Source organism: Oncorhynchus clarkii, chromosome 20 (assembly GCF_045791955.1).
Source record: "Oncorhynchus clarkii lewisi isolate Uvic-CL-2024 chromosome 20, UVic_Ocla_1.0, whole genome shotgun sequence".
In the NCBI taxonomy this organism is placed as follows: domain Eukaryota; kingdom Metazoa; phylum Chordata; class Actinopteri; order Salmoniformes; family Salmonidae; genus Oncorhynchus; species Oncorhynchus clarkii.
In genome coordinates this window covers 38,976,367-39,047,806 of record NC_092166.1, presented here as the reverse complement: position 1 = coordinate 39,047,806, position 71,440 = coordinate 38,976,367, and the positions used below count along the sequence as shown (strand labels likewise).

Here is a 71,440-nt window from a genome sequence, read left to right as displayed (position 1 = left end):
AAACATGTTTTGGTATCCTTCCTCAGATCTGTGCCTCAACACAATCCGGTCTCTGAGCTCCTCAGACAATTCCTTCCACCACATGGCTTGTTTTTCGCTCTGACATGCACTGTCAACTGTGGGACCTTATAAACAGGTGTGTGCCTTTCCAAATCATGTCCAATCAATTGAATTTACCGCAGGTGGACTCCAATCAAGTTGTAGAAACATCTCAAGGATGATCAATGGATACAAGATGCACCTGAGCTCAATTTTGAGTCTCATAACAAAGGGTCTGAATACTTATGTAAATGAGGTATTTCTAAAAACATATATTCGCTTTGTCATTATGGGGTACTGTGTGTCGATTGATGAGAACATCAATCGTTTTCACCTGTGTGGTGCATAAAGAAGTAGCGCTACTCTGAACTCTCTGTTTCCTGCGTCTGACTTCTTCCTCCACTACACCCCGGGCATTACAGGAACACTAAACTTCTGGAGGACCTCTCATCCTTTCACTCCCTCCTCTCTACCTTCCTCTGTATCTGCTGTTAAAGTCACGTTATATCATCCTTCCACTCCATCCTCTCTACCTTCTCTTCCTCTCTATCTGCTGTTAAAGTCGTTCTATCATCCTTCCAATCCCTCCTCTCTACCTTCTCTTCCTCTGTATCTGCTGTTAAAGTCACATTCTATCATCCTTCCACTCCCTCCTCTCTACCTTCTCTATCTGCTGTTAAAGTCACGTTCTATCATCCTTTCACTCCCTCCTCTCTACCTTCCTCTGTATCTGCTGTTAAAGTCACGTTCTATCATCCTTTCACTCCCTCCTCTCTACCTTCCTCTGTATCTGCTGTTAAAGTCACGTTCTATCATCCTTCCACTCCCTCCTCTCTACCTTCTCTTCCTCTGTATCTGCTGTTAAAGTCACGTTCTATCATCCTTTCACTCCCTCCTCTCTACCTTCCTCTGTATCTGCTGTTAAAGTCACGTTCTATCATCCTTTCACTCCCTCCTCTCTACCTTCTCTTTCTCTGTATCTGCTGTTAAAGTCACATTCTATCATCCTTTCACTCCCTCCTCTCTACCATCTCTTTCTCTGTATCTGCTGTTAAAGTCACATTCTATCATCCTTTCACTCCCTCCTCTCTACCTTCCTCTGTATCTGCTGTTAAAGTCACGTTCTATCATCCTTTCACTCCCTCCTCTCTACCTTCCTCTGTATCTGCTGTTAAAGTCACGTTCTATCATCCTTCCACTCCCTCCTCTCTACCTTCTCTTTCTCTGTATCTGCTGTTAGTCACGTTCTATCATCCTTTCACTCCCTCCTCTCTACCTTATCTTCCTCTGTATCTGCTGTTAAAGTCACGTTCTATCCTCCTTTCACTCCCTCCTCTCTACCTTCTCTTCCTCTGTATCTGCTGTTAAAGTCACGTTCTATCATCCTTTCACTCCCTCCTCTCTACCTTCTCTACCATTGTATCTGCTGTTAAAGTCACGTTCTATCATCCTTTCACTCCCTCCTCTCTACCTTCCTCTGTATCTGCTGTTAAAGTCACGTTCTATCATCCTATCACTCCCTCCTCTCTACTTTCTCTTCCTCTGTATCTGCTGTTAGTCACATTCTATCATCCTTTCACTCCCTCCTCTCTACCTTCCTCTGTATCTGCTGTTAAAGTCACGTTCTATCATCCTTTCACTCCCTCCTCTCTACCTTCCTCTGTATCTGCTGTTAAAGTCACGTTTTATCATCATTTCACTCCCTCCTCTCTACCTTCCTCTGTATCTGCTGTTAAAGTCACGTTCTATCATCCTTCCACTCCCTCCTCTCTACTTTCCTCTGTATCTGCTGTTAGTCACGTTCTATCATCCTTTCACTCCCTCCTCTCTACCTTCTCTTCCTCTGTATCTGCTGTTGAAGTCCCGTTCTATCATCCTTTCACTCCCTCCTCTCTACCTTCCTCTGTATCTGCTGTTAGTCACGTTCTATCATCCTTTCACTCCCTCCTCTCTACCTTCTCTTCCTCTGTATCTGCTGTTAAAGTCACGTTCTATCATCCTTTCACTCCCTCCTCTCTACCTTCCTCTGTATCTGCTGTTAAAGTCACGTTCTATCATCCTTTCACTCCCTCCTCTCTACCTTCTCTTCCTCTGTATCTGCTGTTTAAATCACGTTCTATCATCCTTTCACTCCCTCCTCTACCTTCTCTTCCTCTGTATCTGCTGTTAATGTCCCGTTCTATCATCCTTTCACTCCCTCCTCTCTACCTTCCTCTGTATCTGCTGTTAGTCACATTCTATCATCCTTTCACTCCCTCCTCTCTACCTTCTCTTCCTCTGTATCTGCTGTTAAAGTCACGATCTATCATCCTGTCACTCCCTCCTCTCTACCTTCCTCTGTATCTGCTGTTAAAGTCACGTTCTATCATCCTTCCACCCCCCCCTCTCTACCTTCCTCTGTATCTGCTGTTAAAGTCACGTTCTATCATCCTTCCACTCCCTCCTCTCTACCTTCCTCTGTATCTGCTGTTAAAGTCACGTTCTATCATCCTTTCACTCCCTCCTCTCTACCTTCTCTTCCTCTGTATCTGCTGTTAAAGTCACGTTCTATCATCCTTTCACTCCCTCCTCTCTACCTTCCTCTGTATCTGCTGTTAAAGTCACGTTCTATCATCCTTTCACTCCCTCCTCTCTACCTTCTCTTCCTCTGTATCTGCTGTTAAAGTCACGTTCTATCATCCTTTCACTCCCTCCTCTCTACCTTCCTCTGTATCTGCTGTTAAAGTCACGTTCTATCATCCTTTCACTCCCTCCTCTCTACCTTCCTCTGTATCTGCTGTTAAAGTCACGTTCTATCATCCTTTCACTCCCTCCTCTCTACCTTCCTCTGTATCTGCTGTTAAAGTCACGTTCTATCATCCTTCCACTCCCTCCTCTCTACCTTCCTCTGTATCTGCTGTTAGTCACGTTCTATCATCCTTTCACTCCCTCCTCTCTACCTTCTCTTCCTCTGTATCTGCTGTTAAAGTCCCGTTCTATCATCCTTTCACTCCCTCCTCTCTACCTTCCTCTGTATCTGCTGTTAGTCACGTTCTATCATCCTTTCACTCCCTCCTCTCTACCTTCTCTTCCTCTGTATCTGCTGTTAAAGTCACGTTCTATCATCCTTTCACTCCCTCTCTACCTTCCTCTGTATCTGCTGTTAAAGTCACGTTCTATCATCCTTTCACTCCCTCCTCTCTACCTTCTCTTCCTCTGTATCTGCTGTTAAATCACGTTCTATCATCCTTTCACTCCCTCCTCTACCTTCTCTTCCTCTGTATCTGCTGTTAATGTCCCGTTCTATCATCCTTTCACTCCCTCCTCTCTACCTTCCTCTGTATCTGCTGTTAAAGTCACATTCTATCATCCTTTCACTCCCTCCTCTCTACCTTCTCTTCCTCTGTATCTGCTGTTAAAGTCACGATCTATCATCCTGTCACTCCCTCCTCTCTACCTTCCTCTGTATCTGCTGTTAAAGTCACGTTCTATCATCCTTTCACTCCCTCCTCTCTACCTTCCTCTGTATCTGCTGTTAAAGTCACGTTCTATCATCCTTCCACTCCCTCCTCTCTACCTTCCTCTGTATCTGCTGTTAAAGTCACGTTCTATCATCCTTTCACTCCCTCCTCTCTACCTTCTCTTCCTCTGTATCTGCTGTTAAAGTCACGTTCTATCATCCTTTCACTCCCTCCTCTCTACCTTCCTCTGTATCTGCTGTTAAAGTCACGTTCTATCATCCTTTCACTCCCTCCTCTCTACCTTCTCTTCCTCTGTATCTGCTGTTAAAGTCACGTTCTATCATCCTTTCACTCCCTCCTCTCTACCTTCCTCTGTATCTGCTGTTAAAGTCACGTTCTATCATCCTTTCACTCCCTCCTCTCTACCTTCCTCTGTATCTGCTGTTAAAGTCACGTTCTATCATCCTTTCACTCCCTCCTCTCTACCTTCCTCTGTATCTGCTGTTAAAGTCACGTTCTATCATCCTTCCACTCCCTCCTCTCTACCTTCCTCTGTATCTGCTGTTAGTCACGTTCTATCATCCTTTCACTCCCTCCTCTCTACCTTCTCTTCCTCTGTATCTGCTGTTAAAGTCCCGTTCTATCATCCTTTCACTCCCTCCTCTCTACCTTCCTCTGTATCTGCTGTTAGTCACGTTCTATCATCCTTTCACTCCCTCCTCTCTATCTTCTCTTCCTCTGTATCTGCTGTTAAAGTCACGTTCTATCATCCTTTCACTCCCTCTCTACCTTCCTCTGTATCTGCTGTTAAAGTCACGTTCTATCATCCTTTCACTCCCTCCTCTCTACCTTCTCTTCCTCTGTATCTGCTGTTAAAGTCACGTTCAATCATCCTTTCACTCCCTCCTCTACCTTCTCTTCCTCTGTATCTGCTGTTAAAGTCACGATCTATCATCCTGTCACTCCCTCCTCTCTACCTTCCTCTGTATCTGCTGTTAAAGTCACGTTCTATCATCCTTTCACTCCCTCCTCTCTACCTTCCTCTGTATCTGCTGTTAAAGTCACGTTCTATCATCCTTTCACTCCCTCCTCTCTACCTTCCTCTGTATCTGCTGTTAAAGTCACGTTCTATCATCCTTTCACTCCCTCCTCTCTACCTTCTCTACCTCTGTATCTGCTGTTAAAGTCACATTCTATCATCCTTTCACTCCCTCCTCTCTACCTTCCTCTGTATCTGCTGTTAAAGTCACGTTCTATCATCCTTTCACTCCCTCCTCTCTACCTTCTCTTCCTCTGTATCTGCTGTTAAAGTCACGTTCTATCATCCTTTCACTCCCTCCTCTCTACCTTCCTCTGTATCTGCTGTTAGTCACGTTCTATCATCCTTTCACTCCCTCCTCTCTACCTTCTCTTCCTCTGTATCTGCTGTTAAAGTCACGTTCTATCATCCTTTCACTCCCTCCTCTCTACCTTCTCTTCCTCTGTATCTGCTGTTAAAGTCACGTTCTATCATCCTTTCACTCCCTCCTCTCTACCTTCCTCTGTATCTGCTGTTAAAGTCACGTTCTATCATCCTTTCACTCCCTCCTCTCTACCTTCTCTTCCTCTGTATCTGCTGTTAAAGTCACATTCTATCATCCTTTCACTCCCTCCTCTCTACCTTCTCTTCCTCTGTATCTGCTGTTAAAGTCACGTTCTATCATCCTTTCACTCCCTCCTCTCTACCTTCCTCTGTATCTGCTGTTAAAGTCACGTTCTATCATCCTTTCACTCCCTCCTCTCTACCTTCTCTTCCTCTGTATCTGCTGTTAAAGTCACATTCTATCATCCTTTCACTCCCTCCTCTCTACCTTCCTCTGTATCTGCTGTTAAAGTCACGTTCTATCATCCTTTCACTCCCTCCTCTCTACCTTCCTCTGTATCTGCTGTTAAAGTCACGTTCTATCATCCTTTCACTCCCTCCTCTCTACCCTCTCTTCCTCTGTATCTGCTGTTAAAGTCACGTTCTATCCTCCTTTCACTCCCTCCTCTCTACCTTCTCTACCTTTGTATCTGCTGTTAAAGTCACGTTCTATCATCCTTTCACTCCCTCCTCTCTACCTTCCTCTGTATCTGCTGTTAAAGTCACGTTCTATCATCCTATCACTCCCTCCTCCTTCTCTTCCTCTGTATCTGCTGTTAGTCACGTTATATCATCCTTTCACTCCCTCCTCTCTACCTTCCTCTGTATCTGCTGTTAAAGTCACGTTCTATCATTCTTTCACTCCCTCCTCTCTACCTTCCTCTGTATCTGCTGTTAAAGTCATGTTCTATCATCCTTTCACTCCCTCCTCTCTACCTTCTCTACCTCAGTATCTGCTGTTAAAGTCACGTTCTATCATCCTTTCACTCCCTCCTCTCTACCTTCTCTACCTCTGTATCTGCTGTTAAAGTCACATTCTATCATCCTTTCACTCCCTCCTCTCTACCTTCTCTTCCTCTGTATCTGCTGTTAAAGTCACGTTCTATCATCCTTCACTCCCTCCTCTCTACCTTCCTCTGTATCTGCTGTTAAAGTCACATTCTATCATCCTTTCACTCCCTCCTCTCTACCTTCTCTTCCTCTGTATCTGCTGTTAAAGTCACGTTCTATCATCCTTTCACTCCCTCCTCTCTACCTTCCTCTGTATCTGCTGTTAAAGTCACATTCTATCATCCTTTCACTCCCTCCTCTCTACCTTCTCTTCCTCTGTATCTGCTGTTAAAGTCACGTTCTATCATCCTATCACTCCCTCCTCTCTACCTTCTCTTCCTCTGTATCTGCTGTTAAAGTCACGTTCTATCATCCTTTCACTCCCTCCTCTCTACCTTCCTCTGTATCTGCTGTTAAAGTCACGTTCTATCATCCTTTCACTCCCTCCTCTCTACCTTCTCTTCCTCTGTATCTGCTGTTAAAGTCACATTCTATCATCCTTTCACTCCCTCCTCTCTACCTTCCTCTGTATCTGCTGTTAAAGTCACGTTCTATCATCCTTTCACTCCCTCTTCTCTACCTTCCTTTGTATCTGCTGTTAAAGTCACGTTCTATCATCCTTCCACTCCCTCCTCTCTACCTTCTCTTTCTCTCTATCTGCTGTTAGTCACATTCTATCATCCTTTCACTCCCTCCTCTCTACCTTCTCTTCCTCTGTATCTGCTGTTAAAGTCACGTTCTATCCTCCTTTCACTCCCTCCTCTCTACCTTCTCTACCTCTGTTTCTGCTGTTAAAGTCACGTTCTATCATCCTTTCACTCCCTCCTCTCTACCTTCCTCTGTATCTGCTGTTAAAGTCACGTTCTATCATCCTTCCACTCCCTCCTCTCTACTTTCCTCTGTATCTGCTGTTAGTCACGTTCTATCATCCTTTCACTCCCTCCTCTCTACCTTCTCTTCCTCTGTATCTGCTGTTGAAGTCCCGTTCTATCATCCTTTCACTCCCTCCTCTCTACCTTCCTCTGTATCTGCTGTTAGTCACGTTCTATCATCCTTTCACTCCCTCCTCTCTACCTTCTCTTCCTCTGTATCTGCTGTTAAAGTCACGTTCTATCATCCTTTCACTCCCTCCTCTCTACCTTCCTCTGTATCTGCTGTTAAAGTCACGTTCTATCATCCTTTCACTCCCTCCTCTCTACCTTCTCTTCCTCTGTATCTGCTGTTTAAATCACGTTCTATCATCCTTTCACTCCCTCCTCTACCTTCTCTTCCTCTGTATCTGCTGTTAATGTCCCGTTCTATCATCCTTTCACTCCCTCCTCTCTACCTTCCTCTGTATCTGCTGTTAGTCACATTCTATCATCCTTTCACTCCCTCCTCTCTACCTTCTCTTCCTCTGTATCTGCTGTTAAAGTCACGATCTATCATCCTGTCACTCCCTCCTCTCTACCTTCCTCTGTATCTGCTGTTAAAGTCACGTTCTATCATCCTTCCACTCCCTCCTCTCTACCTTCCTCTGTATCTGCTGTTAAAGTCACGTTCTATCATCCTTCCACTCCCTCCTCTCTACCTTCCTCTGTATCTGCTGTTAAAGTCACGTTCTATCATCCTTTCACTCCCTCCTCTCTACCTTCTCTTCCTCTGTATCTGCTGTTAAAGTCACGTTCTATCATCCTTTCACTCCCTCCTCTCTACCTTCCTCTGTATCTGCTGTTAAAGTCACGTTCTATCATCCTTTCACTCCCTCCTCTCTACCTTCTCTTCCTCTGTATCTGCTGTTAAAGTCACGTTCTATCATCCTTTCACTCCCTCCTCTCTACCTTCCTCTGTATCTGCTGTTAAAGTCACGTTCTATCATCCTTTCACTCCCTCCTCTCTACCTTCCTCTGTATCTGCTGTTAAAGTCACGTTCTATCATCCTTTCACTCCCTCCTCTCTACCTTCTCTTCCTCTGTATCTGCTGTTAAAGTCACGTTCTATCATCCTTTCACTCCCTCCTCTCCTACCTTCCTCTGTATCTGCTGTTAAAGTCACGTTCTATCATCCTTTCACTCCCTCCTCTCTACCTTCTCTTCCTCTGTATCTGCTGTTAAAGTCACGTTCTATCATCCTTTCACTCCCTCCTCTCCTTCCTTCCTCTGTATCTGCTGTTAAAGTCACGTTCTATCATCCTTTCACTCCCTCCTCTCTACCTTCTCTTCCTCTGTATCTGCTGTTAAAGTCACGTTCTATCATCCTTTCACTCCCTCCTCTCTACCTTCCTCTGTATCTGCTGTTAAAGTCACGTTCTATCATCCTTTCACTCCCTCCTCTCTACCTTCCTATCTGTATCTGCTGTTAAAGTCACGTTCTATCATCCTTTCACTCCCTCCTCTCTACCTTCTCTTCCTCTGTATCTGCTGTTAAAGTCACGTTCTATCATCCTTTCACTCCCTCCTCTCTACCTTCTCTTCCTCTGTATCTGCTGTTAAAGTCACGTTCTATCATCCTTTCACTCCCTCCTCTCTACCTTCCTCTGTATCTGCTGTTAAAGTCACGTTCTATCATCCTTTCACTCCCTCCTCTCTACCTTCTCTTCTCTGTATCTGCTGTTAAAGTCACGTTCTATCATCCTTTCACTCCCTCCTCTCTACCTTCCTCTGTATCTGCTGTTAAAGTCACGTTCTATCATCCTTTCACTCCCTCCTCTCTACCTTCTCTTCCTCTGTATCTGCTGTTAAAGTCACGTTCTATCATCCTTTCACTCCCTCCTCTCTACCTTCCTCTGTATCTGCTGTTAAAGTCACGTTCTATCATCCTTTCACTCCCTCCTCTCTACCTTCTCTTCCTCTGTATCTGCTGTTAAAGTCACGTTCTATCATCCTTTCACTCCCTCCTCTCTACCTTCCTCCTGTATCTGCTGTTAAAGTCACGTTCTATCATCCTTTCACTCCCTCCTCTCTACCTTCTCTTCCTCTGTATCTGCTGTTAAAGTCACGTTCTATCATCCTTTCACTCCCTCCTCTCTACCTTCCTCTGTATCTGCTGTTAAAGTCACGTTCTATCATCCTTTCACTCCCTCCTCTCTACCTTCCTCTGTATCTGCTGTTAAAGTCATCATCCTTTCACTCCCTCCTCTCTACCTTCTCTACCTCAGTTCTATCATCCTTTCACTCCCTCCTCTCTACCTTCTCTACCTCTGTATCTGCTGTTAAAGTCACGTTCTATCATCCTTTCACTCCCTCCTCTCTACCTTCTCTTCCTCTGTATCTGCTGTTAAAGTCACGTTCTATCATCCTTTCACTCCCTCCTCTCTACCTTCCTCTGTATCTGCTGTTAAAGTCACGTTCTATCATCCTTTCACTCCCTCCTCTCTACCTTCTCTTCCTCTGTATCTGCTGTTAAAGTCACGTTCTATCATCCTTTCACTCCCTCCTCTCTACCTTCCTCTGTATCTGCTGTTAAAGTCACATTCTATCATCCTTTCACTCCCTCCTCTCTACCTTCTCTTCCTCTGTATCTGCTGTTAAAGTCACGTTCTATCATCCTATCACTCCCTCCTCTCTACCTTCTCTTCCTCTGTATCTGCTGTTAAAGTCACATTCTATCATCCTTTCACTCCCTCCTCTCTACCTTCCTCTGTATCTGCTGTTAAAGTCACGTTCTATCATCCTTTCACTCCCTCCTCTCTACCTTCTCTTCCTCTGTATCTGCTGTTAAAGTCACGTTCTATCATCCTTTCACTCCCTCCTCTCTACCTTCCTCTGTATCTGCTGTTAAAGTCACGTTCTATCATCCTTTCACTCCCTCCTCTCTACCTTCCTTTGTATCTGCTGTTAAAGTCACGTTCTATCATCCTTTCACTCCCTCCTCTCTACCTTCTCTTTCTCTGTATCTGCTGTTAGTCACGTTCTATCATCCTTTCACTCCCTCCTCTCTACCTTCTCTTCCTCTGTATCTGCTGTTAAAGTCACGTTCTATCATCCTTTCACTCCCTCCTCTCTACCTTCTCTACCTCTGTATCTGCTGTTAAAGTCACGTTCTATCATCCTTTCACTCCCTCCTCTCTACCTTCCTCTGTATCTGCTGTTAAAGTCACGTTCTATCATCCTTTCACTCCCTCCTCTCTACCTTCCTTCTCTGTATCTGCTGTTAAAGTCACGTTCTATCATCCTTTCACTCCCTCCTCTCTACCTTCCTCCTCTGTATCTGCTGTTAAAGTCACGTTCTATCATCCTTTCACTCCCTCCTCTCTACCTTCCTCTGTATCTGCTGTTAAAGTCACGTTCTATCATCCTTTCACTCCCTCCTCTCTACCTTCTCTTCCTCTGTATCTGCTGTTAAAGTCACGTTCTATCATCCTTTCACTCCCTCCTCTCTACCTTCCTCTGTATCTGCTGTTAAAGTCACGTTCTATCATCCTTTCACTCCCTCCTCTCTACCTTCTCTTCCTCTGTATCTGCTGTTAAAGTCACGTTCTATCATCCTTTCACTCCCTCCTCTCTACCTTCCTCTGTTAGTCACGTTCTATCATCCTTTCACTCCCTCCTCTCTACCTTCTCTTCCTCTGTATCTGCTGTTAAAGTCACGTTCTATCATCCTTTCACTCCCTCCTCTCTACCTTCTCTTCCTCTGTATCTGCTGTTAAAGTCACGTTCTATCATCCTTTCACTCCCTCCTCTCTACCTTCCTCTGTATCTGCTGTTAAAGTCACGTTCTATCATCCTTTCACTCCCTCCTCTCTACCTTCCTCTGTATCTGCTGTTAAAGTCACGTTCTATCATCCTTTCACTCCCTCCTCTCTACCTTCCTCTGTATCTGCTGTTAAAGTCACGTTCTATCATCCTTTCACTCCCTCCTCTCTACCTTCCTTCCTGTATCTGCTGTTAAAGTCACGTTCTATCATCCTTTCACTCCCTCCTCTCTACCTTCTCTTCCTCTGTATCTGCTGTTAAAGTCACGTTCTATCATCCTTTCACTCCCTCCTCTCTACCTTCCTCTGTATCTGCTGTTAAAGTCACGTTCTATCATCCTTTCACTCCCTCCTCTCTACCTTCCTCTGTATCTGCTGTTAAAGTCACGTTCTATCATCCTTTCACTCCCTCCTCTCTACCTTCCTCTGTATCTGCTGTTAAAGTCACGTTCTATCATCCTTTCACTCCCTCCTCTCTACCTTCCTCTGTATCTGCTGTTAAAGTCACGTTCTATCATCCTTTCACTCCCTCCTCTCTACCTTCTCTCTGTATCTGCTGTTAAAGTCACGTTCTATCATCCTTTCACTCCCTCCTCTCTACCTTCTCTTCCTCTGTATCTGCTGTTAAAGTCACGTTCTATCATCCTTTCACTCCCTCCTCTCTACCTTCCTCTGTATCTGCTGTTAAAGTCACGTTCTATCATCCTTTCACTCCCTCCTCTCTACCTTCCTCTGTATCTGCTGTTAAAGTCACGTTCTATCATCCTTTCACTCCCTCCTCTCTACCTTCCTCTGTATCTGCTGTTAAAGTCACGTTCTATCATCCTTCACTCCCTCCTCTCTACCTTCCTCTGTATCTGCTGTTAAAGTCACGTTCTATCATCCTTTCACTCCCTCCTCTCTACCTTCTCTTCCTCTGTATCTGCTGTTAAAGTCACGTTCTATCATCCTTTCACTCCCTCCTCTCTACCTTCCTCTGTATCTGCTGTTAAAGTCACGTTCTATCATCCTTTCACTCCCTCCTCTCTACCTTCTCTTCCTCTGTATCTGCTGTTAAAGTCACGTTCTATCATCCTTTCACTCCCTCCTCTCTACCTTCCTCTGTATCTGCTGTTAAAGTCACGTTCTATCATCCTTTCACTCCCTCCTCTCTACCTTCTCTTCCTCTGTATCTGCTGTTAAAGTCACGTTCAATCATCCTTTCACTCCCTCCTCTACCTTCTCTTCCTCTGTATCTGCTGTTAAAGTCACGTTCTATCATCCTTTCACTCCCTCCTCTCTACCTTCCTCTGTATCTGCTGTTAAAGTCACGTTCTATCATCCTTTCACTCCCTCCTCTCTACCTTCCTCTGTATCTGCTGTTAAAGTCACGTCACATCCTTTCACTCCCTCCTCTCTACCTTCTCTCTGTTCTGCTGTCATCCTTTCACTCCCTCCTCTCTACCTTCCTCTGTATCTGCTGTTAAAGTCACGTTCTATCATCCTTTCACTCCCTCCTCTCTACCTTCTCTTCCTCTGTATCTGCTGTTAAAGTCACGTTCTATCATCCTTTCACTCCCTCCTCTCTACCTTCCTCTGTATCTGCTGTTAAAGTCACGTTCTATCATCCTTCCACTCCCTCCTCTCTACCTTCCTCTGTATCTGCTGTTAAAGTCACGTTCTATCATCCTTTCACTCCCTCCTCTCTACCTTCCTCTGTATCTGCTGTTAAAGTCACGTTCTATCATCCTTTCACTCCCTCCTCTCTACCTTCTCTTCCTCTGTATCTGCTGTTAAAGTCACGTTCTATCATCCTTTCACTCCCTCCTCTCTACCTTCTCTTCCTCTGTATCTGCTGTTAAAGTCACGTTCTATCATCCTTTCACTCCCTCCTCTCTACCTTCCTCTGTATCTGCTGTTAGTCACGTTCTATCATCCTTTCACTCCCTCCTCTCTACCTTCTCTTCCTCTGTATCTGCTGTTAAAGTCACGTTCTATCATCCTTTCACTCCCTCCTCTCTACCTTCCTCTGTATCTGCTGTTAAAGTCACGTTCTATCATCCTTTCACTCCCTCCTCTCTACCTTCTCTTCCTCTGTATCTGCTGTTAAAGTCACGTTCTATCATCCTTTCACTCCCTCCTCTCTACCTTCTCTTCCTCTGTATCTGCTGTTAAAGTCACGTTCTATCATCCTTTCACTCCCTCCTCTCTACCTTCCTCTGTATCTGCTGTTAAAGTCACGTTCTATCATCCTTTCACTCCCTCCTCTCTACCTTCCTCTGTATCTGCTGTTAAAGTCACGTTCTATCATCCTTTCACTCCCTCCTCTCTACCTTCCTCTGTATCTGCTGTTAAAGTCACGTTCTATCATCCTTTCACTCCCTCCTCTCTACCTTCTCTCCTGTATCTGCTGTTAAAGTCACGTTCTATCATCCTTTCACTCCCTCCTCTCTACCTTCCTCTGTATCTGCTGTTAAAGTCACGTTCTATCATCCTTTCACTCCCTCCTCTCTACCTTCTCTCCTCTGTATCTGCTGTTAAAGTCACGTTCTATCATCCTTTCACTCCCTCCTCTCTACCTTCCTCTGTATCTGCTGTTAAAGTCACGTTCTATCATCCTTTCACTCCCTCCTCTCTACCTTCTTCTCTGTATCTGCTGTTAAAGTCACGTTCTATCATCCTTTCACTCCCTCCTCTCTACCTTCTCTACCTCAGTATCTGCTGTTAAAGTCACGTTCTATCATCCTTTCACTCCCTCCTCTCTACCTTCTCTACCTCTGTATCTGCTGTTAAAGTCACATTCTATCATCCTTTCACTCCCTCCTCTCTACCTTCTCTTCCTCTGTATCTGCTGTTAAAGTCACGTTCTATCATCCTTTCACTCCCTCCTCTCTACCTTCCTCTGTATCTGCTGTTAAAGTCACATTCTATCATCCTTTCACTCCCTCCTCTCTACCTTCTCTTCCTCTGTATCTGCTGTTAAAGTCACGTTCTATCATCCTTTCACTCCCTCCTCTCTACCTTCCTCTGTATCTGCTGTTAAAGTCACATTCTATCATCCTTTCACTCCCTCCTCTCTACCTTCTCTTCCTCTGTATCTGCTGTTAAAGTCACGTTCTATCATCCTATCACTCCCTCCTCTCTACCTTCTCTTCCTCTGTATCTGCTGTTAAAGTCACGTTCTATCATCCTTTCACTCCCTCCTCTCTACCTTCCTCTGTATCTGCTGTTAAAGTCACGTTCTATCATCCTTTCACTCCCTCCTCTCTACCTTCTCTTCCTCTGTATCTGCTGTTAAAGTCACATTCTATCATCCTTTCACTCCCTCCTCTCTACCTTCCTCTGTATCTGCTGTTAAAGTCACGTTCTATCATCCTTTCACTCCCTCTTCTCTACCTTCCTTTGTATCTGCTGTTAAAGTCACGTTCTATCATCCTTCCACTCCCTCCTCTCTACCTTCTCTTTCTCTGTATCTGCTGTTAGTCACATTCTATCATCCTTTCACTCCCTCCTCTCTACCTTCTCTTCCTCTGTATCTGCTGTTAAAGTCACGTTCTATCCTCCTTTCACTCCCTCCTCTCTACCTTCTCTACCTCTGTTTCTGCTGTTAAAGTCACGTTCTATCATCCTTTCACTCCCTCCTCTCTACCTTCCTCTGTATCTGCTGTTAAAGTCACGTTCTATCATCCTATCACTCCCTCCTCTCTACCTTCTCTTCCTCTGTATCTGCTGTTAGTCACGTTCTATCATCCTTTCACTCCCTCCTCTCTACCTTCCTCTGTATCTGCTGTTAAAGTCACGTTCTATCATTCTTTCACTCCCTCCTCTCTACCTTCCTCTGTATCTGCTGTTAAAGTCACGTTCTATCATCCTTTCACTCCCTCCTCTCTACCTTCTCTACCTCCTCTGTATCTGCTGTTAAAGTCACGTTCTATCATCCTTTCACTCCCTCCTCTCTACCTTCCTCTGTATCTGCTGTTAAAGTCACGTTCTATCATCCTTTCACTCCCTCCTCTCTACCTTCTCTACCTCTGTATCTGCTGTTAAAGTCACGTTCTATCATCCTTTCACTCCCTCCTCTCTACCTTCCTCTGTATCTGCTGTTAAAGTCACGTTCTATCATCCTTTCACTCCCTCCTCTCTACCTTCTCTTCCTCTGTATCTGCTGTTAAAGTCACGTTCTATCATCCTTTCACTCCCTCCTCTCTACCTTCCTCTGTATCTGCTGTTAAAGTCACGTTCTATCATCCTTTCACTCCCTCCTCTCTACCTTCCTTCTCTGTATCTGCTGTTAAAGTCACGTTCTATCATCCTTTCACTCCCTCCTCTCTACCTTCCTCTGTATCTGCTGTTAAAGTCACGTTCTATCATCCTTTCACTCCCTCCTCTCTACCTTCTCTTCCTCTGTATCTGCTGTTAAAGTCACGTTCTATCATCCTTTCACTCCCTCCTCTCTACCTTCTCTTCCTCTGTATCTGCTGTTAAAGTCACGTTCTATCATCCTTTCACTCCCTCCTCTCTACCTTCTCTTCCTCTGTATCTGCTGTTAAAGTCACGTTCTATCATCCTTTCACTCCCTCCTCTCTACCTTCCTTCCTGTATCTGCTGTTAAAGTCACGTTCTATCATCCTTTCACTCCCTCCTCTCTACCTTCCTCTGTATCTGCTGTTAAAGTCACGTTCTATCATCCTTTCACTCCCTCCTCTCTACCTTCTCTGCTGTTAAAGTCCTCTGTATCTGCTGTTAAAGTCACGTTCTATCATCCTTTCACTCCCTCCTCTCTACCTTCTCTTCCTCTGTATCTGCTGTTAAAGTCACGTTCTATCATCCTTTCACTCCCTCCTCTCTACCTTCTCTTCCTCTGTATCTGCTGTTAAAGTCACGTTCTATCATCCTTTCACTCCCTCCTCTCTACCTTCCTCTGTATCTGCTGTTAAAGTCACGTTCTATCATCCTTTCACTCCCTCCTCTCTACCTTCTCTTCCTCTGTATCTGCTGTTAAAGTCACGTTATATCATCCTTTCACTCCCTCCTCTCTACCTTCCTCTGTATCTGCTGTTAAAGTCACGTTCTATCATCCTTTCACTCCCTCCTCTCTACCTTCCTCTGTATCTGCTGTTAAAGTCACGTTCTATCATCCTTTCACTCCCTCCTCTCTACCTTCTCTTCCTCTGTATCTGCTGTTAAAGTCACGTTCTATCATCCTTTCACTCCCTCCTCTCTACCTTCTCTACCTCTGTATCTGCTGTTAAAGTCACGTTCTATCATCCTTTCACTCCCTCCTCTCTACCTTCCTCTGTATCTGCTGTTAAAGTCACGTTCTATCATCCTTTCACTCCCTCCTCTCTACCCTCTCTTCCTCTGTATCTGCTGTTAAAGTCACGTTCTATCCTCCTTTCACTCCCTCCTCTCTACCTTCTCTACCTTTGTATCTGCTGTTAAAGTCACGTTCTATCATCCTTTCACTCCCTCCTCTCTACCTTCCTCTGTATCTGCTGTTAAAGTCACGTTCTATCATCCTATCACTCCCTCATCTCTACCTTCTCTTCCTCTGTATCTGCTGTTAGTCACGTTATATCATCCTTTCACTCCCTCCTCTCTACCTTCCTCTGTATCTGCTGTTAAAGTCACGTTCTATCATTCTTTCACTCCCTCCTCTCTACCTTCCTCTGTATCTGCTGTTAAAGTCATGTTCTATCATCCTTTCACTCCCTCCTCTCTACCTTCTCTACCTCAGTATCTGCTGTTAAAGTCACGTTCTATCATCCTTTCACTCCCTCCTCTCTACCTTCTCTACCTCTGTATCTGCTGTTAAAGTCACATTCTATCATCCTTTCACTCCCTCCTCTCTACCTTCTCTTCCTCTGTATCTGCTGTTAAAGTCACGTTCTATCATCCGTTCACTCCCTCCTCTCTACCTTCCTCTGTATCTGCTGTTAAAGTCACATTCTATCATCCTTTCACTCCCTCCTCTCTACCTTCTCTTCCTCTGTATCTGCTGTTAAAGTCACGTTCTATCATCCTTTCACTCCCTCCTCTCTACCTTCCTCTGTATCTGCTGTTAAAGTCACGTTCTATCATCCTTTCACTCCCTCCTCTCTACCTTCTCTACCTCTGTATCTGCTGTTAAAGTCACGTTCTATCATCCTATCACTCCCTCCTCTCTACCTTCTCTTCCTCTGTATCTGCTGTTAGTCACGTTCTATCATCCTTTCACTCCCTCCTCTCTACCTTCCTCTGTATCTGCTGTTAAAGTCACGTTCTATCATCATTCCACTCCCTCCTCTCTACCTTCCTCTGTATCTGCTGTTAAAGTCACGTTCTATCATCCTTTCACTCCCTCCTCTCTACCTTCTCTTCCTCTGTATCTGCTGTTAAAGTCATGTTCTATCATCCTTTCACTCCCTCCTCTCTACCTTCCTCTGTATCTGCTGTTAGTCACGTTCTATCATCCTTTCACTCCCTCCTCTCTACCTTCTCTTCCTCTGTATCTGCTGTTAGTCACGTTCTATCATCCTTTCACTCCCTCCTCTCTACCTTCCTCTGTATCTGCTGTTAAAGTCACGTTCTATCATCCTTTCACTCCCTCCTCTCTACCTTCCTCTGTATCTGCTGTTAAAGTCACGTTCTATCATCCTTTCACTCCCTCCTCTCTACCTTCTCTTCCTCTGTATCTGCTGTTAAAGTCACGTTCTATCATCCTTTCACTCCCTCCTCTCTACCTTCCTCTGTATCTGCTGTTAAAGTCACGTTCTATCATCCTTTCACTCCCTCCTCTCTACCTTCTCTTCCTCTGTATCTGCTGTTAAATTCATGTTCTATCATCCTTTCACTCCCTCCTCTCTACCTTCCTCTGTATCTGCTTTTAAATTCACGTTCTATCATCCTTTTACTCCCTCCTCTCTACCTTCCTCTATATCTGCTGTTAGTCACGTTCTATCATCATTTCACTCCCTCCTCTCTACCTTCTCTTCCTATGTATCTGCTGTTAAAGTCATGTTCTATCATCTTTTCACTGAGCCCACTGGTCCCACTCACACAGAACTATCCTATACCCACTGGTCCCACTCACACAGAACTTTCCTATACCTACTGGTCCCACTCATTCACTCAGCCTACTGAGCCCACTGGTCCCACTCACACAGAACTATCCTATACCCACTGGTCCCACTCATTCACTCAGCCCACAGGCTAAGGTCGAGAGTCATGCGTCCTCCGAAACATGACCCTGCCAAACCACACTGCTCGCTTAACCCAGAAACCAGCCGCACCAATGTGTCGGAGGAAACACCGTGCATGCGCCCGGCCCGCCACAGGAGTCGAAGGAGCGAGAAGGGACAAGGACATCCCGGCCGGCCGGCCAAACCCTCCCCTAACTCAGATGACGCTGGACCAATTGTGCGCCACCTCATGGGTCTCCCGGGATCGAACCCAGGCCTGTAGTGATGCCTCTTGGACTGCGAGCAGTGCCTTAAACCGCTGCGCCACTCGGGAGCCCCCTCTATTTAAAAAAATATATGATAATAATAATAATTTTTGGTGTCTGTAACCAACAGATGCATATCTGTATTCCCAGTCATGTGAAATCCACAGATTAAGGCCTAATTCATTTATTTCAATTGGCTGAATTCGCCCAAAAAAGGCACTTCTCTTTCCCCACTAGCACTGACTTTGCTGATAAAGACTTTGCTGAGGGGAAATGTCCTTCATACGATTGATGTGTTGTTGTCTCACCTAGCTCGCCATTTTAAGACGAATCCACTAATTGTAAGTCGCCCTGGATAATATAATCTACTAAATGACTAAAATGTATTGTAAATGTAACCCCTTTTAAACAGACCAGTCATCCTTACAGTAGTTGTCCCTTTGTATAAGAACGGATAGGATCAGGTACATGTTTATGTCACCCAGGGGGACACACTGTACTGCTGTATACTAATAAACACTGTGCATCACAAACTCAACATAATACATACAATAGCAATTCACCATGTCCAAAATACTGTACATGTAGGGACCCCTACCTATATGCAGCTCTTTTTGAGAGGATGTTTAGAAACAGCACATGGAACAACAACAACGTGTAGATCACATATGGGGTCTGTGGGGAATAACAAAGAGACCCTACTGTGTTACAGTAGAATAGGTCACACTGAGGCCCGTGAGAAATGAGAGTGGCATATAGGCTTAATAACTAATGAAATATGTGCGTCCCGCTCAACACATTCCTAACCACATACATTAGCAACAAATGTATTGTGATGACTGGTAGATACATACATTGGTCCTAAATTGACAGATTGACGGAAAAGTGGCTTCTTCTGTCAAATGAACTATCAGTTCCATTTCATCCCAGATACATCAAACATCAATGCTCGAGGGAGAAAAACTCCCCTTTAGGATATGATGGTCTCTTTCAAGGGGTATGATGGACTAGATTTGAGAGATAATTAGAGGAATTCCGGACATTCCTGTCAAATGACTTGAAGATCTGTTTATCTTGAAGTGAACATCTGAGTAGCTGGCCTCAATCTGGTGAAACAAATAAATCATAGCCCCTATAAGGACTCTGTATAGGATAAACTAAAGCATAGTGTCATGCTTTTACTATAGAGTTTTGTTGAGCTATTAGCTTGCTTGTAGGCTAGCCTGGGCTAATACAGTAGCTAGCATCCCATTCTCATTAATACTCACAGGAGGCGTAGAGTAGCACCCGACAATGTACTGCAACTGGACCGAATCTCCGGTTTAAGTACACCCTTGGTTGTACACTTTCAGAAAAAAAAGTGTGATCTAGAACCTGAAAGGGTTTTTCAGCTGTCCTCATAGGACACCCACGGAGGGTTCTACATGGAACCCAACGGGGTTCTATTATGGGGACAGCTGAAAAACCCTTTCGGAAGCCTTTTTTCTAAGAGTGTACAGGCAGGTGCTCAGCTCCAGGACAACAGGACATTATCCACTGTTATACAGAGCCATGCAATAATCATTTTAACATTATACAACCGGATATCCAACTCACCAACATTCGGTAGGGGAGATCGGGGGCACCTTGAATTTCTCCAAACAGACACAAGCTAGTGATGAAACTCACTCAATTTGGTTCTCTCTTTGCTTGAAACGTTTCAGCCAAATACTATATCTCACTATTTGCATTTTATGGGCAAATGTTTGTTTTACAGGGCTGAGAGTAGTTTTGTCCACCAGTGGTATATTTTTTATAGTGTCCCGAGCATTAATGTCCAAGAATTCAAACGAGCATATTGTCATCACTATATGTTGGCTAACATTGACATGTCACTACTCTTGTCTCTTGCTTAGCACATTAGGTTTTGTCGTGACTACTAGGGTTGGGGGCAATTGTAGCGCTGTGTTCGAATTACTCTCAGCCAAGCAGCCAAATGATAAAAACAAGTGATTTTAACTTCAAGATGATATTAATTATACAAATACTAACTTAAAATAGCTTTGGGGTCCTGTAGAGTGCCAAATAAGTTGTAAACAGATATTTGTTTTTAACTAGGCAAGTCGGTTAAGAACAAATTCTTATTTACAATGACGGCCTAGGAACAGTGGGTTAACTGCCTTGTTCGGGGGAAGAACGACAGATTTTTAACCTTTCGGTTACTGGCCCGATGCTCTAACCACTAGGCTACCTGCCGTCCTGTATGTTCTGGGCACCATCAGACTATTGAAGACAGGAACTGAATGGCTCAAACAGTGGTGTTACTGTAAATAGTGTTTGCTTTCATAAAAATACTTACATTTCTTAAACGTGAATGTTTGTGAAGTTAAATTTGTTTATTTGGTTTATATTTTCGGTGTTACTTTTGACCCCAGCTAATGCTACAATTTCCCCTGGCACGGAGGCAAATGTAACATCCAGACTTTTCAGAAAATCCATATTGTGATCCAAATGTCTTATGTACAGACATATAAATAGTGTGAATGATTAAGAGACAGCGAGTAAGTTTCTTATATAAAAAAAGAAAAGAAAAATGTATGTGGAGCAATACAATAAAAGAAAAACAAAAACTGGAATGTCATCGTATGCTGTAGCGTTAAGATTTTCCTTCACTGGAACTAAGGGGCCTGGCCCGAACCATGAAAACAGCCTCAGACCATTATTCTTCCTCCACCAAACTTTACAGTTGGCACTATACATTCAGGCAGGTAGTGTTCTCCTGGCATCCGCCAAACCCAGATTCGTCCGTCGGACTGCCAGATGATGCTCCAGAGTCCAATGGCAGCGAGCTTTACACCACTCCAGCCGGCGCTTGGCATTGCACATGGTGATCTTAGAATTATGTGCGGCTACTCGGCCATGGAAAACCGTTTCATGAAGCTCCAGACGAACAGTTATTGTGCTGACGTTGCTTCCAGAGGCCGTGATCAGCCTTCTCACCACAGCAGTGTTCGTACCAACCAGGATAGACATCACCTTTCATGGACGGGTCTGGACATACCAACATAAGCTCTTCAATGGTCTCTGCTACACTCTTACTGATCCTGAAAAGTAAAACTTGAGCGACTAATAGCCATCATAGGAGTATTGCTCTAAGCTAAGGCCCCAAATCTTCACGTGTTTTATTTGCTTTAATGGCAGATGTGTCAAGCACTTGTGGTAAAAATAACCTGTAGAGTAGAGTAATCTGAGTCCCACTATCTAATAATGCTTTAGCATAGATGCCTTCAATCTGTACAGGAACAACAGCACTATGGCCCACTAAACCGGCAGGTAGTATGCCTTTTACTTCTTGACGTTTCTTGTTGCACTTGGTGGAACGTATCTTCATCGGGAAGTCAGGCCTTTACTGGGTCCCTCTGTGGTTCCCCATTGACCTGGCAGATGCTTGTTGACTTTCTTCAAGTTTTCTTCGCCCTCACAATCTTGTTTGAAGTGTCCATCCTCTCCGCATTTATAGCAGAAGAAACCAGGTCTACCTTCCTGAAATCCTTGGTAGGACCTTGAAATGGATCAGCATTCTTCTTTCTGACTTTGACAGTGGAATCTGACTTCTGAGTGGATGTGTCAGGCATCCCTGTGGTGACAGCAGTGGACCTAAGACAAGTCATCTCAGTTTTCAAGCCACTCATTCCTTTTCTCAGCAACTCGATGTCACTGTTAGATTCTGTGGTTGCAGCAACAACTGTAGTGACAGCTGCTGACATCACAACACTTGTGGGAACATTCCTGTCTTGAATCATATCTTCCTCCTCCCTTACCTCGGAAAGCCGCTCTGAGTAGGCAGGTGGCTCTCACAGCTTGAAGGTCATCCGTATGCGAAGAGCAACCATGTTGTGTGACAGCGCACCTCTCGCATTCTGTTCAGTGTGTTTGCGATTCATCTCAGACAGTTGAATTCCTCCTTTGCGAAACACACTGTGCAGCAGTTTGTTTACTCTCAGCACATATGTAGACAGCTTCTCTCCCTCATTCTGGAACGTGCTTCTGAACCTTTCCATCAGATCGGATGCACTCTGTGTTGCCGAATGCAGTTTCAAGAGCATTCATGTAAGCAGTAGCAGTAGCTGTGGGAACCCCAATGTCAGCAGCAGGACCCTTTAGTCTTTCAACTATTCTCTGCTTCTTTCAGTACACTGCCATTCATCCAGCAGATGAGTGGTCTGCTCAGCCCAAGCATCATACTCCTCTTCTCCACTGGGAGTAGGCTTCACACCAGAAAACATGCGTAGCTTGCAGTAACCTTGCATATTAGTAGGTACACAGTGACATTTCTTCACCAATGAGCTAACGGCACTAAACAACTCAGTGTTCAGATCAACAGCAGGGGAGGGACTTATCAGGCCTTTAACATCAGTAACAATCTTCCCCCTCAGCAGCAGATGCAGGTGATGCACAGGCCAGGGACCAACCTCTCCAGGTATCCCTACAACATCTGGTTTAGGTTAACAGTTTTGGTTACACCAGTATCATTCAAGGAAACAACTGAATAACATCCCAGACAGAGGCCCCCAAAATGTAACCCTCTGAAATCAAATGAAATCAAATTTTGTTAGTCACATGCTCCGAATACAACAGGTGTAGGTAGACCTTACAGTGAAATGTTTACTTATGAGCCCCTAACCAACAGTGCAGTTTTAAAAAATACAGATAAGAATAAGAAATAAACGTAGCAAGTAATTAAAGAGCAGCAGTATAATAACAATAGAGAGACTATATACAGGGGGGTAACGGTACAGAGTCAATGTGCGGAGGGCACCGGTTAGTTGAGGCTCTCACCAAAGGCTCAGATAAATCAACTTGGAAAATATGGTGAAAAGGAAATCTCTGTAAATAAAAAATGTGGTATGACAACTCGGTAAGGGAAACACAAAAAATACCAAGAGTCCAGAGACATACTAGAAAGTATTATATGATACACATACAAATACATAAAATGCACAACACATGCAATACAAAATGCCCTGCATGCAACCAAGAAACGATGTCCAGCTTCACAGTAGTCCTCAGATGGTCTCTGACCAAGCCATCCACTCCAGCTCCTGATCTGGAGAAATCTAGGCTACAAAACGACTGGAGCCTCAATTCAGCACAGCGGCAGTTCAATCCAGTAAATTCAAGACTACCCTTTTTAACTATCCTTTTTTAGTAAGGTAATAATACGTATTTCTGCTCAAAACAAATCGTATTTTCACATATGACAATACAGTTTAAACTCAACAACAACTATTGTGTTCCTACCGCTCCTCCCTCTCGACCGATATCACCTGCGCAGAGTCCCGTGCCCCCACAAACCCGACTCTCTGGATTGGCCAAAAATGGAACAAGTTTTAAAACGGGCTATCCAGCCAGCTCACCAAATTCGCATGGACAGGAGAGAAAAATAATTAAATGGGTAGTACGTTATAGAATTCAACCAACATGTCTCAAATGATTTCCATTAAGTATATTTGTGAAATGTAGACATAAAATAAAAACTCAAGCGTTTGCAACCCAAAAACAATATAGGTTCAACATCAAACTAATTATTTGTAATGTTTTTTTTATTTAACTAGGCAAGACAGTTAAGAACAAATTCTTATTTACAATGACAGACAGCCTACACCGGCCAAACTAGGACGATGCTGGGCCAATTGCGCGCCGCCCTATGGGACTCCCAATCACGGTCGGTTGTGATACAGCCTGGATTCGAACCAGGGTGTATGTAGTGACTCCGCTGCGCCACTCGGGAGCACCAAACGATTTGCTTTGGTAGGGAATTACACCGGCAACGTCCTGAGCTGCGCAGAGTTGGAGAGGAGCTCATGTATGTAGGCTACTGTATGCGCGCCTAATGGACGTGTGTGCATAACGGACATGGAGAGAGAACAAATGACAGGCGTCTTTATTCTATTCCGTCATATTTTATGAATAGCACTGGTGGTAACACTCCCCGGCACAAGTAACATTATACTATGCCCTACCAGAGACCGTGGTTCAATCCCCGCGTCCATCTTTCCCACTGTTGCTACCACCTACCTGTATCCCCTTCTGATTTCCAAACGGTCTCAATAAAAGTGTGAAATACCACCAGACCCATTTAAAAAATCATCATCTTTCTTTTTATATATATATACTGTCTATATCTATATATATACTGTCTATATCTATATACATACAGTACCAGCCAAAAGTTTGGGACACACCTACTCATTAAAGGGTTTTTCTTTATTTTACTATTTTCTACATTGTATAATAATAGTGAAGACATCAAACCTATAAAATAAGACATATGGAATCATGTAGTAACCAAAACAGTGTCAAACAAATCAAAATAGATGATATATTTTATATTCTTCAAAGTAGCCACCCTTTGCCTTGATGACAGCTTTGCACACGCTGGGCCTTCTCTCAACCAACTTCACCTGGAATGCTTTTCCAACAGTCTTGAAGGAGTTCCCACATATGCTGAGGACTTGTTGGCTGCTTTTTCGTCACTCTGCAGTCCAACTCATCCCAACTCATCCCAAACTTTTGACTGGTACTGTAGATATGTACAGTTGAAGTCAGAAGTTTACATACACCTTAGCCAAATACATTTAACCTAATTTTTTCACAATTCCTGACATTTAATCCTAGTAAAAATTCCCTGTTTTAGGTCAGTTAGGATCACCACTTTATTTTAAGAATGTGAAATGTCAGAATAATAGTAGAGACAACGATTTATTTCAGCTTTTATTTCTTTCATCACATTTCCAGTTGGTCAGAAGGTTACATACTGTGACGACCCTCCCACTCTGTCTGCCGTATTCTCTCTTTGTTCTTGTTTCCTTATTAGGGTGCCGGTGGGCGGAGTTGGGAGGGTTGTCAGCTACATGGGAAACACCTGGGCCAGGTGTGTCCCAGGATAAATAGACCTCTTCCACATTCATGGAAGAGACTCTCTCCATGCAGACACCTTTCTAGATTTTGTTGTGAATCTTGGTGGCCTTTTGGTTGTTTGCTTTGGCACCTTTCAACACCCTGCATTATCACATTCATGCATGCAAAACACTCACACTACTGATTACTGATTACACACACCATTGTATATTATACTTAGTTACTCATTTAATAAATATTTAGTTACTCCTTATCTCCACGTCGTCTCCCTTTTGTTACGGGCTTTGAGCCGGTTCGTGACAATACACTCAATTAGTATTTGGTAGCATTGCCTTTAAATTGTTTAACTTGGGTCAAACGTGTTGGGTAGCCTTCCACAAGCTTCCCACAATAAATTGGGGGAATTTTGGCCCATTCCAAAATGGTGTAACTGAGTCAGGTTTGTAGGCCTCCTTGCTCACACACACTTTTAAAAAAAAAAATTTTTAACCCCTTTTTCTCCCCAATTTCGTAGTATCCAATTGTTGTAGTAGCTACTATCTTGTCTCATCGCTACAACTCCCGTACGGGCTCGGGAGAGACGAAGGTTGAAAGTCATGCGTCCTCCGATACACAACCAACCAAGCCGCTGCTTCTTTAACACAGCGCACATCCAACCCGGAAGCCAGCCGCACCAATGCGCCGGAGGAAACACCGTGCACCTGGCCACCTTGGCTAGTGTACACTGCATCCAGCCCACCACAGGAGTCGCTGGTGCGCGATGAGACAAGGACACCCCTACCGACCAAGCCCTCCCTAACCCGGGCGACGCTAGGCCAATTGTGCGTCGCCCCACGGACCTCCCGGTCGCGGCCGGTTACGACAGAGCCTGGGCGCGAACCCAGGACTCTGATGGCACAGCTGGCGCTGCAGCGCCCTTAACCACTGCGCCACCCGGGAGGCCCACACACACTTTCTGTTCTTCCCAAAATAATTATATGGAATTGAGGTCAGGGCTTTGTGGTGGCCACTCCAATATCTTGACTTTGCTGTCCTTAAGCCAGCCCTGATGATGCTATCTATTTTTTGAAGTGCACCAGTCCCTCCTGCAGCAAAGCACCCCCACAACATGATGCTGCCACCCCCGTGCTTCACAGTTGGGATGGTGTTTTTCGGTTTGCAAGCCTCCCCCTTTTTCCTCCAAACATAATGATGGTCATTATGGCCAAACAGTTCTATTTTTGTTTCATTGGACCAGAGGACATTTCTCCCCAAAATATGATCTTTGTGCAGTTTCAAAACAAAGTCTGGCTTTTTATGGTGGTTTTGGAGCAGTGGCCTCTTCCTTGCTGAGCAGCCTTTCAGATTATGTCGATATAGGACTCGTTTTATTGTGGATATAGATACTTTGTACCTGTTTCCTCCAGCACCTTCACAAGGTCCTTTGCTGTTGTTCTGGGATTGGTTTTAATTTTTTACACCCAAGTACGTTCATCTCTAGGAGACAGAACGCGTCTCCTTCCTGAGCAGTATGACGGCTGCGTGGTCCCATGGTGTTTATACTTGCGTACTATTGTTTGTACAGATGAACGTGGTACCTTCATTTGGAAATTGCTCCCAAAGATGAACCAGACTTGTGGTCTACAATTATTTTTCTGAAGTCTTGACTGATTTCTTTTGATTTTCCCATGATGTCAAGCAGAGGCACTGAGTTTGAAGGTAGGCCTTGAAATACATCCACGGGTACACCTCCAATTGACTCAAATAATGTCAATTATCCTATCAGAAGCTTCTAAAGCCATGACATCATTTTCTGGAATTTTCCAAGCTGTTTAAAGGCACAGTCAACTTAGTGTATGTAAACTTCTGACCCACTGGAATTGTGATACAGTGAATTATAAGTGAAAAAATCTGTAAACAATTGTTGAAAAACTTACTTGTGTCATGCACAAAGTAGATGTCCTAACCAACTTGCCAAAACTATAGATTGATATCAAGAAATTAGTGGAGTGGTTGATGACCAAGTTTTAATGACTCCAACCTAAGTGTGTGTAAACTTCCCACTTCAACTGTAGATCATCCTCTTCCCTACCAGTTTCCCCTGGCTGCTGCTGTTCTCATCGGTCCTCCTCTTGGCTCATCTGAAAGGTAACAAGATAGAGGTGCAACTTGTCACTGGTTAGTTTAAGGGAAACTGCAGTTCCTGATTTGGACTTGTTTTAGGTTTGGGTCATTAAGAAATGCTAGTGGCCATGACTGAACTCAAACGTGAGTTGGTTTTCGGGTGTGGTTTGATGTGGGTGTTTCGTGTGTGTGTTCGCAGGTGGTAAGAGTTAGTCAAATGATTTCGCCAATTGGGGAAAGGAAGACCTAGTCAATTGTACAACTGAATGTGTCTTACGCATTTAACCCAACCATAATTGACATCCATGTCTTCTTCGCCCAGGGAACAGTGGGTTAACCGCCTTGCTCAGTGGCAGATTTTTACCTTGTTAGCCCTGGATTCAATCCATAACCTTTCGGTTACTGGCCCAACGCTCTATCGACTAGGCTACCTGCCGCCCCAATTAGCTTCAGCTGGCTGGTGTGTGACCTAACTTTGACTAGCCTATCTCCGGGGCTAGTTAGCAACCCTCAATAAATGACACAATGTTAGTTAGACTATTTTCATGCTCCACACTGTTACGTACTTCTCGTGGAGTGAAAAAAGGTGTGATTGTAGGTGCGGGTAAGGATGACAGAGGCAGCGAATATTACCATTTACAGGGAATTTATTCTTCCTTCACACTGTAAGGCAAAGAAAGTAAAAGTTCCCCCTCTCCTACCTTACCTGCCTACCCACTGGGTACCTATTCTTAGCACCACCTGGCACGCTACAGAATGTTGTTTCATGTCTCTTTATATTCATATAGCCTAGGGGCTATGTAGCTTACAGAACATTATATAACAGAACATTATATAACTTAAGGGCCTATGTATTTTCAATGTTTTGATTACAGAACATTATATAACATAAGTCCTATGTATTTTCAATGTTTTGTTCACCCACAATCTAACCACAAAGCTTGTCAACTTTTCCCCTGTCTTTCTGGCTGACGCCTTCCCTTCTAATTTCAAGTTAAACTTAGTTTATTTTTCATATATACATGGAGTGGGTACACAGTGAAATTAAATGCTTGCTTGCAGGTTAACCTTTAGAACCCCCCCCCAAATTACAATTAAACAGCTGTGAAAAAAAATAAAAAACTCATTAAAATATTTTACCAATTTAATAATGGGCAGTTTTTTAAAACAAATAGTTACATAGCCTATATGGAAATAACAAACATGAGACAAGCATTTTTGCCTGTAGAATGGAATAGGTTATAAGACCTCTATGAATAATATAATTGAGTCAATTCTACCACATCAACATTTCTGAAGTTAAACAGGGTTAACTATAATGTTGGAGTAAAGTTCAGCTTCAGTCCACAGGGGGGCACTCTGTGACTGTCAGAAGATATGTGCTTCAGTCAGAAAAACGTTCTCATCTCTTTGGTCTCAGCTAGCTAGCCAGTAGCTACCCTAGTGAGTAGCCAGCCAAGACAGCTACAGATGTTATATTTTTTATTCAACCTTTAACTAGGCAAGTCAGAAACAAAACCCATCAAATTCACTCTCTAGAAATAAACACGAATGTATACACTAAATAAACAATATCATTGACTTATATCAGCATCCTTAGCTTGCCCATTCACTAAATATACTGTTAAATAACTCTGAATGACACCCAATAGCATAAGGATGTTGAGCTCTAGTTTATTAGCATTAGCAAACAATTATGCTGAGGGAGACTAGCTAGTTATCTACCAGCAACCCTGCTGCTTCACTTTGACTTTCTGTCTGTTCTGCCCTCGCCACCTCATTCACTGCTGCCTCAACCTGCTAGTTTTTTTGCAACTCTTTTGGAAGGTCAGAATATCCACTCTGACTGAGTGAAAGGCCTTTTGCTGAGTGATGACTGACATCTAACCGGTGCTGTATGACTAAGTCACACAAGACAAGTTTGTATCAGTAAAAAAACACTAAATAACAGACCATTCTCTCATTTGTCATTTTCCCCCACAGATGCATGTTTTAAAATTTGTGTTCTGTAGAGGCCTCCTTTTCACTCTGTCATAGACGGGATTGGGTGAGTTCTGAGGAACAAGACCTTACCAAGCACTGGGATCCGGGCAACGCGTGGGTCTAATCCTGATTGGTTAAAACTGTATTCCAGCCCGTGTATATTCCACAAGTTACTACCGGCTAAATCAATGATGTGAAATGTTAATGTTTGTTGGTGCGTATGCAAACTTTGGTCTACAACTGTATGTGTTCCAGGGGAGAGATATCAACTCTTGAGTACTGGCAGTGTCTGCTGTGGCAGTTGGGAAGGGGCAAGTTACCTGAAACATATCTCAATGTTCATCTTAAGGTGCACTAAATTCATGCATTTACCTGTTGAAATTCCTTTTTCTTTGCTGGGGGAGAATGCCCCCAGACCCCCTACTGGTGTTGGGCTAAGCCCCCATTGCCTTCAAATCCTAGAAACGCCCGATTCACACAATTACACTATTTATAAGCATTATAAAAATCACTATTTTAGGACAAACAAGCAACAAAATCATATTTAGAGTTCCTGATCTAGCTAATGATTAGCCCCTTGGGGTAAATAATGCAGAGAAGCAACCCCATGCTTTAGCCATGATTCTGCACCAGACTGGTGTTGATGCTTATTGCTAAAATAGCACACCAATATGTTATTGGGCTCATTTCTGGATGGGAATATTACATTGGGGGGGGGGGGGGTTACATGGTTTTTAGATCAGCTTTTAAAAAAAAAATCACTCACGATTGAAACTTGCTTTCCTGTGAGCTTGACCCTCGCCACTAATTCTCATTCAGGCCAGCAGTTTTCACTCTGTACTGGTCCGATGTGCCACTGGCAAATTTACTTGAATGTCAAGCCCTGGACTGGTACCCAGGCTAACTGCCTTCCACTTGAAGACATTTTCATTAACCAGATATGGCAGCTCTAACATAATGGATCATCTGTGGTCACACTCAACTGAAATGTGTTAGTCATGAAGGGGAGTGCTGCATCATTCATGGGGGACATGTTGCCTTGTTTCAAACATTCTGTTCCCAAAAAATATACGAATTAAGTTACTCGGATAATCCCCTTTCATTGATGTAGATATAGTACTTAAACAGTTCATTTCTGACTGGGGCGATGCACAATGGGTCATGACGCTCTTCATAACGTCTACTCAGGGTAATTACTACATTTGGGTGGACTGAGTAATTGCTTAAGAGAGAGTGCCAGAAACTCAACTCACTGATTAAAATGTTGCCAATGGTGCCGATTGAATCAGAACCTTTTCAATAGCTCAACGGGTTTGTATGTTGTAACGTTTGAGCAGTGGTACAAACAGGGAGAGTGGAGGAAGTGATGTTTGCTGCACAGCGAAGCTCGTTAGATTTGTAGTGGTCTGCGTTAGGAATTACAGTATCTACAAAACTACAATCAGAATTCTCCTTTCATAAAAGTAGTTTTATTAGAAAACAAAATGCCAAATACAGCACAGCTCGGTGCGGAGTACAAACTCCCCTTAGGAGGCTGCTCTGTAGGATTTAAAACATTCTCAGATCCATATGTACAAAGCAATTTGGAACTTTCCAGACAAAAACAAAGTACCATAGACTGAAATTACTACAGTAGAGAGAAGAGTAACGCTGGTCTAGAAAGGGATGATAAGGCAGAGAGAAAGATCTACACAAAGTTACGATGGCCAAAGACAAGTCCAGGTGCTTTTTGTTGTTGTTTTAAAACAAGTGACAGAATACATGATCAAGTTAAAAAAAAATGTAAGGAAGAGAAAGGATGGCGGGAAAGTTGTGAATTGCGCTCAGGGGGCTCAGCACGAGTTCACACTCATCGCTCTGTGCTCTGGCTCATTTTGCAGTCCCCGTGTTTCCCGTGGTCTTTCCCGTTGCTGGGTTCACGTGACCGATGGCTCCGCTCTTTACTGCGGCTGTGTTTGTGAGAGCGCTGCTCCCCCTCCCGGCTGCACTGCTTCTTCCTACTCTTCTCCTTCTCCTCCCCTACCTCAGCCCCACCTCTGCTCTCTTCTTGGACTTGTCGCTTTATGGACTTCTTGTGTCTCCTTTCCCTGCTTGCACTCCGACTGGAGCGCTTGGCCTTCCTCTCCTCCCTGTGACCCCTCTCATCTCTCTCTTCTTTTTGTCTCCTGTCCTCTGCCTCTCCCTTGCTCCTCTTGTCCTTGGACCTCTCCCTGCCCCCATCTTTATGGTACTCCCTGTCCTTCCTCCTGTCATTCTCCACACCCCCCTGCCCATCTTTCTCCCTGTCTTTCTGCTCTCCCTTGCGTTCCCGGCTCCCGCTGCAGCTCCTGCGACGTTCCCGGCGCTCCTGGGTACGGTCTGCGCTGCGGGACCGACGCCTCTCCCTCTCTTCTCCTTTCCCGTCCCCAGAGTCCCGCTCTTTCCTCTGGCGGTCGCGTTCCCTCTCCAGTTCGCGGTCGAAGCTGGGGCCGTGGCGCTCTCGTTCGCGGTGGTGGCTCCGGCTCCTCGACCGTTTGGGAGTCCTCCTGGGGCTCGGGGTAGGTCTGGGGCTCCTGACCAGAAACAAGCCAACATTTCAGCTGCATTAAGACAGATGTGATCAACACAATATTATCTGTAATGGCTGCACTCCATTTCCTACCTGGAGCGTCTACGGCCCTCGGCTGGTGGTTCCTCCGGCTCCTCTACCTTCTCAGGAACCTTCCGGGGCCTTGCCTTCATCTGCGTGTCGATCAGCTTCTGCACGGGCACCGGGATGCGTGGAAAGAGAGTGGAGAACCACTCTAGCTTGGTGAGGAATGACCGGACCATCTCTCCGATTGTCATAACGCAGCCACCTCCGGCCTTCACATCCAGCTCCTGAGAACATGGGGAGGGGGGTGGGGTATTCAGAACCTTATTAACACAGATGCAAACAGAAGTATAAAAGGCATTGATTGTATTTAGAATCTTATTCATTTAAATGTTTGGCATTTAGCAGACACTTATCCAGAGCGATTTACAGGTTTATCTTCCTAGTCCCTGCTTTTTAACCTCCATTACTCAATTAGAAAGAAAATATAATTTGTGATGACCATGTACTGAACCTTCACCTCTGTTTTCATCTAGCTTAATATGCGCACATACAAATCATTATCATGTGTTTGCATAAAAATGTAGCTTAGTGCCTGATACTATAGGAAATAATAGGGAAATGGAAAAATAGTTGCTGTCATCTAATCTGTCTGGCTGTCCTCAAGAGTCTGTACTTACAAAGATACACTACATCACCAAAAGTATGTGGACACCTGCTCAAACATCTTACTCCAAGATCATGGGCATTAATATGGAGTTGGTCCCCCTTTGCTGCTATAACAGCCTCCACTCTTCTGGGAAGGCTTTCCACTAGATGTTGTGGGGACTTTCTTCCATTCAGCCACAAGAGCATTAGTGAGGTCGGGCACTGATGTTGGGAGATTAGACCTGGCACGCAGTCGGTGTTCCAATTAATCCTAAAGGTGTTCGATGGGGTTGAGGTCAGGGCTCTGAGCAGGTCAGTCAAGTTCTTCCGATTTCGACAAACCATTTCTGTATGGACCTGTATTGCCACAAAGTTGGAAGCACAGAATCGTCTAGAATGTCATTGTATGCTGTAGCGTTAAGATTCCCTTCACTAAGGGGCCTAGCCCAAACCATGAAAAACAGCACCACAAAAACTTTAGTTGGCAGTATACAGTCGGGTAGGTAGTGTTCTCCTGGTATCGGCCAAAACCAGATTCGCTTGGCAGTGAGCATAGTGATCTAAGGCTTGCAGCTGCTCGGCCATGGAAACCCATGAAGCTCCCAACGAACAGTTATTGTTCCGACGTTGCTTCCAGAGGCCGTTTAGAACTCGGTAGTGAGTGTTGCAACAGAGGACAGACAATTTTTACACGCAGCAGCACTCAGCGGTCCTGTTCTGTGAGCTTGTGTGGCCTACCACTTTGCTCTTCGGTACGGGCCATTCTACTGCCAATGTTTGTCTATGGAGATTGCATGGCTGTGTGCTTGATTTTATACGGTCGGCAACGGGTGAAGCTGAAATAGCCGAATCGGCTAATTTTAAGGGGTGTCCACATACTTTTGTATATATTGTGTATGCTGTCAAAATAACAGAACCTGGGGTGCATCTCAATAGTCTAAAGTGGCTTCCTCTTCTCTTATCCACCATCTGCACTAGCATTAAAATGAGTAGTAAAGGTGGAGGTGAAACAAGGAGAGAAAACAACTTTAAACAATGGAGATAGATCCGTGGACAGTGAAGAAAGGTTTCAAGAGTTGTGCTTCCTCATTCCTCAACAGTCCAGGGAGACATTGGCTACAGTGCAAGTACAGAGTGGAGGAGGTAGATAAGTAGGTAGGTGCACACCAGCTAGAGAGAGACCAGGTTTGAATGGGTAGAGAACTGAACATCCGTTTTGCACTCACACACGCAAACCAACAGTGCTGAGAGATACATTATCCAATTCACCTGCTGCACAAGGGGCATCTAAAGAAGAGAACATGGGAATTAGCCAGTTAGGTAGGTTGTCAGAGGATGTAAGGTTAAAATACTGCATCAGAACAAGAAAGTAGGCCTGGATGCACAGTCTGCCAAACACTATCCAGCCAATTGAAGGTGCACAGAGAAGATAAATCTATTACAAGATTCTCCCCAGGAAATTATTAAATTGTGCTAAGTAGACGTGTGTGTGTGTGTGTGTGTGAGAAGAAAACAAAGCAAAGGATTGATGTGTTAAAGGTATATTTTCTAATAAAATTGTAATTTGAATTTTTGACAAAACAAAAAGTGATCTGTGAAGTGGTAGGACCAGGGAGGAACCATGTTATACATTTCAGAGTAGTGGTCAAGTTTTGCACATTTGTTTTGTGCAATAAGTCCTGATAACTAAAGGCATGCCCAGATGTAAACAGAATTTGACTACGGTCAAATATACTTACCCTGACCAAAACAGTCAGCACAGCAGAGTGAATTACCTAGTTACCCAACTTTGGGGAGAGGGACTAGAGGGGGGGGGGGGGGGGGCAATTAAGCCAAATGAAGGCAAAGGTGAAAAATCAGCTCTGAGCATCACAACGAGGAGAGAACTGAGACCGTTTGGATCATGCCAGACTAGTTAGTGAAAGGTAGAGAAACATGAAAGTATTACCCGTGTGGACATACCTCCTCATCATCCAGGAAACCATCATACCAGTCCACCAGGTCTGCAGGGGGCTGGGTGTATCTGCATAAACAAACACACCATGAGCATCTACTTATGAACATCCCATCGAATAACACATGTCCATGTTTTGGACTAGCACCTGTTAACCATCTAAAACTAGATAGAAAAAAAGGAGAAGGAAATTACTGCTAAGGTACACAATAGTAGGTTTTGGTAGACAGAAAATGAGTAAATTGGTCATCAAAAAGATGTCATACAAATAAAGACATTTTAATTACATGGAGTGCCTTGGTCCTCCTTTTTGATAACTGTATAGTGTTGTATGTGAATCAGATTTGATCAAAAGTAACTCACCATTCCAGGAAAGGACAGGTAAGAGAAAGGGGGACACTTGGTCAGTTGTACAACAATGCATTCAACTGAAATGTGTCTTCCGTATTTAACCCTGCCTTAACATCCACGTCATCGGCTCCCGGGGAACAGTGGGTTAACGGCCTTGCTAAAGGTCAGATTTGTATCCATCTTCTGTATACCACCCCTACCTTGTCACAACACAACTGATTGGCTCAAATGCATTAAGGAAATAAATTCCACTACTTAACTTTTAACAAGGTACACCTGTTACTTGAAATGCATTCCAGATGACTACCTCAAAGCTGGTTGAGAGAATGCCAAGAATGTGCAAAGCTGTCAAGGCAAAGGATGGCTATATGAAGAACCTCAAATATAAAAACTATTTCGAATTGTGTAACACTTTTTGGTTACTACATGATTCCATAGTTGATGTCTTCACTATTATTTTACAATGTAGAAAATAGTCAAAAGAAAAACCCATGCACGAGTAGGTGTACATAAAAAATAAAAATAAATGTATGTATATATCCTCTTTAGGCATGAAACGTTATTTTTTTCCTGGTACCGGTGACCTTCAGACGACTCGAGGCTTGCTAAGGTTTGTGGGTTGCCTAGAGCAAAACGGTGAACACCATGGTGTTTGTGAAAGTATCAGCTGTCCACATAGGGGTCATATTAGTGTGTATCCCAAACCGTTCGGACACTGAAGACAGAAGTTGGCAAGAGAGGATGTACCGACTTCAGACGAGTCTTGTGCGCATCCTAGAGCAAAACGGTCTCTTCTTTCAATAGAGTGGTTATAATACTTTGTAGGAAAAACCGTTCCGACGTTATAGGTTTTTGTGAGAAGACCGATTGGTCTGACACACTGCTCTAGCTTTGCCACCTTTCAGAGCAGATGCGAAAGGGCGATATTGGCGGATGCTGTGGATTGAGACGATATCACTAGCTTAACCTATTTTCATTTTTGGAAAAAAAACATTTAAAACTGGATATTTTGATGCTAGAATATGCATATAATTGACAGCTTTGGATAGAAAACACTAACGTTTCCAAAACTGTAAAGATATTGTCTGTGAGTATAACAGAACTGGTGTTGCAGGCGAAAGCCTGAGAAAAATCCAATCCGGAAGTGCCCCAGGTTTTGAAAGCGCTGTGTTCCAATGACTCCCTATTCAGCTGTGAATGTACCATCAACAAGCTTACGCTTTCTACGTATTCCCAAGGTGTTTACAGCATTGTGACGTAGTTTTACGCATTTCTGTTGAAGAATAGCCGTAGGTGGCCACATTGCGTAAGTGGTCACATGGTGGCTCAGAGAGATTCTCGCGTAAAATACAGAGGAAGCCATTACTCCAATCGGTCCTAGTGAAAAACGAATTGTCCCAACGGATATATTATCAAATAGATATTAGAAAAACACCTTGAGGATTGATTCTAAACAACGTTTGCCATGTTTCTGTCGATATTATGGATCTAATTTTGAATATTTTTCGGCGTTGTGGTGACCGCAATTTCCGGGCGATTTCTCAGCCAAACATGAAGAACAAACTGAGCTATTTCGCCTACAAAAATAATGATTTGGGAAAAAAATTAACTTTGGCTGTCTACCTGGGAGCCTCGTGAGTGAAAACATCCAAAGTTCAAAGGTAAACAATTTCATTTGATTGCTTTTCTGATTTCCGTGACAAGGTTGCCTGCTGCTAGCAAGGCATAATGCTATGCTAGGCTATGATAAATTTACACAACTGCTTGTCTAGCGTTGGCTGTAAAGCATATTTTGAAAATCTGAGATGACAGAGTGATTAACAAAAGGCTAAGCTGTGTTCCAATATATTTCACTGGTGATTTTCATGAATAGGAATATTTATGTCTGTTGCGTTATGCTAATTAGTGTCAGATGATGACAACAGCCCCATTCACGGGATGGGGTGTCACTACAGGTTAAACAGACTGATGGGGATTTTTTTATTATGTTCATTTGAATTTCCACGAGGCACAGAAATTGTAGGCTCAGGGTTAAAGGTCATGAACAGTCAAAATCATGTTTTTCATGTAATTTGAGAAATTTGGATAAAACCAGATCAAAGTATGAAAAATGACTACTGCTTCTACATTCACTGCTAACATATTATCATAAAGTTACTTGTCCCCCGTGTCAAACGTGGCTTCAGGAGGCAGGAGTATTCGGGGAATATCACCCCACTCATTTTAATGGTGTGATATCTATACACCTTATTCTTTTATTTAAATAAGTACCGCCTTGGAACCATCATCCACACAGGCTTACAGAGGGTTTATACAGCTACTCAACTGGTGCCAAAGTGTTACTGTCGGTGTCAGAAAATGATATAAAAAGTTTGTCCTATTCATCTATGGAAAAGACAAGTTTCCCATTTCAGGGACAGTAAATGACCAACGTTGGCTTTACCCCTGTTCAAATACTACACTCTAGGTGGCAGTGGGCACCCTTTCAGTTTGTTTGCCAACTCATCGAAGTAGAAGAAAATTGACTTCATCAAAGTGGGGATGGCCTCAATGGCGCTGCATCTCACAGAAGCAATAATGGGACAGACACAATGACGCGATGTTTAAGTCTATGCATGCAACTAAACACCTCAAAATGACTGCTGAGCGTTTCACAAACAGGTTGCAACACTAAGGTAGGGTGATTGAAATGTATTTGCAGCCATAAATAGATGCAATGGGTCCTATCCTTCTGTGTAAACAAATTTTGACATAAACCAACATTAAAACAGAGTTGTACCTTATGTACATAAAGCCAAGTGCTCTGATGTAGGGTGAGTCGTTGTGAGTGATCAGTCCCATCACCTGTTTACGGGTCATCTTGATGGTAAACAGTTTATACAGCAGGCAGAAGGCTGTGGACACAATGCCGCCGGTCCCGACTCCCCGCACCTGAGGACAACAGAGGTTCATGAGTCAGACATGTTCTTTCTGGGAGCAGTGTTCCTTAACAACTCAAGTTCACCTCTACGTTTTGGGGTGAGCCATTATCAGTTTTCAACACGGCCCTACTCCACAGCTAAGTTAAGTGTGTTGCTTGCGTTCAACTGTCAACTACAGACTTGTCGTCGTCCCCCCACCCCCATCCCTAATGCCTGCATTATTGTTTGCCACTTGGCCTTAAATTCAGTTTGTTTTTCCTCAGTCACCCACGCTATTTAAATCAATTGATATTTTTCAAGATGAGTGATAAGAGAACTGTCCAGCCCACTGGGTATCTCACTACACCTCCATATGTCATGTCTTAAACAATGCAGATGAAAGTATGTTTTCATTGTAATATTTCTAACAGCCAACTTTCAAGCTCTGACTTTTGATGTATATATGTAGCCAGGTCAAATTATTGACCCCCTTGATAAAGATGAGCAACAACAAAACAATATATAAAATCAATTCAAATAGAGCTATTTTATATGCACCCAAAACATTGGGAGATTATATTTTATACTAATACCATTACATAGAAAAAGATTGGCACCCCAGTTTCAATACCATTCAAAAGCTCACCTTGCCAGGATAACCGCACAGCTTTTTTGAAATGTTTTCTGAGATTGGAGAACACAGTGGGGGGGTCTTAGATATTCTTCCATACAGAATATTTCCAGATCCTTGATATCCTTCATCTTTGCTTATGGACTGCCTTCAATTCAAACCACAGGTTTTCAAAGGGAGACTGATTTGTGGTCAATTCATTTTTTGGATTTTGATGTGTGCTTGGGGTTATTGTCTTTCTGGATGATCAATTTGCTGCCAAGTTTCAACCTCCTGGCAGAGGCAACCAGGTTTTTGGCAAAAAATGTAATGATGCCGTTGACATTAACAGGGGCACTAGGACAAGTGCATACAAAATAGCCCCATATGATCAAAGATCCACCACCATATGTTACAGTAGGTATGGGGTTATTTTCTGCATGTGTGTGGGGTTATTTTCTTCATATGCATCTTTCTTTTGCTGCCAAACCCATTACTGGTGTGCGTGGCCAAAGAGTTCAATGTTCATGTAATCTGGCCATAGCACCGGATCCAAGCCAAGTCCCAATGCAGCTTAGCAAACTCCAGTTAACATTTGTTGGATGACATGAAAAGAGAGCTCATTGGCAACACACACCAGTGTTGGGGTTTTGGCATCGAAAGAAAGATGACTGTGCAGAAAAGATCCCAAACCCTACTGTAAAATATGGTGGTGTAGCTTTGATTGTATGGGGCTATTTTAATTAAAAACCTGGTTGCCTCTGCTAGGAGGCTGAACATGGTCACAAGTGAATCTTCCAACAAAACAACAATCCCAAGCACGCATGAAAATCCACTAAGTGGTTAATTGATAGGGATGTGCAGTTCTCCTTTTATGAATTATTCAATACCCGTCTAGATACATGGGCTCCGATATGATACGGTTTGATTAGGGGAACGAATTGATGCAATTCGGTTTGATGTGTCATTTTTTTTGTATTTTTTAACAAACACATTCATGGCCTGTCGGCAACGAACTTGAAACATTGTATCAACTAGAGGTCGACCGATTATGATTTTTCAACGCCGATACCAATTATTGGAGGACCAAAAAAGCCGATACTGATTAATCGGCTGATTTAAACAAAAAATAAGTATTTGTAATGACAACAATGACAACAATACTGAGTGAACACTTTTAACTTAATACATCAATAAAATCAATTTAGCCTCAAGTAGATAATGAAATGTTCAATTTGGTTTAAATAATGCAAAAACAAAGTGTTGGAGAAGAAAGTAAAAGTGTGCTATGTAAGAAAGCTAACGTTTCAGTTTCTTGCTCAGAACATGAGAACATATGAAAGCTGGTGGTTCCTTTTAACATGAGTCTTCAATATTCCCAGGTAAGAAGTTTTAGGTTGTAGTTATTATAGGACTATTTCCCTCTAAACCATTTGTATTTCATTAACCTTTGACTATTGGATGTTCTTATAGGCACTTTAGTATTGCCAGTGTAACAGTATAGCTTCCGTCCCTCTACTCGCTCCTCCCTGGGCTCAAACCAGCAACACAACGACAACAGCCACCACATCAAAGCAGCGTTACCCATGCAGAGCAAGGCTCAGAGCGAGTGAAGTTTGAAATGCTATTAGCGCGCGCTAACTAGCCAGCCATTTCACGTCGGGGCTATTTTAATTAAAAACCTGGCCTCATCTCGGGAGTTGATAGGCTTGAAGTCATAAACAGCGCAATGCTTGACGCACAACGAAGAGCGGCTGACAAAACACACTAAAGTGCTGTTTGAATGAATGTTTACACGCCTGCTTCTGCCTACCACCGCTCAGTCAGATACTTAGATATTTGTATGCTCAGTCAGATTATATGCATCACAGGACATGCTAGATAATATCTAGTAATATCATCAACAATGTGTAGTTAACTAGTGATTATGATTGATTGTTTTTTATAAGGTAAGTTTAATGCTAGCTAGCAACTTACCTTGGCTTACTGCATTTGCGTAACATGCAGTCTCCTTGTGGAGTGCAACGAGAGAGAGGCAGGTCGTTATTGCGTTGGACTTAGTTAACTAAGGTTGCAAGATTGGATCCCCCGAGCTGACAAGGTGAAAATCTGTCTTTCTGCCCCTGAACTAGGCAGTTAACCCACCGTTCCTAGACCGTCATTGAAAATAAGAATGTGTTGTTAACTGACTTACCTAGTTAAATAAAGGTGTAAAAAAACATAGTATTTTAAATCGACACACAAAAATACCGATTTCCGATTGTTATGAAAACTTGAAATCGGCCCCAATTAATCGGCCATTCCGATTAATCGGTCGATCTCTAGTATCGACTACTAATTTTGGTCTGGTCAGAAGTAGCAGCTAGCAAAATTTTATAAAATATTCTGGGCACTGCCAGTAAGCTCAGGACAGACAGCTGTAGGCTATTTGTGAAAGGGATAAGAAGCAGTGCTTGACTTGGGCAGGAGCTCACCGGAGCAGAGCACCCGACACCTCACATTTTCTACTGCTTGAGCTCCTGTTCCTCTTACAAAATATAGTGGAGCTCCTGCACCTAAAAATAAACAGTACCAGCACCCAAACCTATTTCAGTCCAAGCACTGAACAAGTAGTAGTCAGGTAGGGCTATTTTAATTAAGTTTCCACTGGACCAGAGCATGACATTTGTCCCTTTAACACAGTGGTTATGAAAAGGGAGAGAACCAGAAAGAATTTTATAATACATTGAGGAACTATTGTCATTCTCAGTTGATGTAAAAAATACATTTAGTTTGATAGCTCTTTGAGGTGAAGAAAACATTACTTTGAGAAGCTCCACCGCTCATTAGCCAATCAGAAATACAATCAGAGCCCAAATGGGCACATTTATATGCCTACATTTGTGCTCAGGCCAGGAAGCCTATGGGCCTACTTCTAAGCGTAAGGTGCGCGCGTCTTACTCAACATTGACAGGAGCTCTCCAGACAGGAGACATTGATTAAAAGTGGAGAAAAGTGCCATGTGCCCCTGCAGAGGTTAGGGCATTCATACTTGATGCGTATCAGGTGAATAGTTACATCCATATTAATTGACAACAACAATAAACATTTTGCAGTGGCCATCTCAGTCTCCAGACTTCAACCCTGTTGGAAACATGTGGTTTTAATTGAAGAGCCCATAGGCACAGACAAATAATATAAATGAAAGATTATGTATGAAGGAATGGTTTAAGATGTGTTCTCCAAACTCATAAAACATTTTAGAAAAAAGTGCCATTATCCTCACAAGGTGAGTTATTCAAAATAGGGATGCCAATAATTTTTGCCCTTTAAGGAGAAAATGGCATTACTTGTTAAAAACCTTATGATAAAAACCAATTGTATTAGGTTAATTATCTTTTTTGTCGAGCAGTAGAAAATCTGTATTTATGGCACTCGAGACAGTCTTATTCACGCTCATCTCAGTGAACTAATCCATTGCGTAGGCTGATACTAATCCATTGCGGAGGATGCAGGGATGGCACAGCCCAAGAATAAGGGAAATGTCACAGCCCAAGAATAAGGGAAATGTCACGACAACTCAAGTCTCTCTCCAGAATGTGCTCTCCTGCGAATTTGCGCACATTAATTGTTCCGTAACTTCATTTTGTGAACTGTTTGCGTTTGCTTGTTAGTCTATCAATTCCATATATCGGCCCTAATATATATATACACATATATAAGAATAAGAAAGAATAAGAACAAGAACAAATTTTTATTTTCAATGACGGCCTAGGAACAGTGGGTTAACTGCCTGTTCAGGGGCAGAACAACAGATTTTTACCTTGTCAGCTCGGGGATTTGAACTTGCAACCTTCTGGTTACTACGCTCTAACCACTAGGCTACCCTGCCGCCCCATATACCACCAGTAGTACATTTACCATTAATTCCTAATCTACAATGTTTGTTAGGTTACGGTAATCTCTGCTAATGCATTCAATATATTATTCCACAACCTATGCTACACTTGTGAGAAACAAGTTTTGGTTTATTTCATTACATTTATGAGTTAATTAGGTCAGTGTCTTGTGTTTGGCACACTCCTGTCAATGTTGAGTAATCACTTGATTACGCATAGAAATAGGCCTATAGGCTACCTGCCATGCATGCAAATGTGCCCATTTGGGAATCTAATAGTATTTCTGATTGGCTTAACTCACCACCAATAATGAGCTGTGGCGCTTCTCAAAGTAATGTTTTCTTCACCTCAAACAGCAAGCAAACCAAATCTGTTTTACATCTATTGAAAATGACAATAGTTCCTCAATATATCTGAAAATCGCTCCAGCTCGCTCTCCTTCGATAAAAAAAACGGCATGCTCTCATCCAGTGGAAATGTCATAAAATAGGCCTACCCGATAGCCTACAGCTGCATCTGTCCCGAGCTTACTGGCGTGGGAAACGTAGGGCCCAGAAGTTAGTTTGCTAGAGAGCTCTGGCAAGACCCAAGTTAATAGTTGATACAATGTTTCAAGTTCGTGGCAGACAGGCCATGCCTCTGTGATTTATAGGATATTCATGTTTATCCAGATGTTTTATACCTCCAGGCTGCAATGTTTATTTGTTGGCTTTATGTAGGCCATTTTTACATAGTTGGCAATAGAAGTTGCTTTTTAGGTTTTAATCATTTTAATTATGATTTGGATAGAATTTTGATTAACCACATCACAATGATTGAGATAAAGACAAATTAAATGAAGCTGTTCCACAAAAATGTGCATATGAAAACCATAACCGGCACGCAGATCGGTAGAAATAGTCAATCGTTATGCCACATGAGAAAAGTTGCAGATTCCACGTTTTACATATAACTTAATGTCAGAATCTGCAGTCAGCAGGAGGAGGATGGTTGGGATCAGGCAAGTTTAGCGTAGAAATGTGGCAAATAACTACAATGACCATAATCCATTACTCCTGATCTTTTCTGGATGGGCCCAAGTTGGATACACTGTTGGGCCAGTAACCAAAAGTTTGCTGGTTAAAATCCCAGAGCCGGCAAGGTGGAAAGATCTTGAGCAAGGCAGTTAACCAGCAACAACTGCTCACCGGGCGCCGATGACGTGGACGTTAATTAAGACCCCGCACCTCCCTGATTCAGAGCGGTTGGATTAAATGCGTAACACATTTTGGTTGAATGCATTCAGTTATGCAACTGACTAGGTATCCCCTTTCACACCTGTTAGGTTAGATAGACTGCATACGTTGCCGCATGAGGGAAATGTACACAACGATATGTGAAAAGGATAAGGCATACTTTCATGAACTGTCGACTTTCAAAAACGAGTCAAATGATTGTCAGACAGCTCTACAGCATAGTTGGGCAGTCTAGCTGAATAGGATGACTACAGACAGTATGGGGAGAACAGATGACATTAGATTGTCGTCTGGCTGTTACTGCCTGAGCACAGATGACTTTAAGGAATTAAAAAGTCTAATAAAACTAAGTCATATTTTATTATTTCATAGTAAATTCTTGTTTTTCTATGTGGACCTGACAGACAATGGAATACTTTTTACCTTTTGGTCAATTTACTATTTCTGGCTTTGGAATTTCCATTAACCGCTTGAATAATTTTAAGGTCAAATAATCGAAACCCATGATTGGTATTTAAACTTTTTTTCTCCACAATTTTGTGATCCAGCGATGGGATCTTGTCCCATCGCTGCAACGCCCATACGGACTCGGGAGGGGCGAAGTTCGAGAGCCATGCATCCTACGAAACACGACCCCGCCAAGCCGCACTGCTTTGACACTGCTCACTTAAACCGGAAGCCAGCCGCACCATTGTGTCAGAGGAAACACCGTACAGCTGGCGACCAAATTCAGCATGCATGTGCCCAGCGGCCACAAGGAGTCGCCAGAGCGCGTTGGGACAAGGACATCCCAGCCGGCCAAACCCTCCCCTAACCTGGACGACGCTGGGCCAATTGTGCATCGCATCATGGGATCGAACCAGATCTGCAGTGACTCCTCTAACACCAATGCGCCACCCGGGAAGCTCTGACCCATGATTATTTTTAATAATAGTAGCGAAATCTAACGCAACTCAGCACTAGCTGGTCCTGAGGCCCTTGCAAAGGGCCATGGCATCATTAACTCTGCCCAGTAGCAGTATATTTTAGCCAACAAATGGTTGCCCCAGCCAGGAGCCTGAAACTTGGCCTCAAGTGGATTGTCCAGCAATACAATAACCCCAAGCACACATCCACAAAGAAATTGTTAATTGACCACAAAAAAACGACAAGTTGCAATGGCCATCTAGGTCTCCAGACTTCAACCCTGTTGAAAACCTGTGGTTTGAATGGAAGAGGGGAGTCCATAAGAGCAGACAAAGCATATTAAGGATCTGGAAATATTCTGTTTTTAGTAATTGTGCAAGATCCCTCCTAATGTGTTCTTCAATCTCAGAAAACATTTTAGAAAAAGGCTGTGCTGTTATCCTGGCATGGTGAGTTATTGAAAGGTTTGAAAACAGGGGTCTCAATTTTTACCCCCATTCTTTTTTTTGGAAAAGGAATTACTTTTTAAACAAAATCTCTTTCTCTGAGCAATTGTATTACTAATGTGTTTCTTGTATTTTTTTTGCTCATCTTTATCAAGGGGACCAATGCTTTTTTAAAATTTTATTTCACCTTTATTTAACCAGGTAGGCCAGTTGAGAATAAGTTCTCATTTACAACTGCGACCTGGCCAAGATAAAGCAAATCAGTGTAACAAAAAACACAGAATTACACATGGTATAAACAAATGTACAGTCAATAACAATATAAAAATCTGTATACAGTGTGTGCAAATGAAGTAAGGAGGTAAGGCAATAAATAGGCCAGTGGTAAAGTAATTACAATTTAGCAATTAACACTGGAGTGATATGTGCAAATGATGTGCAAGTAGAAATAATGGTGAGCAAAAAAAACAATATGGTGATGAGGTAGGTATTTGGATGGACTATTTACAGATTGGCTGTGTACAGCTCCAGTGATCAGTAAGCTGCTCTGACAGCTGGTGCTTAACATTAGTGAGGGAGATATGAGTCTCCAGCTTCAGTGATTTTTGCAATTTGTTCCAGTCATTGGCAGCAGAGAACAGGAAGAAAAAGCAGACAAATGAGGTGTTGGCTTTAGGGATGACCAGTGAGATATACCCGCTGGAGCGCGTGCTACGGGTGGGTGCTATGGTGACCAGTGAGCTGAGAAGGCAGAGGTTTACCTAGCAAAGACTTATATGACCTGGAGCCAGTGGGTCTGGCGACGAATATGTAGCGAGGACCAGCCGACGAGAGCATACAGGCCGCAGTGGTGGGTAGCATATGGGGCTTTGGTGACAAAACGGGTGGCACTGTGATAGACTACATCCAATGTAGTTGGGGGATATTTTGTAAATGACGTCGCCGAAGTCAAGGATCGGTAGAATAGTCAGTTTTACGAGGGTGTTTGGCAGCATGAGTGACGGAAGCTTTGTTGCAAAATAGGAAGCTGATTCTAGATTAAATTTTGTATTGGAGATGCTTAATGGATGCTCTACAACCGGGAAGCGTTCGGTTGTAGAGCATGCATTTCGTTTTACAAGCATTTAAGAGCAGTTGTAGGTCATGGAAGTAGTGTTGTATGGCATTGTAGCTCGTTTGGAGGTTTGTTAACACATTGTTCAAAGAAGGGCCAGATGTATACAGAAGAGGTGCGTAGAGGTGTACCAGAGAATCACCCACAGCAAGAACGACATCGATATATACAGAGAAAAGAGTCGGCCCGAGAATCTAACCCTGTGTCACCCCCATAGAGACTGCCAGTGGTCCGGACAACAGGTCCTCCGATGTGACACAACGAACACTATCTGAGAAGCAGTTAGTGAACAAGGCGAGACAGTCAGAGAAACCAAGGCTGTGGAGTCTGCCTATAAGAATGCGGTGATTGACAGAGTGATTGGCCAAGTCAATGAAGATGGCTGCACAGTACTGTCTTTTAATTGATGGCGGTTATGATATTGTTTAGGACTTTGAGCGTGGCTGAGGTGCACCTGTGACCAGCTCAGAAACAGGGTAAGTTTGGACCCGACTGTATGTGATGCACTTATGAACCTGAGTTGGCAGAGACTAGGCAGCATGGGAGAGATAGAAACACGGTTAGGCAAAAGGCACGTACTTTCTAACTTACCCCTCCGCACATTCCAGTCTGTCCGGCAGTCTTCCTACTGCCTTTCTCCCAGGGCTCAACATGAGTAACCTAGTGAGAAAATAACATGGTGACTCAATGATGCAAAAATCATTGTGGCGTTGGCTACGTCATTTGTTGGCTGCCTCAAAGTTAAGCCATAAGTGACCAATCTCACCACATGCAAATAGGTTGATAGCGTTGTATTCTCATGCAATTATTACCGCTCACTAGTCAACATAACACTAGCTAGTAATCATCAAGTTATGTAATCTAACGTTGGATATTTAGCTAGTCGGGCTCGCTAACGTAAGCTAGGTTTGACTAGAAAGTGTAGTTAACTACTTTAACGTTACTTCCAACACAATATTCCCAATTATCAGCAGTCGACTTAACTATAGGAAACCACCACAACTGGGGATTGTTCTAGCTAAATATAGCTAACACTAACTAACGTTAGCTAACCGCTCAAATGTGTCAACAGAACAGAAACGTGTCCGTTTAGCTGTGGAATTAACATGGAGATAGTTACATACTGACACATGAAAACAATTTAGGCCAAATTTAGTTAACGTTACCTGACAATTAATAATTTAGCTAGCCATTTCCCCCTTCTTTTTTTTATTCAAACAGCTAGCTATGAAGCTAACCAAGGTTAGCTAGCTAACGTTAGCCAGCCTTGTGGCATGGGTCCAGCCAGACGTTACCTTGAAATAGATCTCATCCACCACCTCATGATAGGTTTTCAATTCATACAGCTGCACTTTGAAATATGGAGATGAGAGAACGTTGGTGAGGACCATAGGGTTCAAGTTCATAGTCTTTTCGTTGCCCCAGAGAGGCAAGTTGTTGCCATGTTTTCCAGCGTTAGGGCCAATCCTGATCACGGCCTGTGGTTGCTGTTGGTTCGCGGCGACAGTGTTGTTGGCCATAATGCGAGGATCCCACGCTGTCGATTCAACAATGCGGGAAATTAGCCGCTAACGTTAGCTTTCTTACACAATAGATGCTTCCGACTACAACGCCATTAAAACGCGATATGAAACCTTCAATAGTCACGGTAAATAAACAATTTTCTACAATAACCTAGCGCCCGATTTTAGACCGCCAAACCCTACTTTCTATAACTATATGTCTGGCTAGCCGAGGTTCTTCGACAAGAAATGTGCACGTAACAGCCGCTGCCAGTAAAAGACAGTAAAATGCAACGACAAACTAACGCAGTGCGTCTTCTTCTTTACGCTTTTATTGCCGGATCGCAACCAACTGACAGCTGCTTACATCGCCACCTACTGTACTGGAGGAGTGTGAGGCCGGTCACGAGCCACTGTATCCATACCACAGGAGGTTGACACCTTTAATTGGTGAGGATGGTACACATGGTTTGATGCCATTCCATATACTCCGTTCCAGCCATGAGCCATTCTCCCCTCAGCAGCCTTCACTGATTTATACCACTACATTATTATCTTAACTAACCCTGAATTTCTGATAAAATCAAATCATTCCCTACAAACCTCACGACTCCCATCACCCCCACACAAAATGTCACCCACTCCCCATTCCCGTCCAACCTCTCTGACCCTGTCAAACAAACTCTCCCTTTCTACGTCACACATTTCACAAAATAATCATGCATGTTTAATTTTTTCCTCTACCATACAGCCATTACAGGGAAATGTGTCTTCCGCATTTAACCCAACCCCTCTGAATCAGAGGTGCGGGGGGCTGCCATAATCGACATCCACGTCTTCAGAGCCCGGGGAACAACTGCCTCGCTCAGGGGCAGAACGACAGAGTTTTACCTTGTCAGCTCGGGGATTCGAGCCATCATCCTCTTTAACAATTTCCACACATCCCCCAATTGTTTCCCTTCCTATAGAAGAACAGAATTCCCGCCGTGCACCTTTCTTTGCATTCTTAATGACTTTCCAAGCCAACGCTATCTTTCTCTGAAAGACTATCATGCTATCAAATGTAAAATTATTCTTGAAAGTTTTAAAAGCATTATCACGATCAGGGAAACCAGTTCCCTTTTCTGAAAACATTCGTCAAAGTCTATGCTGCACATAACTGGGAAATGATTAATGCCAATTGTGGATTCTATCTTCACATCCCACTCACAAATACCAGAAATGGAGGAGGACGTCAATGTACGATCTAAACATGATGATGTACCTCTAGTCATATTTACCCATGTCCCCCGACTATAATTTATACAAACTATTCCCCTCCGCTCCATAAAATCTTCAACCATTAAACCATTGGCATCCGTGGCAGTGCTACCTCACAAGCTGATACACGCATTGACATCTACACACCATATCTCCTTATCACCTGAACTGGATTTCACAACTATGTCTAATTCACACACAGAATTGGGTTTACAATTTGGGTTTGGGTTTACAATATATACAAATTGGGTTTACAATATAAACAACGTGATAACACCCCCTTCTCTACACATCTTCACCGTCACACAATCATGTTCTTTGAAACCATTAATCACTCTATGTGCTACACCTTCTTTGGTAAATGTAGCACACCCACCACCCGAGCACTCTATCACTTCTCAGATATAAACCCAGGTATAATATAATCGAACTGAGGTTTAAACCATGTTTCTTGTATACACATCACGTCTGGTAAAACATCTAAATCATGTATATGAACAAAAATATTACTGAGTTACAGTTCATATAAGGAAATCCGTAAATTTAAATAAATGAATTAGGCCCTAATCTATGGATTTCACATGATTGGGCAGGGGCACAACCATGGGTGGGCCAGAATTTGTTTTTCCCCACAAAAGGGCTTTATTACAGACAGAAATACTCATCAGCACCCCTTCGGATGATCCTGCAGGTGAAGAAGCCAGATGTGGATGTCCTGGGCTGGCGTGGTTACACGTAGACTGTGGTTGTGAGACCGGTTTGACATACTACCTAATTCTCTAAAACGACATTGGAGGTGGCTTATGGTAGAGAAATTAACATTAAATTTTCTGGCAACAGCTCTGGTGGACATTCCTGCAGTCAGCATGCCAATTGCGCTCTCCCTTAAAACTTGAGCCATCTGTGGTATTGTGTTGTGTGACAAAACTTCACATTTTAGAGTGGCCTTTTATTGTCTCCAGCACAAGGTGCACCTGTGTAATGATCATGCTATTTAATCAGCTTCTTGATATGCCACACCTGTCAAGTGGATGGATTATCTTGGAAAAGGAGAAATGCTCACTAACACGGATATAAACAAATGTGTGCACAAAATTTGAGAGATAAATAAGCGTTTTGTGCGTATGGAACATTTCTGGGATATTTTATTTCAGCTCATGAAACATGGGACCAACATTTTACATGTTGCGTTTATATTTTTGCTCAGTATATACATGTCTTAAATGCTTGTTCATTGTCTATCGAACTCCTAGCGTTCCATTGGACAACAAGGAACACCATAATACTACTTATTATCCTGATCCTCCTTTGAATTTTGATTCAGCATCCGATGTATCATTTCTATAGTAACTTCAGAAATCCCCTGAATGTCTTTGGCTGCCTTCACTACTTCTTGTATTTGTGCAGTCCTGCTCGTACGTAAAGCAGTCACATTGATGCCCCACACATGAAGGCCAAGGAGTCTACAATTTCTACTACAATGGTTTTGCACATCTCATTTTAGCTTTGCACAGTGCACAAATTAGCAACATGCCCAATCTGTTGGCATTTAAAGCACAGAAGTAGAGGCCGCTGTTTGTCAAACGGGGACACTCTTTTCAAGCCACTTCGATACAAAGTGATATTCGTAGCAGATTAGGTGACCATTTTCCCTAACCTTTCCCCCAGTCTCTCAACCCGCTACAAAAAAGTAACTTCCGTATTGAAGTGGCGTGAAAAGAGTGTTTCTCTCGTCCAATGAGTGAGTCTCCTAAATGGGTACCAAAGTAGGCTCTACATGTACACTAACTGCTGCAGGGAGGAATTCAAAATCTTTGACTCAATGTTTACACCGATGAGCTGCACGATCATGTTGTTTTGAAAAATGTATTCTAAGTGATCATAGTACTACTACATGTAATAACACATTTTCTCCCATCCATTATTAAGTGTGTCTTTAAGCATTTGCATATGATCAGTCCTAGGTGTGTGTACACCAGTAAGCGGTCAAGCTTTGATTTATTTATGCCTACTGCTCTTGCCATTATTTCCATTTGAGTCATTTAGCAGACGCTCGTATCCAGGGTGACTTACAGTTAGTGCATACTGTACATTATTGCCATGAAGTCTGAGCCCTTATGACACAGGAGGTAGCCCTGCTCCAACTATCCCCCCCCAATCACTGCAGTATACTCTGACAATCAAGAATATACAAATCCCTTCTCTCAAATATTCAAAAGCGCGAGTCAAAGACAGTTCTTCACAACATGTGTTCATTCCAGTGCAGCAGCTCTGTAAATTAAATAGGATTATTCTGGGAACGTTCCCTCCTTGCCAGTGATAGTATAAAGATCCATGGCAGCAAGCCATCTGCCCTGCAGAGCCAGGGCTGCCAGACTGGCGGTGACAAGTAGCCCTGAATGCTATCTCAACCCCCACGCGACCCTGCGTTGAGTACTAATGATAGGAGTAATATAACCGCTTTTTGAGCCTGAATGGATCCACTGCTTCAAAATGAGACTCCATTTTGAAGCATCCATCAAGGGGCCCTGGGTCTGAACTCCTCCCTGTGCAACTATACTTCCTGATGGGCCGACCCCAGGTGATGAGGGTAGGCAACAACACGTCAGCCACACTGATCCTCAACACGGGAGCCCCACAGGGGTGTGTGCTCAGCCCACTCCTGTACTCCCTGTTCACCCAGGACTGTGTGGCTACGCACGCCTCCAACTCAATCATCAAGTTTGCTGATGTCACGACAGTGGTATGCCTAATTACCAACAAGGACGACAAACTACAGGGAGGAGGTTAGAGCCCTGGCAGAGTGGTGCCAGTAAAATAACCTATCTCTCAATGTAAAAACAGAGGAACTGATCTTGGACTACAGGAGTCAGAAGAGGGAGCCCGCCACCATCCACATCGATGGGGACAAAGCAGGGGGTCAAAAGCTTTATGTTTCTTTGCGTGCACATCAGTGAGGACCTGAAATGGTCCCACCCCAACCGACAGTGTGGTGAAGAAGGCGCAAAAGCACCTCTTCTATCCTCAGGTGGCTGAAGAAATTCAGCAAGGCCCCTAAGACCCTCACAAACTCCTGATGCACCATTGAGAGCATTCTGTCGGAATGCCCTCAACAGAATGGCTCTGCGGTCAGCCCAACTGATGCACAGGGGGCATGCTGCCTGCCCTCCAGGACTGTTTACTCTGTGCATTTATAAACTGTATTCTCAACATAGCTCCTCCTAATCTACCTACTACTGTGCAAACTAATTTTCTTTACAAAATGATGTCCATAAATACCACATATTTATATTCTGTATTCTCACTGTAATATACGTACTTTGGATTGTTCTTTTTTTAGATTATTTGTGTATTCGTATTGTATTCGCTAGACATTCTACTGCACTGTCGGAGCTAGCAACACAAGCATTCTGCCACACTGTCGAAGCTAGCAACACAAGCATTCTACTACCCTGTCAGAGCTAATAACATAAGCATTCTACTGCCCTGTCGGAGATGGTAACATAAGCATTCTGCTGCTCTGTCAGAGCTAGTAACATAAGCATTCTGCTGCTCTGTTGGAGCTAGTAACATAAGCATTCTGCTGCTCTGTTGGAGCTAGTAACATAAGCATTCTGCTGCTCTGTTGGAGCTAGTAACATAAGCATTCTGCTGCTCTGTCGGAGCTAGTAACATAAGCATTCTGCTGCTCTGTCAGAGATAGTAACAAGCATTCTACTGCTCTGTCGGAGCTAGTAACATAAGCATTCTGCTGCTCTGTCGGAGCTAGTAACAAGCATTCTACTGCTCTGTCGGAGCTAGTAACATAAGCATTCCGCTGCTCTGTTGGAGCTAGTAACATAAGCATTCTGCTGCTCTGTTGGAGCAAATAACATAAGCATTCTGCTGCCCTGTTGGAGCTAGTAACATAAGCATTCTGCTGCTCTGTTGGAGCTAGTAACATAAGCACTTCACCCACTAGAACATCTGCAAATCTGTGTACGCAATCAATAAACTTTAATTGGATTTTTTTGTAGCTGGGAAGGAAGAGTAGGCAACAGTTTAGCAGAGGAAAGACAAAAAACACTATTGAGCAAAAAAAACATTGTTTACTAAATAAATGGAATTGTTTGATTAAGATGTTTTATTGTCATATGCACATATCCAGTGTAAGGAAATTATTTTTTATTCTTTTACAGAGAGTACTTTACAGTACAACAGCATGTGTTTGTGAATTGGGATACAGTATTGAAACAACCATCTTCCAACATTTAGAAAATTAAACAATGTGGAACCATCACTTGCAACATCAATCTACAGAAATAACCAGAAAAGCAACTAACAAAGTAGTACACCAACATCATAAAGACATGCTATAAAAAGGTTTCATTGTGGTAAAATAGACAAATAAGAAAAAGTCATTAAAAAAGTAACATTATGAAAATCAGAATACATTTTTTTTTTCTCTTATCTAATCTGTATTCATACCGATAAAATGCAGACAGTATCAACATACACAAATACAACTGGTCTGCTAATTGAATGTGAGGTTGAATGAGGCAACACTTACCATACTGCATCATGGACATAAACTCCACAAACAGCAAGGCACTAAACAAAAGGTCACATTTGGCCTAGCAGATGCTTGTCAGAACTCTAGCATCCTGGTTGGATCACTGTACTTGACTGACTCCATCTTTCCTTGAATGAACCTAACCGGGCCCCACTTTCCACGAGCAAAATATCAACAAAAGGTTCACTGTCCCTAAAGCAGTTTTCCCTCCTACTTACTACTACAGAATCAAAATAAGCTTTCTGAAAAAAATAAACATCTGATTTGATGTCTGGACAAGGAGGCCTCTCCAAATACTTACAAATACAATTTTGTAAATCAAAGCAAGTGAACTGTTGTCAATATTGGGATCATAGTGAAGCTACTATATAACCGTTTTGCTGAGGATTCAACACCTAAACACCAACCTACAGGTCTGTCTAGTAACTAATCCAGTTACAAGGACATCGTCAACGCCATCTGATGTTAACACTCCTCGTCCTCCCTCTCTCTCACCATCTGGCACCATATGTAATTCCGCTGCTTATAGAACCTTCATTCCCGGCTCGAGTCTTCATGTATAGCTAAACATACTGTCAGTTCCTCTTTGTTCATACGACAGAATCAGGCACCTGTAGGTCGATGACATCACACAACCTGTGTGTGTATAGTTCTTCAGTCAGTTTTAAGGTCATTGTGGGAAATTATCACATTTTGTCAGTTAATACACCTGTGTGCGCACATGTGGAACACTACACATTTGTTACATTTTTTATTTGTTGATAAACTGATCACTCCCTATACTTTCAATGCATTTTTCCGCAAAAGGTAGGTAAACTGTTGCACCAAAAATAATTGCTGGGTCAACTTTGTTTACTTGCGTTTGTCCTCCACTACACCCCCTGCACATTTTACACAGTGAACATGTCAAGCAGCAACATACAACTGTAAATTACAACATACCTCCCAGAGTAATAACCTAGAACCATTTGACTTCCATTAAAAAAATCACAAGCCCTTTTTGTTGTAAGAGCACAGTTTCTCCTACCTATCTAAAAATGTTACATAAGGCCTGCAGGATTGAAACACTACCCCCTCTGGGTAGAGAGAACATTATACTGCTCCACTCTAGTCCATACAGTGCATTCAGAAATGATTCAGACCCCTTGACGTTTTAGACTTTGTTACATTAGATTTTGTTACATTACAGCCTTACTCTAAAATTGATTACATCTTTTTTTCCCCCTCATCAATCTACACACAATATCCCATAATGACAAATATATTTACATAAGTATTCAGATCCTTTGTTGAAGGACCTTTCGCAGCGATTACAGCCTCACGTCTTATTGGGTATGACACTACAAACTTGGCACATCTGTATTTGTGGAGTTTCTCCCATTCTTCTCAGCAGATCCTCTCAAGCAATATCAGGTTGGATTGGGAGAGTCGCTGCACAGCTATTTTCAGGACTCTCCAGAGATGTTCGATTGGGTTCAAGTCCGGGCTCTGGCTGGGCCACTCAAGGACATTCAGAGACTTGTCCCGAAGCCACTCCTGGGTTGTCTTGGCTGTGCTTAGGGTTGTTGTCCTGTTGGAAGGTGAACCTTCACCCCAGTCGGAGGTCCTGAGTGCTCTGGAGCAGGTTTTCATGGAGGATCTTTCTGTACTTTTCTCCATTTATCTTTCCCTTGATCCTGACTAGTCTCCCAGTCCCTGCCACTAAAAACCATCCCCACAGCATGATGCTGCCACCACCACCATGCTTCACCGTAGGGATGCTTGGCATTAAGGCCAAAAAGTTCAATGTTGGTTTCATCAGACCAGAGAATCTTGTTTCTCATTGTCTGAGAGTCCTTTAGGTGCATTTTGGCAAACTCCAAGCGGGCTGTCATGTGCCTTTTACTGAGAAGCATTCTTCCGTCTGGCTACTTCACCACAAAGTTTGTGGTGGTTTTTTGATCTGACATGCACGGTCAACTGTGGGACCTGATATAGACAGGTGTGTGCCTTTCCAAATCATGTCCAATTGAATTTACCACAGGTGGACCAACCAAGTTCTATAAATATCTCAAGGATGATCAATGGAAACAAGATGCACTTGAGCTTAAGTTCGAGTCTCATAGCAAAGGGCATTCATTACTTTTTCTCCCCAATTTCTTGGTATCCAATTGGTAGTTACAGTCATGTCTCATCGCTGCAACTCCCGTACGGACTCGGGAGAGGCGAAGTTCGAGAACTGTGCGCCCTCCGAAACACAATCCAACCAAGCCGCACTGCTTCTTGACACTTCTTGACACAATGCCCACTTAAACCGGAAGCCAGCCACACTGTGTCAGAGTGCGCGATGGGACAAGGACATCCCTGCCGGCGAACTCTCCCCTAACCCGGACGACGCTGGGCCAGGTGTGCGCCGCCCCGTGGGTCTCTCGGTCACAGTCGGCTGCGACAGAGCCTGGACTCGAACCCAGAATCTCTAGTGGCACAGCGCCTTAGACCACTGGACCACTCGGGAGGCCAGGGTATGAATATTTAAGGTATTAGTTAGGTAAGGTATTTCTGTTTTTTTAAAAACCTGTTTTCACTTTGTCATTATGGGGTATTGTTTGTAGATTGATGAGGAAAACATGTAATTTAAGACATTTTAGAATAAGGCTATAACATGTGGGAAAAGGAAAGGGTCTGAACACTTGCCAAATGCACGGTATATCCTCCTCTTTCTTCTCAAAAAGAAGTTGACATGAACCTCAGGTCACCTTCTTCCTTTAACACTAGGGGAAGCAGTCTCACATGTCCGCTCCCCCTGGGGGCTAGCGTTTGATCACCACCTGCTCGTAGGGCCCAGCCCCAACCCTGAAAGAGAACACCAGACATAAACACATGTTATCTCACCAGCCAAAACTCACACAAACAAGTGAAAGGGCATTACTGAACAACTCTTCACAACCAACAAATAGTCTATCAATCAAATATTCTTTAACTATCGATTGGCCCTCTTGTGCAGTTAAAAAAAAAAGGTGAAATATCAGTGACAGTGCCTGTTGTGTCATTCTATTTCTGATGCATTAGGTAATGATGTCACCAACCTGGTGTGTTGGCTGCCCAGCGCCGTGCTTCCACCAGGACCAACAAACAGCTTGAGCCCCTCCTCTGTAACACGCAAAAACAAGTAAGTTACTGTCAATCAACACAAGGTCGCAGCGCTGCGAAAATTGCTTAGGAATCAACAATGAGCCATCTAAAAATAAGTGGTTATTAACAAGAGTGTTATTCACGATGAGAAAGAGGCATGGCATAGAGGGACTTTGCTTTAGCAGCAAAGAACTAGAAATGTGTTACTTGAAAATGGCAAATACAGTAATCTGTTAACCCATTAGTCTAATCCATGTCTAAACCAGGGGAGGGGGTTTCTACTAAACTATAATGAATTGTTTTAAGAAGGTCATACCAAGGATCATTTTGCTATTTGATGTCAAATTTTAAGACCCCTTGATGTATCGAAAAAAATGTCAATTATTTTATGGAAAATCTGATTTGGCCTTACTGCCCATACAAACGCATTGAATAACAGATTCACTACACGAAACAGAGAGACCCACCCCCAAGAAAAATCTAAAGGAAGTTTGTTCTGAAGTGTCTGTCCTATATGTGAGAGATGTTATTATTTTATATATACACACACACACTACCTATCAAAAGTTTGGGGTCACTTAGAAATGTCCTTGATTTTGAAAGAAAATCAATAACATCAAATTGATCAGAAATACAGTGTAGACATTGTTAATGTTGTAAATGACTATTGTAGCTGGAAAAGGCTGATTTTTATGGAATATCTACATAGGCGTACAGAGGCCCATTATCAGCAACCATCACTCCTGTGTTCCAATTGCACGTTGTGTTAGCTAATCCAAGTTAATCATTTTAAAAGGCTAATTGATCATTAGAAAACCCTTGCAATTATGTTAGCACAGCTGAAAACTGTTATTCTCATTAAAGAAGCAATACAACTGGCCTTCTTCAGACTAGTTGAGTATCTGGAGCATCAGCATTTGTGAGTTCGATTACAGGCTCAAAATGGCCAGAAACGAAGGCCTTTCTTCTGAAACTCATCAGTCTATTCTTGTTCTGAGAAAGATCTCATACAACGCTGTGTACTACTCCCTTCACAGAACAGAGCAAACTGGCCCTAACCAGAATATAAGGAGTGGGAGGCCCCGGTGCACAACTGAGCAAGAGGACAAGTACATTAGAGTGTCTAGTTTGAGAAATGCCTCAACTGGCAGCTTCATTAAATAGTACCCGCAAAACACCAGTCTCAACATCAACAGTGAAGAGGCGACTCCGGCATGCTGGCCTCGTTACTGTTGACGTTGAGACTGGTGCTGAGAGAAGAACAGTGTACCGTCTAGACATACTCCCAAGTACTTGTATGAGGCGACTACCTTAAGCTCTCTAAACCCTCAGAGGTAGTAATCATACCAGTGGGGAGAGGGGCATTCTTCTTACCAAACCACATGACCTTTGTTTTGGAGATGTTCAGAATAAGGTTAAGGGGCAGAGAAAGCTTGTTGGACGCTAAGAAGGCTTTGTTGTAGCGCATTTAACACATGCGGAGAGGGGCCTTCTGAGTATAAGATTGTATAATCTGCATAGAAATGGATGAGAGCGCATCCTACTGCCTGAGCTATGTTGTTGATGTAAATTGAGAAGAGCGTGGGGCCTAGGTTCGAGCCTTGGGGTAAACCCTTGGTGACAGACAGTGGCTAAGACAGCAGATGTTCAGACTTTATACACTGCACTCTTTGAGAGAGAGGTAGTTAGCAAACCAGGCCAAAGACCCCCTCAGACACCAATATGCCTTAGCTGGCCCACAAGAATTGGAGTGGTCTACCGTATCAAAAGCTTAGACTAAGTAGCAGCACAACATTGCTTGGAATCAAGGGCAATGGTGTCATCATTGAGGACCTTTAAGGTTGCAGTGACACATCCATAACCTGAGCGGAAACCAGATTGCATACCAAAGAGAATAATAGACCTCAAGAAAGCCAGTCAGTTGCTTATTGACAAGTTTTTCCAACACTTTTGATAAACAGGGCAAAAATAAATATACCTTAGGATCAGCTTTATCTCCCCCTTTAAATAAAGGATGAACTGTGGCTGCCTTCCAAGCAATGGGAACCTCCCCAGAGAGGAGGTTAAAAAGGTCAGAGATAGGCTTGCTGATGATAGGGGCAGAAACCTTAAAGAAGAAAGGCTCTAAACCATCTGACCCAGATGTATTTTTGGGGTCAGGTTTAAGGAGCTCCTTTAACACCTCAGACTCAGTGACCGCCTGCAGGGAGAAACTTTGTAGCGGGGCAGGGGAAAAAGAGGGATGAGCATCAGGGCTAGTTGCATTAGAACGGGTGGGAGATGAGGAAATGTTGGATGGGCAAGGAGGCATGGCTGAGTCAAAGAGGAAACTTGACTTTAATGAAGTGGTGATTAAAGAGCTCAGCCATGTGCTTCTTGTCGGTAACAACCACATCATCAATTTAAAGGGACATGGGCAGCTGTGAGGAGGAGGGTTTATTCTCCAGGTCTTCAACCGTTTACCAGAACTTCTTGGGGTTAGACCCACAGAGAGAGAACTGCTCCTTAAAGTAACTAACTTTGGCCTTCCAAACTTTGAGCACACTTATTTCTCATTAGCCGTGTGCCGTGCCTTTCGCCAAATGCAATTCTTGAGGTGGAGTAACTCTGCCAGATCACGGTCGAACCAGGGGCTGAACCTGTTTTTAATTCTCATTTTCTTTACGGGGGCGTGTTTGTTAACAATACCACTGAAAATATCAAAAAAGAAGGTTCAAGTGTCTTCGACAGAGGGGATCAAGCTGATTCTATACCAATTTACAGAGGCCAGTTCATGAAGGAAGGCTTGATCATTATAGTTTTTTAGCAAGCGTCTATGACAAATCGGGGCAGGCTGTAAAGCAGTGATCACTAAGGTCATTACGGAAACCACCAGACTGATACCCATCAGGATGATTTGTGAGGATAACTTCAAGGAGAGTATTATTTTCTGGGTGTTTGGAGTCATACCTTGTGGGATTGGTAATAATCTGAGAAAGATTTAGGGAGTCCCATTGCTTTAGGACTTGGTCAGGTGGTTTAAGCATGTCCCAGTTTAGGTCACCTCTTAGGACAAATTCAGACTTAGTGTAAGGGGCCAGAAGAGAACTTAGGGCAGGTAGGGTACAGGCCGGTGCTGATGGTGGACGATAACACCCAGCAACAGTCAACAAAGAGCTATTTGAAAGTTTAATGCTTAAAACCAGCTAATCAAATAGTTTGGGGACAGACTTGGTGGAGACAACCGAGCACTGAAGGTGATCCTTGGTAATCCCCCACTGAGCTAAGCCTAACCCTATCCCTCTGAACTAAAGCCAGGGCTTGTGAGCGTACCCTCAGTGCTGGAGTCCAGTAGGCCGTGGCTGAAGTCCTGGCTCTGGAGGATCTTATCCACAACGTCGTCCGCATCCACCCGGGTAGCATCCACTCTCTTCAGCTGAGACTCCACTGAGTTCTGCTTCATCAGATGCCTAAGGCACACACACACACACGTAAGGGGAAAAAAGCACTGGTGGATGAGATGGAAAGAAAGACTCCTGTTGATTACATTGCGATACTCATCTCTGATCTTTCAACAAAGTATGTGAATATTACCTGCTCAGTCTCTCGGAGGCAGAGCTCTTTGTGGGGGTGGGGGGATATTCAGGCACGGGGAAGTAGGCACAGGTGACAGAGACCGGGGGTGTAGAGTGGGCCTCCTTCTCCCCCCTCTCAGTCCCCCGGTCCTCTCTGGGTTCAGGAATGCTTGCAATGCCCGTCGAGGCGGAGCCTGCTGAGGGGTTCCTCTTGTGCGTGAGCTCTGATAGGCTGGAAGAGCGCGAGTGACCTGTGCTGTAGCCTATGGGGAACGAGTAGGTAATGTTACCCTCCACACAACAGAGACACAGATTTCACAACAAGAACCATAACTTTGACAGCAAGCTATAGCTTTTCAGACATTCATGCCTACTGTTCATATCTTATTTAGTTCATGACACAAGTCATAGCCTTTTCTCATCCGCATTTGGTTCAGACGAGGCGTGTAGCTACTAGCTACCTGAGACTTTGGACTGTTGGCTGGCGTAGCTGGACGTTCTAGAATGGCCACATGCTCCCAGTTCATCAGGAACAGATGCACACTTCCCTGGGGCCTCTGAGCAGGAGAGAACAGCAGTACAATATTTTGACAATGTCAATACACAACATTAGCACTAATGATTACTGATTAACAGGGTTTAATTCTGCAATCCTTGTAAAGCAAAGTGTTATGTGTACAGAGCCGGCAGGAGGTATGTGTGTGTTTGGGTGTGTGTGTGTGTGTACCTGGGACGGGGAGGCAGGGTGTTGGTGTGTGTGTGTCCCCTCCCTTCCGGTCTTCGTGGAGACACTCTGCCTCAGCCTGCTGAAGGCCCAGTTTCATGGCCGTGGACGGTGGCCTGCAGGGACATTGTCAGTCACATCAACTGCTTTCACTGACCCGATTAGCTGCTTTACAAACATCACCATCTGTTCCAAACCTACTACTCCCTACCATGCATGGTTGTTGATTGGTTTGAGTCTTTAATTTGTTTGTCCAAATGGTTATTTCAAAGTCAGTGGCTGAATTGAATACATGTTAATGTAACATCTAAAGCCATAATTGACATATCCATTTAAAGACATTTTTTTTGTGAATGCAAAGTTCTTCTGTGGAACTGGAACACGTGAATCATATCCTATCAGAAGTGCTGATCTGTTAGCAAGAGGATTTTATGAGCCGTATATCAGCGGAGCTTCATGTTCATCTTTAATAACCCCACTTTCACAACACAGGAAAGCACCAGGTCTCACTTCTTTTATTTCTTAGATGAACGGGTCTAACTCAAGATTGGAGAGGGGGTGGACTCACATTACATACCAGAGACCAAATGATATACAAGAGACAGAGACCATGAAAGTGAGGGAGAAGAAGAGAGTGGGACAGACATTTAAAGAGAGACACTGGAAGGAGACAAAGTTAGTCAAAGGACCAGTGCAGTCAAAATTCTGTTCTTGCTGATAGAAACTAACACTGTAAAAGTGTGAGAAAAAAAATGTATCAGTGTTATTTCCTGATAGTTGCTGGTTGAAAATACAATCTACACAGGACCTTCTAATTCAGCCTGTTTGCACGGGCGGAAGATTCAGCTTGCCACCACATCAAATCTTATTTGTCACATGCGCTGAATACAACAGGTGTAGACCTCACTGTGAAATGCTGAATACAACTGATGTAGACCTCATTGTGAAATGCTGAATACAACTGGTGTAGACTGTGAAATGTAGACCTCACTGTGAAATGCTGAATACAACCTTACAGTGAAATTCTTACACGCCCCTAACCAACAATGCAGTTTAAGAAAAATACGTGTCAAGTAAAAAAATAACACAGCAGTGAAATAACAATAGTGAGGCTATATACAGGCGGTACAGAGTCAATGGGCACCGGGTGGTAAATTGGTTAATAATAGACCAATAAAGATTATTTATTTATTTATTAGGATCCCCATTAGTCGACGCCAATGGCGACAGCTAGTCTTAGTTTTACTGGTGTCCGACATATAACAAAAAATACATTAGACAAAATACTTTAAAACTAGCTGTTATTGGCAAATTTGTAAGTTTCCCCTTCCCTTCTACAAAGCTCTTACAATACTCCCAACACACACATTGTGTGTGAGTCACATTCTGTAGGAGAAAAGCTCAGTAAAAGACAGACTCTGTGGGGGACACCGAGGAACACTGAGGCACACCAGCACTTCATGATTGCATGAAAACTTTCTCCCAGAATCTCTCCACTGTGTCAGAGGCATTGGCCAAGGCAACCCTCCCACACTCACTGCATTAGTGAGGACTGATTCTAAGTTCATTTTCACCCCCTCCTCCATGGTGAAATATAAAGGCTCAGTAAACGTTATATTCCATTCGGTTTCCTCCACTGTGGGATTCAGACAATAGAGCGACATGTTCAGAGAGAGGGCACTGGGGTGGTGCAGTAGAGTGTGATTCAGTGTGTGTGTTTGTTTACGAGGGTGTCCAAAGTAAAGGCGCTGCCAGGAGTGTGTGGGCACGTCATGCTCAAATCAGTCCTTTCTAACAGACAGAATCTGTGAGGAAGTTCTCTTATCATATCGAAACAATAGAACTCTTGCTATTCATTTTCAACGGCAGAAGTTGGTTTGATTTGAGTCCACAAGTATAACTTGACTTCAAATTGTTCATGTGGTGCTGAGGAAACTGTGCCAACGCTTGAACTTTTACAAACACGGGATGGTAATTAACCCCCTGCGTTTCTGTGACTCTGTTTCATAAAGCCACAGAGATAGCAGCCGTGTCTGGGTGTACTCAGAGACAGGATGCTGAATGCATATGTAGGTTGGTGGTTTGCTCTGTGTGTCTGTGGTCTGGCCAGATGCAGACTTCTGTCTGTCGGTCTGTCACATCAATGTTTCCTACTTACCTTTACTGAATAATGGGCCAAAACTGCATTCATTTCCGATAAGCTAATCCTGCAGTTGTACCACTGATCCAAAATCAGTGAAGTCCAAAAAAACGTTTTGTGATGCAACCCACCAGAAGGTTTGAACAAAAACGGAAATGAAAGGTGCACTTACGTTTTAAAGCAGGGGTCCCCAGACATGAGCAGTGTACTAATGACAACCTGTGACAGAGGTGACAAAAACAATGTCAGCCCCAAAAAAATGGCAGCACGGCTCATACACATCCACAGGCCCTATGAAATAGGATGAAGTGATCCTAGACCTGTGTCGAAGTACAAATTCTACCCGAAGCATGTACAATATACATTCATGACACAGGTACTTCTCCAATATCACAGGCTCAGAGGTGCCTGTCTTCACGTACATGTTAGAGCAGTTGCATCATTAGAATACCTAATCCTGAATGGTGACTAGGGGGCGGAGGAGGGTGATAGCTAACCATGTGCTTACTCCCAATGTGTGCCAATACTTGGGTATGTTGGCTATGACCCAATACTCTCACATGGTTCCCTTCCTGGTCTCCTCTCCCTCATGAACACTCATTAGTAAGACTGGATAGCTGACGTTGTGTAGGCTAATCCGTGTATTTCTTTCATCTATCCAGTCCTTTAAGAGCAGTGATCCCTGTGTAGACAAGTAAGGCTCCTCATTCTAGAGTGATAGGACAGAGCCAAGTGGACTAGGGCAGAGGACAGACTCCAGTGTCATACACACGTCCTATACAGTAGATGTTTTGGAGGCCTGTCTAACTGTACCGAAGTGTACCTTGAGTATAGAGTTGTCCTGTCTGGAGTTCTTGGTGTCGTAACCCTCTAGTAGGCATCGGCGCGTCGTTCTGCCAGAGCCAGCAAACTCTGACAGGTTCAGGTCAGCAAAACCCAGCTACAGAATAGAGAAAACAGATCTTTTCAGGTTTATGGTAACCGCTTTTCAACAGAGCCTCAGTTCCATAGAGTTCTAATACAGAGCACTCTGTTTCTAACAATCACATCTGTAAGAAGCTATTGTAGTGGTCTTTAACCATTACATTCGTCAGCCGGTGATTGTCAAGCAAATAACTCCTGGTAATTGACCGTTAACACATTTAGCACCTCCTGGCTTCCACGCATAGCCTACTGATGTAGACCTTTGGAACATCTACATAAAACAAAGTCTAGTACATCCATGTAATATAGCCTACACCTTCACAATAAATCCATTATTTATTTTAGGTCTGTAGAAGCATGATAAAAAAAACGTACAGAATAGTATACTCGTGAGTTGTCCTTATGTTAGGTTCTGATGTGGCTATGCCAAATCTGTGGGCTACACTAGTTATATATTAAAGCAAGATTTGCTTACAATTCTGTGGCATTATTTTACGTCATTTTATAGTTTAAAGAATACAATTGAACAAATCTGAATAAAATAAACATTTTCCCCAAACGATTTGAGGGAGTGCGCACATGCGGCTATTCTATGTTGGGCGGTTAACAAAGAAATAGATCATTAATAACTAAATGAAGCATATAGGAGCAACTTTAGTTGTTCTACAAACGTTACGCTCTATGTTTTGATTTTTAATACATTGTAAGGCTGCATGACGCGACTAATGATGATTTGAAAAAAATTGCTTGAAAGGCATGAGCTCTGCTTTGTTTCTTTGTGCAGGCTGTACACACTTCATTAGTCTCTCATTCACAATTTGTCAAGCACTTGATAATGCCTCAAATTTCACGGTGGCATCCCCTTTGTGGCCGTAACGCAACCTAAAAAAAATCCATGCCTTTTGCGTCTAGTGGCCGTTGTGCCCTTGGCCCGGAGTGCTGCGTTGTGCTCTTCACCCCGAGCACTGCGCGCTCCGAATAGACTTTCACTCACATCTCCATCACGTGATCGGGTCTTTCTCACAGGCTACAAGTGAAGACAGACACATCGGGAAGGTAACTGCGCACGTCCTTATCCAATTCCGAGGTGCATATTGAAGATATTGGAAAAACTGTCCACAATTACTTTGTCAGCCAACAAGTTGAGTAGGCCTAACGAATAGCAAAAGTCCTAGCCTATGTCAATCTACTATCACCATAGTACAAAAGTTGACCTATTCTGTGAGAGAAATAAATATTCCAAACAGTCTGGGGACAGTTGTGGGATGCAATAAATCCCAAATTAATACAACCACTAGCATTAAAAACAACTTTTTTACACAATGTGGCTGATGCAACAGATCAGAACACTAGCTTAAAATGTTGATAAACGATTATGCTATTTCTTCATATTATAAGCGCAGCAATGCACACATGGCACTAGCCATGCTGTTGTAGGGGTCTGTCTAACCCAGCTGTAGTTAGTAGTGGTCAGTGTCTCTTTCTTAAAAGAGCGCGAATGTTCTATTAGCGGGAAAACACCATTATCAAAAATGACCGCAAATGCGATTATGCATGTAATGGCAATTTCTTATGCTGGGTATCATTCACAAGTAATGATATATAATTCACACTTGATAGGCTAATATTGTCACTCAGACTATTCTTGATTTAATATTGTACTAAATAATATGTGTGAAATTTGTTTTGATTTAGAATGGACCATTATCATGTACCTGTCTCGAAACAAGGGCAGCGTGAAAAAAATGCATGTCATCTATATGCACTTAAATAGCGAATAGTGGACTCTTTTCCCGTGGTTCATTTTCATGCCAGTCAGGTTGGCTATGATACTGTTGTTAAGAAAAGCAATGTGCTTAATATTAGGAAAGTTGAGAAATAAAGATATTAGGCCTAGTCTATTGAAAGCTGATGGGAGCCTCCTCTATTTAGTAGAGGCCATCACTGTGTTTTCTAATGCAATTGCATAGCCTATTGAAATGTTGCACAACGTGCTCATGGACTATCATGAAGTGTTTGATTAGATTTTCCGATCACATTTGCATTGATGTCAGAGTGATTAGAGGGACAATAGAGTGCTGAGTACCAGGCAGTTAGCAAGTTTGGTAGGCTACTAATGACCACAAGCAGCATCAGAGCCAAGTCTTGGACCAAGGGGCTCCTTAACAGCTTTTACCCCCAAGCCATAAGACTGCTGAACAATTAATCACATGGCCACCTAGACTGTTTACATTGACATCCCCCCTGCCTTTTTTTTTTTTTACACTGCTGCTACTCACTGTTTGTTATCTATAGTATGCATAGTTACTTCACAAATGACCTCAACTAACCTGTACCCCCGCACATTGACTCGGTATCGGTACACCCTGCAATAGCCTCACTATCGTTATGTTATTTTCTTGTGTTACTGACAAGTGATCGCCGGTGTGGCAGTAATACGGTCACTGCAACTGCCCTACTTTCAATGTACTTCCCTTTTAAGAATGAGTCATGCGGTAGTGACGTCATTCTTTAGTTATTGCCATATAAGGATTAATGACTGCTTAAGGACAGATAAGTGTTGAACAGCAATCAGTAACCAAAGACGGAAGTTCGCAGTAACAGGCTAACTATCCTCTTTAACCTCACCTTTACTAACAATGGACAAGTTACTTTCAGGCGGTGAATGACTAACTATAATTTGCATTATGATAAGAATGCTCTGTATCTACTTTAAAATGTCAGCATGCCAAGATGGTCATTGACTGAATTCAAAAGCAAAAAGATTACCTTGGCAAAGGTCTTTCCACCCTTCATTTCCTAAAATGACAAAAAAATGTGTTATCCATCAAACAAACAATCCTTGTGTGCTACAAGTACATCTCCACATTCGATCTCAAAACACAGATATTGTAGCAATAGTCTTAACAGTGATTGACATCTTGACAGCCTGTAGTTGACCAAGTGGTAGACATATTTTAGCAGTAGACCTATTAGTATACCTACTAGTAGTATACCTATTATTGTCATCAATTGAACTTGACATAGCATTCACATAACTTTGGCAGCATTGTTGTAGTGAGTCCTGTACCTTGCGCACAGACACCCGACACACACAGGGGTCCAGTACTCCTGTCCCAGCGTTGGCACTCATCTTACACAGGAAAGAGAACCTCTTCCTCCAGCGCACACAGTTAGCCTGGACCTGCTCCCTGGAGAAGACAAAGTTAGTAGCAGTACAATCAACAACAAAAAACAGAACTGTGTGACAGTTGATTGGAATGTTTAGGTACACTACACATTCATCCATTGATCTGATTAAATGGCTAAGATAAATCTAGGCTGTCAACAAAGAACACAGTCAATGAGAAGATCCTGTGTGCGAGAGATGAGACATGGAACATAAAAGCCTTGAAGTAAAAATAACAAACTTCCCCATGCTCTTTCCCTTCCTATGGATTAGTCTCACATAAATAGATGTAGGCTAGGCTAAGTGAATTATAGATTTTAAAATGTGATGGCAGTGTTCTGCGCATCTGGCCCCTCACAGTGACAGATGAAGAACACTATGCATTGGCTCTTTAGAGAAAGTGATATGTAAGGTGCTTCAGCATTAATGCAGGTGAAAAAAAACTTTGTTGTATTCACGCATGACTATTTGGCTTTGGATAAAAGCATCTGCTGAATGGCATATATATGTACCATTCAAAAGTTTGGACACCTACTCATTCAAAGCTCACAGATTACTGCACCTGTACATAGCCCACCTATAATTTAGCCCAAACAACTACCTTTTTCCCTACTGTATTTAATTAATTTATTTATTTATTTATTTTGCTCCTTTGCACCCCATTATTTTTATTTCTACTTTGCACATTCTTCCATTGCAAATCTACCATTCCAGTGTTTTACTTGCTATAGTGTATTTACTTTGCCACCATGGCCTTTTTTGCCTTTACCTCCCTTATCTCACCTCATTTGCTCACATCGTATATAGACCTGTTTATACTGTATGTTTGTTTTACTCCATGTGTAACTCTGTGTCGTTGTATGTGTCGAACTGCTTTGCTTTATCTTGGCCAGGTCGCAATTGTAAATGAGAACTTGTTCTCAACTTGCCTACCTGGTTAAATAAAGGTGAAATAAAATGAATAAAAATAAATATGGAATCATGTAGTAACCAAAAAAAGTGCTAAACCAATCAAAATATATTTTAGAGTCTTCAAAGTAGCCACTCTTTCCCTTGATTACAGCTTTGCACACTCTTGGCATTCTCTCAACCAGCTTCACCTGGAATGCTTTTCCAACAGTCTTGAAGGAGTTCCCACATAATGCTGAGCACTTGTTGGCTACTTTTCCTTCACTCTGCAGTCCAACTCATCCCAAACCATCTCAATTGGGTTGAGGTCAGGTGATTGTGGGTGTCAGGTCATCTGATGCAGCACTCAATCACTCCCCTTCTTGGTAAAATAGCCCTTACACAGCCTGGAGGTTTGTTTTGGGTCATTGTCTGTTGAAAAACATTGATAGTCCCACTAAGTGCAAATCAGATGGGATGGTGTATCGCTGCAGAATGCTGTGATAGCAATGCTGGTTAAGTGTGCCTTGAATTCTAAATAAATCACAGTGTCACTAGCAAAGCACCCCCACACCTCCTCCATGCATCGCAGTGGGAACCACACATGCGTAGATCATCTGTTCACCTACTCTGCATCTCACAAAGATATGGCGGATGGAACCTAAAATCTCACATTTAGCCTCATGAGACCAAAGGACAGATTTCCACCGGTCTAATGTCCATTGCTTGTAGTTCTTGGCCCAAGCAAGTCTTTTCTTATTATTGGTGTCCTTTAGTAGTGGTTTCTTTGTAGCAATTCAACCATGAAGGCCTGATTCATGCAGTTTCCTCTGTACAGTTGATGTTGAGATGTGTCTGTTACTTGAACTATGAAGCATTTATTTGGGCTGCAATTTGAGGTGCAGTTAACTCTAATGAACTTATCCTCTGCAACAGAGGAAACTCTGGGTCTTCCTTTCCTGTGGCGGTCCTCATGAGAGCCAGTTTCATCATAGCGCTTGATGGTTTTTGCAACTGCACTTGAAGAAACTTAACATTTTCTGGATTGACTGACCTTCATGTCTTAAAGTAATGATGGGACTGTCAATTCTCATCTCCACAGAGGAACTCTGGAGCTCTGTCAGAGTGACCATCAGGTTCTTGGTCACCTCCCTGACCAAAGACCTTCTCCCCCGATTGCTCAGTTTGGCCGGGCAGCAAGCTCTAGGAAGAGTTTTGGGGGTTCCAAACTTCCATTTAAGAACGATGGAGGCCACTTTGTTCTTGGGGACCTTCACTGTTCAATGAAAGGTTTTGGTACCCTTCCCCAGATCTGTGCCTCGACATGATCCTGTCTTGGAGCTCTATGGACAAGTCCTTCGACCTCATGGCTTGGTATTTGCTCTTACATGCACTGTCAACTGTGGGACCTTATATAGACAGGTGTGGCTTTCCTAATTATATGCAATCAATTGAATTAGGTGGACTCCAATCAAGTTGAAGAAACATCTCAAGGATGATCAATGGAAACAGGATGCAACAGAGATCAATTTCGAGTCTCATAGCAAAGGGTCTGAATACTTATGTAAATAAGGTACTTCTGTTTAAACTTCTAAAAACCTGTTTTCGCTTGGTCATTATGGGGTAAGAATATTATTTTTTAATCCATTTTAGAATAAGGCTGTAACGTAACAAAATGTGGAAGAAGGGAAGGGGTCTAAATACTTTCAGAATTCACACACACAAAATTCTCAACTGGGTAACGGTTAGACTTCCCTCATAGAACATTAGAGAGAGTTCAAGGAGAGGTCGAACAGAAGTCGGCTGTCGACCAAAGCAGACATGTTTTCTAGTAAAATGTCTTTTAAATAATGACATCACTCAGTGCTGCCTTCTCCATTCTTTCAACTCAATCACACATTCAGTGACTGAGGAGGCTGATGGCCTGTCGGTGTGTGTGTTCCAATGAGCCTAAGCAAACTTATAATATTAATAGAGCAGAAAAAACATGTTTCTCTAACAAGATAATCAAAACCTCTTCACGGGTTAAAAATAACAAGACAATGGCTTGAGTCATGGCTACGTACAGTATGGTACATTTACATAATTGGACAAATGCAGGCAGTTCCTCTGGGAATGCCAACTGAGTTGAACATTAAGAGCTGGCATGTGCTCCAGTTGTGTCCACTACTTTCCAGTGACTGACTCATTTAAGTGCAGTCCTACTCAGTGCGGTTGAGTGGCTTGACATGTGAATCTCTTAAAATACCACAAGGATCCGTTGGAGCTCTTAGATCGGTTCTCTCTAGGGAAAACAAGTCTGTGTGTTCAAATGCCACAGACAAAGTCCTATCCTGAATTCTGAGGAGGGGATGTTCCAGAGTCTAAACAGGAAGGAATGGTGAATGGATAACATGAGAGAAATGAGTTAGACGCTGTTAACGTGACTTGACTGATCCAATCTTTAACGGATTCTAAACTAGTTTTTAGACAATATGTCTAGCCATCTCAATGGCTCTGGATCCTTGGAGAGCAAGTAGTTCTTGTTGCATCAACTGATGTTGAGTGGGATAATGAGGTTTTAGGAAATGTATGAGACACCCTTTAAAAAGTCTCATATGATGGGGTTCTTGAAACATTTTCCAGCAAAGTGTTGAATGTGTGTTTGTTATAGAGTTCACTATGCGTAAAATCTCCAAAATGTAAAATCTCCAAATGTACAATGAAAACGGGGTTGGATTGGGGATGAATGATTTCCAAGTTTTTGCAACTAGTCTGATCAATAAGACCCTAGCCAGTCTAAACTAGGAGATATTGGTTTTAACAAAATGATAAGCAAATCCATTACTTTTCCTTGGCATTTCAGAGTGGGAAATGGAATCTAGCGAACGTTAATACTGACCTTCAGTTGCCAGACGTTTTAAGGTAGGCTACATAAAACGTCAGATATGACAGATGAAGCAAGCCGCACACGTGCAGCCATGTTTGACAGTGGGTCTCGTGACTGAGGGTGTTTTGCTGTGTCAATCACTCAGTCAGAACAAGATGGCAGACGAGTTACCATGGAAACTGCATCAAAATAACACAGGTAGAAATACTAGGCTACATATTGAATAACGTTAATACATGAAGAGAGACATTGTTAGCTATTAACTTACACACAGCACATTATTCACATGCACCCCACTGTCTTCGTGACTAAGCTAGCTAGCTAGCGGGTGAAGTTAGTTAGCTAACTATAGCTGCTAGCTGTATCTGGCTAACAATGCCACTACTGCCAGCAGTTATTGCTCTCACTTCTGTACGCTGCTTAAAATAGGAAAGGCGTTCTTACCGAGAGGACTCTTCTGTAAAGCCACGGTCTAGCAGTCGTACTTTGCAGAACAGGACCCCGTTAACAAAGGGAACAGAAGATAGTTCGTCCAACTCGAAATCTACCTTAAATTTGAATTTCTTTTTCTTCATCATAATGAACGACATTATGCTAAAGTAACTTGGTGCCTAATTATAATAGTATCTATAGCTAGCCAAAGGTCGAGCTTCTTGACTGTCACTTCTCCCACTTGTCACTGGCTGTCTGAGTTCATTTAGCGTTTGACGTTGAGTTCAAATACTTCTCGCCCCCTTACCTATATCTAGGGTTGATGAGTAGCAGAGCGACACCGCGCAGTGAGTGTTAACACTAAAAGCGACAAGCGACCATTTGAGAGGAGGCGTTCTAGTGCATGTTCAAAGAATGCAAGTAACGAGGGGTGGAGTTAGGGTAGATAGCCCGTCTACTCTGTTGCACTTCTAGAACCGGATACTGACAAATAAATAACCATAGGACATCAAATCGCATTTTATTGGTCACATACACATGGTTAGCAGATGTTATTACGAGTGTAGCGAAATGCTTCCGCTTTTAGTTCCCGACAGTGCAGCAATATCTAACATGTAATCTAACAATTCCACAACAGCTACCTAATACACACAAATCTAAGTAAAGGAATGAAATAAGAATATATACATATAAATATATGGATGAGC

General features: G+C 43.0%; 2 protein-coding genes across 4 annotated transcripts; both read right to left on the bottom strand.

Moving 5' to 3' along the window:
- Positions 1–30,447: 30,447 nt before the first annotated feature.
- Positions 30,448–47,449, bottom strand: LOC139376340 (pre-mRNA-splicing factor 38B-like). Of its 3 annotated transcripts, none has more exons than XM_071118759.1 (7): positions 46,904–47,404; positions 46,200–46,268; positions 37,299–37,450; positions 34,177–34,237; positions 33,484–33,501; positions 31,636–31,889; positions 30,448–31,546 (listed from the first exon to the last, which is right to left on the bottom strand). In XM_071118759.1, the coding sequence occupies exons 1-7, from the start codon at positions 47,126–47,128 to the stop codon at positions 30,844–30,846; spliced, it is 1,482 nt and encodes a 493-aa protein (XP_070974860.1). In that variant the 5' UTR covers positions 47,129–47,404; the 3' UTR covers positions 30,448–30,843. The 3 variants fall into 3 exon arrangements, with proteins under 3 accessions (XP_070974860.1, XP_070974861.1, XP_070974863.1); XM_071118760.1 differs by having other exon boundaries at positions 31,636–31,853; XM_071118762.1 differs by lacking the exon at positions 33,484–33,501 and having other exon boundaries at positions 31,636–31,853; positions 46,904–47,449.
- A 5,008-nt stretch (positions 47,450–52,457) lies between these two features.
- LOC139376339 (EEIG family member 2-like) lies at positions 52,458–71,155 on the bottom strand. The gene is made up of 11 exons (XM_071118758.1): positions 70,746–71,155; positions 66,446–66,566; positions 66,145–66,174; positions 63,275–63,391; positions 62,624–62,670; positions 60,315–60,427; positions 60,049–60,144; positions 59,607–59,850; positions 59,346–59,482; positions 55,988–56,051; positions 52,458–55,754 (listed from the first exon to the last, which is right to left on the bottom strand). The coding sequence occupies exons 1-11, from the start codon at positions 70,889–70,891 to the stop codon at positions 55,712–55,714; spliced, it is 1,158 nt and encodes a 385-aa protein (XP_070974859.1). The 5' UTR covers positions 70,892–71,155; the 3' UTR covers positions 52,458–55,711.
- Positions 71,156–71,440: the final 285 nt, after the last annotated feature.

Bases quoted from the DNA above. Each gene is read 5' to 3' on its own strand.
- LOC139376340 (XM_071118759.1), bottom strand. From the start codon at position 47,128: ATGGCCAACAACACTGTCGCCGCGAACCAACAGCAACCACAGGCCGTG. The intron at 37,451-46,199 runs GTAAGTTAGAAA...TGTTGTCCTCAG, and splicing joins AGACTGGAATGTGCGGAGGG to GTGCGGGGAGTCGGGACCGG. The intron at 34,238-37,298 runs GTACAACTCTGT...TTGTTTATGCAG, and splicing joins CTTGGCTTTATGTACATAAG to ATACACCCAGCCCCCTGCAG.
- LOC139376339 (XM_071118758.1), bottom strand. From the start codon at position 70,891: ATGTCGTTCATTATGATGAAGAAAAAGAAATTCAAATTTAAGGTAGAT. The intron at 62,671-63,274 runs GTACACTTCGGT...CCTCTGTCACAG, and splicing joins AGGACAACTCTATACTCAAG to GTTGTCATTAGTACACTGCT. The intron at 59,851-60,048 runs GTAGCTAGTAGC...CGTTCCCCATAG, and splicing joins CCAACAGTCCAAAGTCTCAG to GCTACAGCACAGGTCACTCG.